Source organism: Coenobita brevimanus, chromosome 116 (assembly GCF_032717465.1).
Source record: "Coenobita brevimanus isolate Jiangsu-jjx chromosome 116, ASM3271746v2, whole genome shotgun sequence".
NCBI classification, from domain to species: domain Eukaryota; kingdom Metazoa; phylum Arthropoda; class Malacostraca; order Decapoda; family Coenobitidae; genus Coenobita; species Coenobita brevimanus.
This window is the reverse complement of record NC_137069.1, coordinates 9739965-9812053: the sequence shown is the minus strand read 5'-3', so window position 1 is coordinate 9812053 and position 72089 is coordinate 9739965.

Here is a 72089-nt window from a genome sequence, read left to right as displayed (position 1 = left end):
GCGCTGATTAATCACGAGAAGAAGCGAGGGAGGAGTGGCGAACACTAAAAGATTAATTATGGGGTGGGGGGGGGAGGGAAGTGCCGTACCAGCGTTGTCAGTAAAGCCAGAGTTACTAAATTTTGAGTGATAATGCTTTAGTTTGTTTTATTACATACGGAGGACTGTAGTTAAATTTTTGACGATAATGATCATGATGATGATGATTAGCGACTGGCGAGAAGCAAAAGCAAGGAGGAGCAAGCTGTAAGATTATTGGGGAGGAAGTGTCGGTCCAGCGTTGCCACTGAAGCCAGTCTTGCTAGACAAGAAAGATTTGGTTGGGTGTTTAGCTATTTTGCTGCTAAATTTGCTGTTTTTTTTTCTTTTTTCACCTTTTTTGTAGATGAAAAAGGGAGGGATTTATATTTTTATATTTATTTATAGAAGGCATTCACTTTTCAACATAAACGGTTTTATTTAGTTCTTCGTTCCTCTTATTTTTTCTTAGAAATAGTTGTTGTTGTTTCCATTTTGTTGCTAAATTCAGCGATGTATTTTGCAATATACAGTTGACTCTTTAGCCATTTGTCTCCTATGTTTTCCCTGCGTGTTGCAGTTTTGTTGCTAAATTTATCCAAAATTTCTACTTATCTCCGTTTATTTATTCATTTAGTAATTTAGGTATACAGTATTTATGACCATCTTTTACCATTTCACTTATCGTTCTCTATTTATTTAATTGCTAATTGTTAAGCTGTTTCGTTCTTACATAGCATACAGTCGTATTTACAGTAATTTGGGAGAAAGCCCGGACCGCCTCAGACTAGCGTTGCCAGTGAAGCGAAACTTGCTAGAGTTTGAAATATCCTGTTTTCACGGAGGGATAGTTTTGCTAGATTGTGATTTGTATAAGACTTGTTTATTTACTTATTTATTGATTTATTTATTTATCTATTATAGTCCTGGACTCAGTTATTCATTCAAGCACAGCGATTTTGATGCTAGATTTACGGCTGAATTAGAGTAATTCTTGCTAGATGTAGAGGATTTTTTTTTTTTAACCTCACGCAGTTTGTTGACGTATTCATTTAGCGATTTATTTTCCCTAGTTTTGGAATATACATCAGAAATTTGGTGTCGTAGTTTGTATCCTAATCCCTGTAATAAAATAAAATAACGTTCTCCCTACGTGTCAATTGGGGTTGGTGGAGGATTAGTGCCCCTCCCTGTAAAACAATTAACTCTAAGCCCTTGGCCACCCCATTTGGGATACATGGCGTCTGGCAATGAATGGATGAATGAATGAAACCTAAGCACTCCAGTCCCCCCAAAAATGGTCTGATGGTAGTGAAAATTTTGAGGCATGGGGGATGGTCGATTTTGTTCTATAATTTCATGCTCCTGTCGCCAGCTGTCCCCCCCCCCCCTTGCATGTTGCAGCCAAACACTAAATAATGCAACAGGCAACGAAGCAAACACCCCTCCACTTTGTTTGCTCAGTGGGGGGCAATTTGGTGTTGCTGTAAACAGCGTCTGCTTTGTTTACATGCTGGATATTCTGTGGGAGTTCGTGGGGGCGAGAGAGAGACAGACCTGACTTGGGTACTGAGAGAAAGAGGGACAGATGGATGAGAGACAGAGGGAGGTAGAGGAAGGGATTGTGTGTGTGGGGCGGGATGGTGTGTGTGTGTGTGTGTGTGTGTGTGTGTGTGTGTGTGTGTGTCTGTCTGTCTGTTTGTTTCATGTATTTCCCATCTCATAGACAGTACATACACAAGACAGTTAAGACACACGCATAAACCGAAGAGACAGACGTTCACACACACACACATACACACACACACACACACACACACACACACACACACATACACACGTCAGTACTTACAGAATTACAACGGATCCCAAAACCAAAAAAATACACTATTTCAAAATACGAAGGATTTTTATTTTTACTGCTGGAAAAGTCAAAACCAAAGTTGAAAAAATAATACGTGACATATTGAAGTCAGTGTCTGTTTTGCTAGTGGAGGGAATTTATAACCAAGAGTTGCAAAGTATTTTTCAACAACACGTGAGGTTATTCAGGTGATCAGACTCCCTGGAATACTCCCTTCATATTAACCTGGCCCTATTTTTCATTTTGTAGGTAATTTCACGTATCTGAGTGGCAGAAAAAAGATATTGCTAAGACTTTACATCTTTTTCATAGCACTTCTTTGTGACTAGCATCAGACTATAGTGCTAATCTGTTGTTAAGCACAGCATTCAAGATAGAGTGTGTGTGTGTGTGTGTGTGTGTGTGTGTGTGTGTGTGTGTGTGTGTGTGTTGTATGCTCTGTCACATGTATTTGTCTGTCTTCTGATAAGTATATGAGTGTTGTGTGTGTGTGTGTGTGTGTGTATATAACACAGCTTCACTGCATGCATAAGACCCGCGTCCAGGCTCCTTCATTAGGGACTCTACTTTATTTGCAAATTTTATCAACGCAATTTTGCAACAAGACTCTAAGTGCCATAATATTTGTAAGTGTGTGTGTGTGTGTGTGTGTGTGTGTGTGTGTGTGTGTGAGAGAGAGAGAGAGAGAGAGAACCTCAGCACGAGGACTTTAACCCCTTCCCTACAATGATCTATTTTTTCAGTTTATTATCGCTACCTCCAGAAGATATTCATAGTAATAGTAAGCAGTAGTAGTAGCAGTAATAGTAGTAGCAGTAGTAGTAGTAGTAGTAGTGGTAGTAGTAGTAATAGTAATAGTAGTAGTAGCTGCAACCCCAGGGTCATCTGAATGTAAACCCAGTGGACTGCAGGCTGAAGTTACCCCTCTTCTGCAGTCCACCATCCTGCTTTGGGGCTATAGGGAGGGAGTTGAGGGACATTTATATAACCAGACAGTGGAGCCACCCAGCCACATCAGTGCCACCACGTGAAGGCGTCCCTCTCCAGCACTAGGCCAAGTTAAGATGAAAGAACTATACCATGACGTCTCATCAGCAGAATAAAGTCAGGTGCAGTTACAGTATCTGATTTAGGTTATAAATTTCCTGCAGTTGCAAAGAGACACTAATAGCGATATGTCACGCTTTTGTTATTAATTTGTCGATCTGTTTGCCTGTCTGTCTGTCTATCTATCTATCTATCTGTTTTATTTTATTTTTGGCTTTGAGTGGCCTCGCAGCTTAAAAAATCTTGCATACTTTGTAAACATGCATCTTTTGGTCTTCCCATTCTCTGCAATCGTATAAGCACTGATCTGTTGAATGTGCGTGGGGGTGGGAGTGTTTTTGTGGGGGGGATGGGGGTGGGAATGTGTGTGTGTGGGGGATGGGGGGAGTGTGTGTGTATGTGTGTGTGTGTGTGTGTGTGTGTGTGTGTGTGTGTGGTGTAGGAGAGGCGGAGGAGTGATGCATAATAAAGGAAAATTTAAAGCAGTAAGGAAAATGCTTGAAGAACGAGTGCCTGAGGATGAGGAGGAGGAGGAGGATTACAAAGGATTACAAAGGAAAGCAAACAGCCTTCTTTCGAGACTGCTTGTTACAGAGTAGACTATGACTACAAAATCTCTCAACATGATGAAGGATAAAGATAGTAAAGCAAGAAGACTCTCTCCACCTCCAACCCCTCCAGGAAAAAGTGAGGAAAACCACCATGCAGCATGGAAAAACTGACTTGGAAATTTCACAGGAAAGACTGGAAAGGAAAAGTCACATTCTGTAATATTTTATCTATAAGCTACCAGTTTGAATAACCTGACAGAGAAAGCACAGATTAGGATCTGCACAGATAGCCCTGAGTTAACGGTCACTACTCTTACTTTCGACCTGTGATGGGCTGTGGATCACTGAGGGTCCCTGTTAATCAAGTGACCACCATCGGGATTTTTTTTTGATGTACCAGGGGTCACTGCTTCAGGAGGAAACTTGTGTACTTGTCCCACATGGGAGAGTTCCATGTCTCAGTGGTGTGAACGGAGCTGGAGCAGGATTGACTGCTGCCTGCCTTAGAAGCGCCAGGCAAGGCTGCCGCACCACCCCAGAACATCCACACTGTGCAGTGTGTAGTTTCCACATAATGTCCACAGATGCCCCATTGACTCAACGTACCCGTTCATAATGTCATGCCGTAGTTATTAGTTTATTTGAAGAGGAGGAGGAGGAGGAGGAAGGGGAAGACGGAGGAGAAGGAGGAGGAACAAGAAGAAGAGGAAGAGGGAGGGAGGTAAGGAGGAGGAGGAGGGGCTGATGGAAGGGAAGGAGGAGAAAAGAGATGTAGGAGGACCCGAAGGATTTAATGAAAGTAGAGTGAGAGAGAGAGAGAGAGAGAGAGAGAGAGAGAGAGAGAGAGAGAGAGAGAGAGAGAGAATGGACATAAATCCAAGAAAGCCAGAAGAAAAGAACTTTGGTAAAGGAAAAGGCGAAATCGAGGAGAAAAATAAGTTCCAGACAGAGAAAGAAGAAAATAGCAAGAATCCTGAACACTGAGAAAAGAAAAACCCAAGATAAAAGAGACAGAGGCACCGACTTAGAGAGAGAGAGGGGGGGGGGAGCACTATAGCTAATGCAGCGGTTTTGCTTTGTCTTAGTGGGGCGAGACGGATGATCCCGGCTGGGTTAATGTTGGAAAGCATTCTTGAGAACTGGCAACACTTAACACGGATCAGGGTGTGCGTGGATCATTTATTTTGGATTATTTTGCATGGATTAGAGTGTAAGAATTATATTAACACGGAATAGAGTGCGTGGATCTTATATTCCGGATCTTTTAGCGCGGATTAGAGTGCGTAAGAGAGCGTGGATCTTTTATTTAGGATTAATTGACACGGATTAATGTTAGGATTATAATTATTAACACTCTCTCTCTCTCTCTCTCTCTCTCTCTCTCTCTCTCTCTCTCTCTCTCTCTCTCTCTCTCAAAACCATACTTTTCCCTGCCCATTACCCTCTTCCATAACTCTCCTTCGCCTCCTCCTCCTCTTCCTCTTCCTCCATTCTCTCTCGTCCAACGTCCTCCTCCTCACGTCTCCTATTCCTCTACTTCCTCCTCCTACTCCTCTTCCTTTTCCTCTTGTTCTTCCTCTTCTTACTCCTCCTATCCTCTTCTCTTCCTTTTCGTCCTCCTTAACTTTTCCTGTCACATCTTGAGTCTCTCTCTCTCTCTCTCTCTCTCTCTCTCTCTCTCTCTCTCTCTCTCTCTCTCTCTCTCTCTCTCTCTCTATATATATATATATATATATATATATATATATATATATATATATATATATCTGATTGTCTATCCATTTATCTCACTTCTCAGCTTGAGCTCTCTCAAGCTCTTTTTCCGTCTCTCCTTTTTCAACTTTCACACATTTCAAATCTCTCTCTCTCTCTCTCTCTCTCTCTCTCTCTCTTTCTACATACATACATTAAGAGGGTCCAAGTCGGTCCGAAACAATTCATTTTCACCAGTAACTTTTTTTTTTTTTTTCTAATTATGGGTGTATTTTTTGTTTTTTTATTTTTTACGGTATTAACTTTTACCGACACTATTATTTAAAGATCTGTCTATCTATCGCCAGACGCCTTAATCCCGTAAGGGGTGGCGACAAACAAATCACATCCATGTCGCCCTGTCCCCCGCCATTTCACTGCCCTGCTCCTATCTCACACATACCTCTCTCATATACCTCTCCACTCCATCCCTCCCTCTCATCCTCGGCCTCCCCTTTCCTCTTGCCCCCTCCACCTCACGCACATACATTTCCTCGTCAGTCTCTCGCTCTCCATCCTCTCCACATGTCCAAACCACCTCGGTGTGTTTCTCCTAACGCTTCTTATCGCATCCACATCCACACCACAACGCTCCTTCACATCCTCATTTGTCAGTCTCTCTCTTCATGTGACTCCGCAGGCTCCTCTCAAATAACTCATTTCCACTGCTCTCACTCTTGACTTCTGTCCCTCCAACAAGGTCCAAGCTTCACTTCCATACGTTAGAGGTGCTATCACAATACTGTCATGTAGTAACTTTTTCACTTCCATGCTCACTTCCCTGTACATGTAAGGGTGGATGATCAGTTAATCCCCCTTGATGGCATTCCATTTCTCTTGTGTTGTGAGGACGGCTCCGTCAACGTACCAGTGTCTACCCTCCAGTATTTTCTACTTCCCTTGTGTCAGTTTCTAGTTCTTTGCATCATATTCTACTTCCCTGCATCATATTCTACTTCCCTGCATCACATTCTACTTCCTTGCGTCACATTCTACTTCCCTGCATCACATTCTACTTCCTTGCATCATATTCTACTTCCCTGCATCACATTCTACTTCCTTGCATCATATTCTACTTCCCTGCATCACATTCTACTTCCTTGCATCATATTCTACTTCCCTGCATCATATTCTACATCTCTGCAATATTTTCTACTTCCCTTGCACCATTTTCTACTCCCTTGCATCATATTCTACTCCTTTGCAACATTTTCTACTTCCCTTGCATCATTTTATACTTCTCTGCATCACATCCAACTTCCCTGCAACATTTTCTACTTCACTGCAACATTTTCTACTTCCCTACATCACATTCTACTTCCCTGCATCACATTCTACTTCCCTGCATCATATTCTACTTCCCTGCATCACATTCTACTTCCCTGCATCACATTCTACTTCCCTACATCACATTCTACTTCCCTACATCACATTCTACTTCCCTGCATCATATTCTACTTCCCTGCATCACATTCTACTTCCCTGCATCACATTCTACTTCCCTGCATCACATTCTACTTCCCTGCATCACATTCTACTTCCCTGCATCACATTCTACTTCCCTGCATCACATTCTACTTCCCTACATCACATTCTACTTCCCTGCATCACATTCTACTTCCCTACATCACATTCTACTTCCCTGCATCACATTCTACTTCCCTGCATCACATTCTACATCCCTGCATCACATTCTACTTCCCTGCATCACATTCTACTTCCCTGCATCACATTCTACTTCCCTGCATCACATTCTACTTCCCTGCATCACATTCTACATCCCTACATCATATTCTATTTCCCTGCATCATATTCTGCTTCCCATGCAACTTATGTCAGTCTTGTAGTGTCTGCTTTTTTTACTGTTTAGTTGTGTGATTATTAATTTCACGAAGCAGACAAAATATCTGAAAATTTCTGCTCCTCCCACACCAGCAGACAGAGCCGTTTCAGCAACACACAAGACAGAGAAGTACAATATATGGACCACCCCAGATTATTGACAAAAAAAAAATAAATAAATAATCTCTTGGGGATCGAACCACCAACGCAAGGCCAACACTTTGACTGAGGCGTCCTGACCCTCTTGACCACCAGGCGTCTATATACAAAATCCCTAACACCTCTGCCTAAGTGACTTAATTTGATTTTTTTTTTGTTCCTTAATGTCCTTTTCTGTGTCATTTAAATCACTAAAATATTGCCATACTCAGCATAACGTACAAAATGATGTTAGCCAGCCTCATCAGAAAATAAATCCCCAAGGAAGAGGTGCTAGGGAGCTGCCTGAACTGATGAGATTGCGAGCGTTAAATACAACTATACTTAAGAAAATAATGCATACTACTGAAGTTAATAAAGGGACGGGGAGTTAAAGGGATAGGGAGTCAAAAAGCTGGGGAGTTAAAGGGATAGGGAGTTAAAAAGCTGGGGAGTTAAAGGGAGAGGGAGTTAAAAAGCTGGGGAGTTAAAGGGATAGAGAGATAAAAAGTTGGGGAGTTAAAGGGATAGGGAGATAAAAAGCTGGGGAGTTAAAGGGAGAGGTAGTTTAAGGGACAGTAGTTTAAGGGACAGGAGTTAAAGGGACAGGGAGTTAAAGGGAGGGAGTTAAAGGGAGTAGGGAGCTTGTGCCAAGTTAAATCCCATGTCCTCTAGTTGGTCTTCAGCTTATTTTCCTTAGAGTCAAGGTCTCTCTCGGTCTCTGTCTTGGTCTCTGGGTCTCTCTTGGTCACTCTCTTGGTCTCTGAATTTTCTCGACGTATTTCCAGCGATTTTAACCCTTCCTTCATTAAGTTTCATAATCTCACTCATCTCTGTCTTGGTCCTTCAGTAGGTCTGTGCCTAGGTCTCTGTCTCTGTCTCGTTCTCTGTCTAGGTCTGTCTGGGTTTTTGTTTAGGCCTCGGACTGTCTAGGTCTTTGTCGTTACGTAGCTCTCTCTCTCTCTCTCTCTCTCTCTCTCTCTCTCTCTCTCTCTCTCAATAATAATAATAATAGTGGTGGTAGTAGTAGTAGTAGTAGTAATAATAATAATAATAATAATGATAATAATAATAAAATGAAAATAATAATAATAATAATTATTATTATTATTAATCATAATGATAATAATAATAATAATAATAATAATAATAATAATAATAATGAAGTCTCCCCACTAAAAAGATTAAGTTCATAAACGTTTCTGTGTAAGGGCAACGTTCTTTGTAAGGCGAACGTTTTCTTCACGTAATAATCTTGTCAGGACAGCAGCTGGAGTCGCCATTCGTCTTGCAAGTTACGTGGCGCCTGAGAGAGAGAAGAGAGAGAGAGAGAGGTGGGGAGGAAGGAAATGAGGGAGAGAGAGAGATAGACATAAGATCCCCTTTAGATGTAGATAGATAGATAGATTGACATAGACAGAGACAGACAGACCGAATGAGATAGACAGATAAATAGAGATGGAGATAGAGATAGATAGATAGATAGAGAGAGAGAGAGAGAGAGAGAGAGAGTGGGGGGGTTAAGGAAATAGAAAGAGGAATGGGGAAGAGAAGAAGGATGATAATGATAGTGACAGGGTGGAGAAGAGAGGAAGATAGATGGATATTAGACAGACAGACGGATAGAAAGATAGAGATACAGAAGCACACACACACACACACACACACACACACACACACACACACACACACACACACACACACACACACACACACACACACACACGCACATAAAGAGAGAGAAAGTGAGAGAGGTGCAAAAGAAACACACCCACACACACACACACACACACACACACACACACACACACACACACACAAACATAAAGAGAAAGTGAGGGGTGCAAAAGAAACACACACACACACACACACACACACACACACACACACACACAGAAAGAGAGAGAAAGTGAGAGAGGTGCAAAAGAAACCCCCCCCCCCACACACACACAGAAAGAGAGAGAGAAAGTGAGAGAGGTGTAAAAGAAAGTGGGTTTATGGGTGTAAGTTAGTGCGTCAGGGGGGGTCATGCAATGGATCAGCGGGCCAGGTAAGGAAGGTAGGCCAGTGGAAAGGTGTAAATTCATTAGACCTGGTGAGTGCTTAAGTCTGCCCAGGTAAACTTTGTAAACGATGCTAACTGATGCTTGTGGGGGTGGAGGGGTGGGGGGAGGATTGTGGGGTGAGGGGAGGAGTTGAGGTGGAGTGTGATGTTGGGGTGTGTGTGTAAGTTCAGTAGTCTTTAAAGGAAATTTTGTGAATGCGACTGATTGAAGTAGACTGGATGATGATTGGTGGGGGGAGTGAGAGAGGTGTGGGTGTGAGAGTGTATGTGTGGTGTGTGTGTGTGTGTGTGTGTGTGTGTGTGTGTGTGTGTGTGTGTGTGTGTGTGTGCGTGTGTGTGTTTGAGTGTGTGTCTGGGAGGGGTAGTGCTTTGTATGTGTGTGTGTGTGTGTATGTGTGTGCGTGAATAGCTTCCATTTCCACTTCACTTCTGTTTCTTGGTCGTACTTCTCCTGTTCCTTGCTTCCTTCCCTCACCTTCCTTCCCTCCCTCCTTCCTTCCCTCCCTCTCCTGGGATCAGTAAGCTCCTTGACAACCTCACCGCTCCCTCTCTCATTCTGCGTCCTTTCTTTCCTTCATCTCCTTCTCACTTTCCTTCTATCCTCTCCTTTGTTCATCTTGCCTCGCTCCCTTCTCCCAATCTGATTATCTTTTCCATATTCCCTCCATCGTTCTCTGTCTTTTATCTAATTCTACTATCTGTTTCCTTCATGTGCTTATTCTCCCATTCCTTCTTCTCCTCCTCCTTCACATACTCCCTCATTCTTTGTCCTACTCTATCCTTGCTTTCTTTCCTTCTCCTACTCCTTCCCTTCTCGCACTCTCTTTCATCTTCCTATTCTCTTTTTTTCTCCTACCTCCTCCTTCCTTCTGCTGTTCCCTCATTCCTTTCTTTTCTTCTCTCTCTTCTTACCACTACACTTTTCTCCTCTCTATCTGTACCTCTACTCTCACCTCTCCTGTCTTACTCTTTTTCCTGTCCAGTGTCTCCATCATTCTAGTTCTTTTTCATACCATTATATAGAGTGAGAGGGAACACGTTACTTGTAGGTGGACGTGTGTGTGTGTGTGTGTGTGTGTGTGTGTGTGTGTGTGTGTGAAAGAGAGAGAGAGAGAGAGAGAGAGAGAGAGAAAGCACAGACTAAACCAATCTTTCCCTTTGTTCAAGCAGTCTTCCTAAGCGCCCACGTCTTTACATGTCACCACTTTAGAGCTAATACCCACCGTCCATATTCAGTACGTGCTGGGGCCATCTCATTCAAAACTTTCTTTATGGTATTAGTTTTTTTCTATGGATTCTGCGGTCGATCATAAAACGCTGTTGTCATTATATTCTTATCAGCAAAATTTTCAACGCCCCAGCCAGGCAATGATCTCGCGGTCCGCTGCCCTGTCCACTCCGCCACCACCTCCTCAAATCGAGTGTTCAGTGAATTAGTGATGGTAGCAGTGGTGGTGATGGTATCAGCAGTAGTAGTAGGAGCAGTAGTAATAATAGTAGTAGTTGTTGGGAGGTTATGCTCTCACCTATGTTTGTCTTTCACTTTGTCCAGACGATATCTCCAGAAGTTTTCAGTGAATTTCAATGAAAGTTGGTAGAAGGGTGAGCCATGGGCCAAAAAAGAATTGTTTTAATTTTGGGGAGGATCCGGATCCTGTGTATGATTTCTCCAAAAGTTCTCAATGAATTTCAATCAAATTTTGTGGAAGAGTTTGTCATTTGTCATGGAACAGTTGATTAAATATGGGGGTGGTTCCGGATCCTATGTATTCCACACAGTGTTTCCATCGATCCAGATCCGAATCCTTTGTAATTGCAGTGGCATTGGCGGAGGTATGCGCTCTCTGGGTGCTTGCTAGTTGTTGTTGTTGTTGTTGTTATCCCAGGTTCATCTGACTATGAACCCAGTGGACTGCAGGCTTAAGTTCCCCTCTCATGCATTCCACCAACAACCTTTCAGGGGATAGGGAGGGAGTTGAGGCGCGTTTCATAACCAGACAACAGACTCGCCTACCCATGTCAGTACCACCGCGCGAAGGAGCCCCTCTCCTGCACCTTCATATGCAGATTATGATTTTTTCTATGCAAGGAAGAAATAACCAAAGGCCAATTCTGGTAGGGAGCCCTCCAAACTCACCAAAACACAGCCCTAGTTCCCGATGCGTCTCGTAGTTCTTGGTCTCCTCCTCCTCCTCCTCCTCCTCCTCCTCCTCCTCCTTCTTCTTCTTCTTCTTCTTCTTCTTTCACACCGATAAGGGTCCATGAATGTCTAGCTTTCCGCCCACTCCATCTCCGCTCCTCTGATTCACGTCCCGATTCGCAAAGGAAAAAAGCTCTGTGCCGATCATTTGGGAGCAAGACATGGACAAAGAGGGTGATACAGAGTTGCAAGTTGACCGTCTTGAGATGTAGGGGTGAGAGGGTAGGCTATTGTAGTATTTTTATCACTAACTTCATCATTATTATTATTATTACTATTATTATTATTATTATCATCATCATCATTATTATTATTATTATTATTATTATCATCATCATCATCATTATTATTATTATTATTATCATCATCATCATTATTATTATCATCATCCTCATCCTCATCATTCTTATCATCATTTATGGTATCATCATCATCATCATCATCATCATCATCATTTATATCATAATCATCATCGTCACAATCACCATCACTTACAGTACATCATCGTCATCATCGTTATCATTATCATTTTCACCAACATCATCATCATAGTTATCCCTATCGTCTTCATCATCATTATCATCATCATCATCATCATCATCATCATCAGCCAGAGCCATTATGAAGGCTTCTCCCATCTTTCTCCACTCTGACCTTTGGGCTGTTAACCTGTTCCATCCAATCCCAGCAAATATGTAAACTTCATCTCACCATCTTGTTCTCAGTCTACCTCTTCTCCTCACTCTTGAACTTACGAAAACGGTGGTCATCTTAAGAAAAACTGAGTTCCTTCAAGATATAGGGAAGATGAATTGTTTTGAAAATAGTATGTGTTGAAAAAATAGTTGATATATACTTAAAGAAGACATCACACACACACACACACACACACACACACACACACACACACACACACACATTGAGAAAGAGGACAATGAAAGAGAATGAGGAGGAGGAAGGAGCGTAACTCAGGTTAAACTAATCAAGGCTAACTTACTTTAATCTGAGAGAGAGAGAGAGAGAGAGAGAGAGAGAGAGAGAGAGAGAGAGAGAGAGAGAGAGAGAGGTAATGAAAAGGGGAATGGGAAAGACAAGGAAATGAGAATGATAGTGAGACAGCGAGGAAGAGAGAGACATAAAGACAAATAGATAGATAGATAGATAGATTGATTGCTTGACAGATAGATAAATAGATAGGCAGATAGACAGACCCCTTTGCAAGGAATGGTCTCTCAGCTGAACTAAGTCGGTAGCTAGAATGTTATTAGTATAAAGTCATCGTACTGAAGGGGTTACATCAAACCTTCCCCTACCATCTTTTCTTAAGCGATTTATTTTGTTTGTTACACCTTACTGCCCTACTCTGTATTCTGTTCTTGTTATTACTAAATTTTCCTAAGGGAGAACCCCAGCTCCCTAACATCATTTCCTAAGCGATTTGTGTTCTTTAATACATCTTACTTTCCTTTTCTGTGTTAAATAAATCCTTGCATCATCGCCATCCTCTGTATAAATAATGTATCAAAAGGATACTAATCAGCCATATCCAAAAATAAATCGCTATGCAAGTGGTGTTAGTATGCAATCTTTCCTGTCTGCAATATCAATCCTGAGCAGTTTTCATATCGCCATGTGCAATCACATGCAGTGTTCATTAAGTCACTTAGGAAGATGTGCTGCGACACCTGCGTCGACGAGAATAGGACAAGTATGAATTCAGAACGAAGTAGTCTGTAAAGGTGCGGCCATTTTTATGTGAGGAGATGGGTCTATGATGATGTGGCAGGGGTAAACCTGTTCTGCTGTCAGGCCCTGCTGCGGATGTCACTGATTGCACTGCGCAGTTGACCCTCGTGCGGTGTGTTGCAGTGAAGATCTGCCCCTTCCCTCCTCTGGGGCTAAGTTACGAATGAATGTGTTTGAGTGGATGAGTAAACGGGGAGTGTGTCGTCCTGTCTCGGCTACCTCCCTTTCCTTGGGGGAAGCAGCCTAGGTGTATACTGTAGATAGGTACATAGATTTTTTTTTTTTTAATGCAAGGAAGAAGGAACCAAAGGCCAGGAACCCGCTATATTATTCCCTTCAAGAAAAAATAAAAAAGTAAATAAATAAAAATGAGCCAAATTCAAGATCCGTCCATTTCGAGGTCACAGGCTCCCCTTCCTGAAAATGTGACTGTCAAGAAGAAACGAGGCTCAGGGGTCCGTTCAACGTTCAGACCCGGACATTGCAGTAGCTCTAACCCGGTGCATCGTTTCCTCTTGTCGGTCACATGTGTTTCGAGCAAATGTGGCCCCAAACGAAGATTTTATTCAGCTTTTTTAGAAACACCTAAATACACTGAGGTGGTTTGGCCATGTGGAGAGGATGGAGAGTGAGAGACTGACTAGGAGAGTGAATGTGAGTGCGGGGGAGAGGGCAGGAGAGGTCGATGATGAGATGAAGGGATGGAGTGGAGAGGTTTACGAGAAAAGGGGATGTAAGTTGGGGGATGGGCAGTGAAATGGCAGGGGACAAGGGGACATGGAGGCGATTTGTTTGTGGCCACCCCTTACGGGATTAAGGCGTCTGTCTACAGATAGATAGAAATGCGTGGTGATGATGTGAGAATCTCTCTCTCTCTCTCTCTCTCTCTCTCATCTCATCCAAACACTGGTATATTTCTTTCAGCGGATTGGAGACGCTGAGAGAGAGAGAGGGGGGGTAGGGGGAGGGAGAGGAGAAAAAATGGAAAAGTGGGATGGAGTAGAGGATGAAAAGAAAATCTAGAGAGAGAGAGAGAGCGAGAGCCTCTTGTGGTACAGAGGTAGAGTGTGCTTTTCGTACACGGGTGAACAAGGGTTCGCGCCCCGCCACGGTAATAAACTTTGGGAGTGTTCATCCGGCCACGTACTGCATTGGCGGACACAAAGAGTGCTGTGGTTGAACCAGTGTTGCTTACTATAAAGTATGCTTGCACCCAGTCGGCTTGCGCGGGCCGATTACACTTGGTTCACAGACTACACACACATCCAAAGCCACTCCAACACTACAATTACACTTACAAGCACTTCTCACCCTACATACAATCTCTACCAGACAGCCTAAGCCACTTGGTAGAGATACATTGGCTGTATCGTCCCGACTTCGGTCGGGATGGGCCGGTCCTGCAGTGGGTACTCAAACGGCTGATGATTGTAGAGAGAGAGAGAGAGAGAGAGAGAGGAGGTACTGGAAGAGGGAGACTAGGAAAGAGAAGAATGTTGAGAGAGAGAGAGAGAGAGAGAATCAGTATTTACCCATAAACTGTGACCGATTCTTCAAACTTTTTTTTTTTTTTAAATTTTCGAGTCGCCCATTTACAGGTTCTCAATTTCTATATCTCCCAATGTGCAATGGGGGACGAAGCCATTTTGACCCATCCATATCTGTACATTTTCTGTTACAATTATACCTCATTACGAGTATTATATCTTTTTTCCCTCAATATACTCACAATTATAGTATATTTTCCTCATTGTACTCCTCATTTATAGCATATTTTCCTCATTATACCTCACGGTTTTACTTCGCCTATTTAATCCACATTTTCTCCTCGTCCAGGTAAGCAAGGGGGGACTTAAGCAGCTTGGAGTCAACCACACCTGTCATCATTTCCAGGTAGAGTAGATCCCAGCAAAAAGAATATCAGAGAGAGAGAGAGAGAGAGAGAGAGAGAGAGAGTCTGACTAAGGAGAGGAGTGAGAGAAAACGGTTTGTGTAATAAAAGTGTCTGAGAAAGAAAACTTAGGAAAAAGTGAGTAAGAAGTGAGAAACTGAGTGCAGCGACGATAAGACTGTGACGGTGAAAGAGTAGAGAAAGAAAGTAGGTTAGAGAAAATTCAAGTTTAAGGAAAATGGGGTTGGGGATGAGAGTTTAAGGACACCTTGGTAAAAAAAAAAATAATAATAGAGAGAGAGAGAGAGAGAGAGAGAGAGAGAAAGAGAGAGAGACGGGGAAAAGAGGGAGGGAGCGAGCGAGCGAAGACTTTAAATGAGTGTGTGTGTGTGTGTGTGTGTGTGTGTGTGTGTGTGTGTGTGTGTGTGTGTGTGTGTACCTCTATATAAGCATATACACTGTAGGTGGACCGAAGGGAAGAAAAAAAAATCAACCAAAGAAACGTTAGCTACCCTGGGAAATTGTCAAAGTCCTCCCTCTCCCCTCTCTTAAACTCCCCCCTCCCCCCCTCCAACCCTCTATCTCTCACCTACCCCACTCCCCAGATTCCCCCACCCTCTCCCCTCCCCTCCACCCAGAGATCCGCTGAGTCCACCCCTGTAAACACGAATACCGTCCCAGATAATGTAGTTACGCCGAGTTATGCTGGCAAGTAATTCCAGGTACAGTATAAAATTTTGGGCTACTCCGTGCGTGTGTTTTCGTGGCACTTGTAACTTACCCATTCTCTGCCTCTGTCTCTGTCTCTTCGCTGTCTCCTGTCATTCTCTTTCTGTTTTTCTCTGTCTCGCTGTGTGTGTGTCTTTTTCTGTGTTCCTGTCTTTCTGTGTGTGTCTCTTTCTCTGTGTTTTCATGGTGGTTGTAACTTACCCTCTCTTTGCCTCTCTGTCTCTGTCTCTTCTCTGTCTCCTGTCATGCTCTTTCTGTTTTTCTCTGTCTTTTTCTGTGCTTCTCTCTTTTTTCTGTCTTTCTGTCTTACTTTCTTTTTCTGTCTCTGTGTTTTCATAGTGGCTGTAACTTAGCCTCTCTCTCTCTCTCTCTCTCTCTCTCTCTCTCTCTCTCTCTCTCTCTCTCTCTCGTCGTGGGTGCTGCTTCAGCGGTGCCAGGTGTTATAGATCATACAGACTTCACGGTCCTCACTATAGGTCACTCACTTTAACTTGGCGTAGAGTTTTTCATCCTTTTGCAGATTATTTTCTATGTCTTTGTGACGGAATAAGACAATACTAAGACCCTACATCCTTTCCATAGCACTTCTTCGTGACTAGCATCATGTTCTAGTGTTAAACTTGTGTTATAGCTCAGCATTCAAGATGGAGTGATGTTAGGTTAGCGAAATAACAAAGTCATTAATAGGGTATTTGGAGAGAGAGAGAGAGAGAGAGAGAGAGAGAGAGAGAGAGCGAGCGAGCGAGCGAAGGACACGACAGACTTTCAGAGCACAGTGATCCTGCCAAATACCTCCGTTTCTCTCTCTCTCTCTCTCTCCTCATCAGTGTTAATGTAATTATTTTAGCTCGTCCAAAATTGCAATAAATTACAGACATCAAGGAAATTTTTGCAACACTCCGCAACTTTAATTGTGAGTTATGTTTCTCTGTAATGGTTTCTCTCTCTCTCTCTCTCTCTCTCTCTCTCTCTCTCTCTGTATATATGTCTATCTATCTATATATCTGTCTCTGTCTGTCTGCTTGTTTATCAATATCTGTATCTATCTATGTATCAATCAGTCAATCAATCAGTCTATCTGTCCATGTGCCTGTCTGTCTGCCTGTCTTCCTATCTATATCAACCTATCTATTCGTCTATCTATCACAGCAGTTATCTCTCCATCACCACAATTTCCGGTCCCTCACACCTGCTTGAACACTTAATGACCCTGCCTCTATGGGACCATCAGTATACTCTTCACTAATTTACCAACAGAGAGAGCATTGAAATTTAATACACCCACCCAATAGTTACTTTACATCTGAGGCGTCGAACTAATGAGACGAGATCCCAAGCCATATGTTTTATTATGTATTATTACCAGCCACCATAGCGAAGCTGGTATTGTTTTCAGTGTGTGTGTGTGTGTGTGTGTGTGTGTGTGTGTGTGTGTGTGTGTGTGTGTGTGTGTGCCGGTCTGTCTGTCTGTCTGTCTGTCGGTTGGACGGTCGGTCGGTCGGTCGGTCTGTCGATCGGTCGGTCGGTCAGTCGGTCGGTTGGTCTATCTGTCGGTCGATCTTTCTGTCGGTCTGTCTGTCTGTCTGTCAGTCTGTCAGTCCGCCTGTCGGTCTGTCAGTCGGTCTGTCGGTCAGTCGGTCAGTCTGTCAGTCCGCCTGTCGGTCTGTCAGTCGGTCTGTCGGTCAGTCGGTCAGTCGGTCAGTCCGCCTGTCGGTCTGTCTGTCGGTCTGTCTGTCGGTCTGTCAGTCGGTCGGTCGGTCTGTCGGTCAGTCTGTCTGTCTATCAGTCTGTCTGTCTGTCAGTCTGTCAGTCCGTCTCTCGGTCTGTCTGTCGGTCTGTCTGTCGGTCGGTCGGTCGGTCGGTCAGTCGGTCTGTCTGTCTATCAGTCCGCCTGTCGGTCGGTCTGTCAGTCGGTCTGTCGGTCTGTCTGTCTGTCTGTCTGTCGGTCTGTCCGTCTCTTAGCACGATAACTCTGCAACCGCTTTAAAAAATCGTCACAAAATTTTACAGGTGTGTAGTAGGGATGAAATTCTCCCACGAGTTCGAAATTGGTGAAAGTAGGTCAAGGTCAAGGTTATATCCCGAGCCGCGCTAGATATGGGTCTGCTGGTGGCTGGTGTGATTCCCCCCTTGGGGGGCCTCAAGTTATTATTATTATTATTATTATTATTATTATTATTATTACTAGTAGTAGTAGTAGTAGTGGTGGTGGTGGTGGTGGTGGTAATAATAGTAGTAGTAGTAGCATTTTGTCTTTCTACCACAAGGGGTCCTAGTGCTTCTCCCTACTCGGTGTCCATACTGTATCTACAGGACAACATAACAGAAGTAGTCGCTTACGTGTGGTCGACTGGTCTACTCAGCCAGACAAACCGGGGCTGAACAACAGTATCAGCAACACCATTTTTACGTATGCTTTGAACAGGTGCAAGTTAACCAGTGACTAGGTATAAGTGGATAATTATTGCACTGGGACTGAACAAACTCTGGAGTCATTGCTCTGAGATTGCATGAAGAGTCGATGATCCTGGTTTGCAATGTCTCCAGGCTGCATAACCAAACGTTCTTTTTTTCAGTATTTTCTTCGATTTTTTCCTTGCTTCGAGATGGCATAAAATATTTTCCTGGTTGGCTAGATTTTGTTAGGTCGCTAAATTGAACAACCGGACCTTTTGATTTGTTTCCCCTCTATTTTTCCAGGTAATTTTTCTCCTTCCACCTCCTCGCTCCCCTCTGGGTCCATCCCCCTCCCCTCGCTCCCCTTTCAGCCTCCATCCCCTCCCCCTCGCCATCCCCTCACCTCCATCCCCTCCCTCTTTGATGGTTCCAAAAATTCCCTCGCTGGATTGTCACATAATTTCTACGCTATATCCTAGATTAATGGCGGTGGTGGGGTGATTTCCCGTTCGTTCTGGGGGTAATTTCGCCGTTCATCAATTACCGGAGGAGATAGTTGTTTGTCAGGGCGTTCCGAACGTGTATGTATTGGGTTACGTTCTGTATTTATGAGGGGGTGGGGTGGAATTATTATTGTCCTTGTTGCTGTATTCGTTGTTGTCAAAATCGTCATTGACGTTAGCATCATCACTCATCATCATCATCATCATCATCATCATCATCATTTATGGTCATCTATCATCATCATCATCATTCACCACTTATCAGTCATCACCATCATAATCATTCATAGTCATCTATCATCATCATCATCAATCATCATCATAATCAGTCATGGTCATCTATCATCATCATCATCATCAGTCGTCAGTCATCATTATTCATTAGCAGCAGCCATCATCACCATCATCATCATCAGTCAGTCAATCAGTCAGTCACTCACTATTAGTCAGTCATCCTCAGTCAAACATTCATCAGCAGCATCATCATCGTCATCATCATCATCATCATCATCATCATCCTGAGAGTCCACTACAGGCAGAAAGCCCCTGTCGACTTTATCCACTTTGACTTATTGGTTGTTGGCCTATTATGTCTTGCAAGATCTCCTAATTTTATCTCTCTCTCTTGAAGGAGTAGCAGTAGACCGTTCAAGGAGTATTAGACCGTTCAAGGAGTATTAGACCGTTCAAGGAGTATTAGACCGTACAAGATATGTTCAGTGTGGGGAAGGAGGAAAAAGGAGGGAGACTGTTCAGAGTGGAGGGAGGAAGAAGGAGGGAGATTGTACCATATACAAAAGGAGGAGGGAGGAAGGAGGAGGGAGATTGTACCATATAAAAGGAGGAGTGAGGAAGGAGGAGGGAGATTGTACCATATACAAAAGGAAGAGGGAGGAAGAAGGAGGGAGATTGTACCATATACAAAAGGAGGGAGGAAGGAGGAGGGAGATTGTACCATATAAGACGTGGAGAGAGGAAGAAGGAGGAAGATTGTTCCATATTTTAAGAAAGGAGGACAGGGAGATCGAGGAATATTTGGCCAGACTTCCGCTCTTCTAACGTGATATCCTATACTTTCTGAACGTAATATGCCGTTCATGTCGCCCACGTTGTTTTTTGAGAGAGAGAGAGAGAGAGAGAGAGAGAGAGAGAGAGAGAGAGAGAGAGAATCAAATATACCATCAACCCCAAGCTGTAACTAAAGCAACTCAATTATGGTTGCACTTGCCTATAGTCATTTACCTTAACTTGGCCCAGATATTTTTTTACAACTTATTTCGCGTAGCTCAGTAGTGGAAGAAGACAATACAGTGGCTCTACATCCTTTCTCAGCACTTCTACATGACTAGCATCAATATTCTACGGTTAATCTTCTGTTGCACATCAGGATTCAAGGTGACAAATTAGGCCAGGTTAGAGTAGAAGGAGTAGAGAATAATTCCTTTACTTCTTTACTCTGTTACGTTCCCATGCTCGTTCCGCCGTTCATCATGTTCTTTATTAGCGTGGAGCCGTTCAGTGTATGATTTTGATTCGTTCCCTGCACAGTGAAGAATATACACGTACAGATTTGACTGTTCATCTGTCAGGAAATCTATACTACTTTCACCTTAACTTGGGCCAGATTTTCGTCTTTTTGCGGCTTACTGTATTTGACCCAGTTAAGTGGATAAAAAAGACATTGCTAAAGCTCTACATCCTTTACCATAACACTTCTTCGTGACTATCACCACACTCTAGTGTTACTGTAATTCAAGATGGAGGGACGGCAGCTTTATGCCAAGTTAGCGTGAAAGGAATATATGTTAGTTTTTCAGTAGGGGGTAATTTAATTATTAATCTAATGGAGGGATGGCAGTTTTAGGCCAGGTTAATGTGGAAGGAGTATAGGTTATCATCAGTGGGACATTCAGATCAAGTATGGATTTTGGGAGGGAGAGATTTTGGGGGGAGGGGGAGGGATTTTTTTTTAGGGGAAGGGATTTTGAAGGGGGAGGGAGGGGAGACGGGAGGGGGGGGTGGAAGGGGAGGTGAGAAGACAGAGATGGAGGAGGGAGAAAGGACAGGTGGAGGGAGACTGGGAAGGGGGAGGAAGGAAGGGGGGAGGGGGCAGGGGACGAAATGGGGTAGTGAGAAGACAGAGATGATGGGAGGGAGAAAGGACAGCGGGAGGTCGAGGAGGGAGGGGGGAGGGAGAGGGCGAAAGATGAGGGAATGAACGGGAGGGCACAGAGTATTTCCTCCCCCCCACGCCCCCCACACGCCCCCCACTCCATCTCTCGACAGTGGGGGTCTGCGATCACCCCTCCCCCCCATCTCACGAAATTGCTTCATCAACGGGGAATTTTATCACTATCAGTTTTATGATTCTGGGATGAAGTCGTCACTCTGTCTCGTTCTCGGTCTCCCTCACCTTCATCTCCTGACCTTCTCCTCCCTCCTACTTAACCCCCTTCCTCCCTCCTTCTTCCCTCCTCCTTCCTCCGCCTACTCTCTTCCTTCTCCTCGCCATCATCGTCTTAATGTGCCGTAACTCTTTCAACTCTCCCTCATCTTCCCTCTTCCTTCTCTCTCGCTCTCTCTCCTCTCCTTATGTGCAGTCTGTCTTTAATCTCTCTCTCTCTCTCTCTCTCTCTCTCTCTCTCTCTCTCTCTCTCTCTCTCATATATATATATATATATATATATATATATATATATATATATATATATATATATATATATATATATATATATATATATACTGTCAGTCTCATCATTCCATGTAACTTTTGTATTATATCTCAGTCTTCTACCTGTGTGTGTGTGTGTGTGTGTGTGTGTGTGTGTGTGTGTGTGTAGATAGACAGACAGATAGACAGACAGACAGATAAAATATATACTGTGACCACCACCACCATCCTCAGCACCACACCATAACATCACACAGCTGTTTTGCATACTAATATATACCATTGTTTCCCACGAGAGTAAAACAGATATTTATTTTTACATACGGCGAGCACTGGCAGGCGTTTATAATTTATCTATTCCTTGGACGATGATATTCTGCTATTAACCTCTTTTAGTATGATGGCAGTATTATATTTTTTTCTACTAAACACTAATTATTCATTTTACTTACCCCTCTCATTGTACTGTCAGAAACTTTACTCTTTTTATTCTCACCTGGCCCAATATTGTCACCTCTCCACCTTGAATACTGAGTTGTAACAGTAGATGGATTTATATTATGATGCTAGCCACGAAGAAGTGCCACGGAGAGGATGTGGGGTCTTAGCACTGTCTCCTGTCACTGAGTTATGTGAAATTTGTGAATGGACTAACACCTGGGCCAAGTTAATGTGGATGGAGTATAGTCCTGTCATCTCTCCTATTTTTCTGACTACAGTCTTTGAAAATTTGTCTTGAATCCGAGGCAAATAACACAGGTGATACACATGACACTGATCTATGGCCAGGTAAGGTGATCAGTGTCAGTTCCTGTGGTATGTGTCTATCTATAGCCAGACGCCATAATCCCGTAAGGGGTGGCCGTTTGTCTTTGGTTTAGTTTTTTACGGGGAGGGACACTAACTCTTCGCCAACCCACGTGCTGACACGTAGGGGACACGTATGGGTTGGTTATATGGTTACCACTCAGCGTTGTAAATGGTTTCCTGGCTTACAGGAAACCATTAGGCTTGTCACTCAACGTAAAGCCACCTGTTGAGGAAAGAAGAGTAATAAAAAGTGACAGGAATGATAGGAGAAATAGGAAGAGAGGATGGCAGACACAGAAAAAGAATGATAAAGATGAAGGAAGAAGTAGGCATCAAATGAGTGGATGATGGTCGCCACCACTTACCACACACTGTACAGTCACTAGACTATATATTCAAAGCCCACAGGGAGGGAAGTAGGAGTGGGGACAGGACTAGTGTGGCCCAGTGTACTTAACCCTTTCAGTCCGATGGCGTGTCTCACCTGTTTATTCTTGCCGTTTCTAGAAAATCTTATTAATTTGGAGGGCTTTGTCACTCAGTGTAGAGTTACCTGAAGGCAGCACTAGATCCTGTGAGTGGATGGTGAGCGCCCCGACATACCAAGAACATACCAAAAATTAAAGACTACCTGATGAGAATAATATAAGTTGTTTCGTAACCCCTTCGGTTCGAGAGGCCCTTTTTAATAATTAAAAATAAATAAATAAATTAAAAGACTATAAGTAGCAAGAATAAATCAAGAAGGTAAAGAGCTGTATTATTAACGAAATTATTATTATTATTATTATTATTATTATTATTATTATTTTATTATTGTTGTTATTATTGTCGTTTATAATGCTATTATTATGTAAACAGTGATACCCCTATGAATATAGTTATTAGTGGGCGATCTGATTGTAGATAGTGAAACAGATAGACATCTAGAAATATGGATGGATAGATAGAATGATAAAATAATAGGCAGTTGGCTCTATTGATAGATTAATAGGTGGATGGGTGGATGGAGATAGATAGATAGATAGATAGGTAGGGAGATTGATAGTTCAATAGATAGACATAGATAGATAGATAGATAAATAGATAAGCGGATATAGATAGATAGACAGGTTGATTGGTTGATAGATGAACAGATAGATAGGTAAATAGACAGACAGACTTAAATTTCTGGTCCACGTTTACTGTCTGTGAGCAACAAAAGTCTGCATAACAAAAAAAGAAACGAAAGAATTTTTCTTTTGACGCGAAAATAGAAATTTGCTCCAAGAAAAACTTAATACGAGATGTGGCAGTGTGTGTGTGTGTGGTGTGGCAGTGTGTGTGTGTGTGGTGTGGCAGTGTGTGTGTGTGGTGTGGCAGTGTGTGTGTGTGTGGTGTGGCAGTGTGTGGTGTGGAAATGTGTGGTATGGCAGTGTGTGGTGTGGCAGTGTGAGGTGTGGCAAGGTGTAATGTGGCAGTGTGAGGTGTGGCAGTGTGTGGTGAGGCAGTGTGTGGTGAGGCAGTGTGTGGTGTGGCAGTGTGTGATGTGGCAGTGTGAGGTGTGGCAATGTGTGGTGAGGCAGTTTGTGGTGTGGCAGTGTGTGGTGTGGCAGTGTGTGATGTGGCAGTGTGTGGTGTGGCAGTGTGTGGTGTGGCAGTGTGTGGTGTGGCAGTGTGAGGTGTGGCAGTGTGCGGTGTGGCAGTGTATGATGTGGCAGTGTATGATGTGGCAGTGTGTGGTGTGGCAGTGTGTGATGTGGCAGTGTGTGATGTGGCAGTGTGTGGTGTGGCAGATTAAGGTGTGGTAGTGAGGTTTGATACTGTCTCTTCATAACAGTATGCAGAATCTGATAACAAGGCTCGACTCACTATGGATTTCTTCTCTTCAGCTTCAGAGCAAGATAGAGAAGACTGACAAGCAAGATGGATGCTGATGTGACTCTTGATGTTTCCTAATGGCTTTTGAAGAATAAAAAGCAAAGAAGGCTGAGAGAGAGAGAGAGAGAGAGAGAGAGAGAGGGACAGACAGACAGACAAACAGACAGACAGAGACAGACAGACAGGGACAGAGACAGACAGACAAACAGAGAGGGATGGGGACGGGATCATCGCCATCAAAACCCTATTCCCACTATCATGAATGGGGTGGGTATGATCCAGACAGACAGAGGCAGACAGACAGACAGACATGACAGTATCTCTTCATATATCGTGATAGGCCAATTGATGTGCGAGGCAATTGTATGTCTTTGTGACAAAGATTTTACAACACCGAGGAGGAGGAGGAGGAGGAGGAGTGTAAGCCTGAGTTCAGTATTACACTGTGAGGACGGATGGTGGGTGGTGGCAACCATCATCCACTCACTTGTTGTAGTGTTGCCTACTTCTTCATCTTCACATTATCTTTCTGTGTCTGGTCTCCCCCCTTCCTATATCTCCCATCATTCCTGTCACTTTTTACTGCTCTTCTTTCCACTGCAGGTGGCTGCACAGTAAGTGACAAGATTAATGGTTTTCTGTAACCCAGAACTCCTTTACAAAGCTGGGTGGTAACCATACAACGAAATAACGAGGTTATGTGGAACCTTCTTAGGTTCTTCTGATAACTGGGTGGAGAGAAGCAAATGCAGCGTCCATCCGGGAACCATATCTTTACGTTCTTTCCGCGCCTTGCTGTGGCGTTGCGCTGTCTGCCGCAAGGGAACATCAATTCGCAACACAGGATGGCCCTGCAAGGATGGTTGTTTGTCTATTGTTGATGGGTCTGCTCACTCAGATAGACTGGAGTTAACAACAACAACAATACTTCGTAATTAGGTAGGAGCGCACACACACACACACACACACACACACACACACACACACACACTTTGAGACTATCGACCACTTCCAACACCAAACATTGAATACAAAGTGTGTTTGTGTGTGGGGGGGGGGGGAAGTGTGACGATCCAACTCTCTCACTCACCCTCACCCTCATCCTCACTCACCCTCACCCTCACTTTCACTCACCCTCACTCTCACTCACCCTTACTCTCACTCTCACTCACCCTCACTCTCACTCTCACTCACCCTCACTCTCACTCACCCTCACTCTCACTCGCCCTCACTCTCACTCACCCTCACTCTCACTCACCCTTACCCTCACTCACCCTCACCCTCACTCTCACTCACCCTCACCCTCACCCTCACTCTTACACTCACCCTCACTCTCACCCTCACTCACCCTCACCTTTACCCTCACCCTCACCCTCACCCTCACCCTCACTCACCCTTACCCTCACTCACCCTCACCCTCACCCGTACCCTCACTCACCCTTACCCTCACTCACCCTCACTCTCACTCACCCTCACCCTCACTCTTATCCTCACCCTCACCCTCACTCACCCTCACCTTTACCCTTACCCTCACCCTCACCCTCACCCTCACCCACCCTCATCCACACTCACCCTCACCCTCACTCACCCTTACCCTCACTCACCCTCACCCTCACTCACCCTTACCCTCACTCACCTTCACCCTCACCCGTACCCTCACTCACCCTTACCCTCACTCACCCTCACCCTTACCCTCACCCTCATTCACCCTCACCCACCCTCACCCTCACCCTCACCCTCACTCTCACTCACCCTCACCCTTACCCTCACCCTCACCCTCACTCACCCTCACCCTCACTCACCCTCACCCTTACTAACCCTCACCCTTACCCTCACCCTCACCCTCACCCTCACTCACCCTCACCCTCACTCACCCTTACTCTCACCCTTACTCACCCTCACCCTCACCCTCACTTACCCCCACCCTCACCCTCACTCACCCTCACCCTCACTCACCCTCACCCTCACCCTTACCCTCACCCTCACTTACCCTCACCCTCACTCTCACTCTGACCTTCACCCTCACTCTCACCCTCACCCTCACTCTCACCCTCACCCTCACTCTCACCCTCACCCACCCTCTCACCCTCACCCACCCTCACCCTCACCCACCCTCACCCATCCTCACCCTCACCCTTAACCTTACCCTCACTCACCCTTACCCTCACCCTCACTCACCCTCACCCTCACTCACCCTCACCCTCACTCACCCTCACCCTCACCCTCACCCTCACCCTCACTCACCCTCACTCACCCTCACTCTCACTCACCCTCACCCTCACCCAAACTCTCACCCTCAACCTCACCCTCACTCACCCTCACTCTCACCCCACCCTCACTCTCACCCCACCCTCACCCTCACTCACCCCACTCTCACCCTCACTCACCCTCACCCTCATCCTTACTCATCCTCACTCATCCTCACCCTCACCCTCACTCACCCTTACCTTCACCCTCATCCTCACTCACCCTTACCTTCACCCTCATCCTCACTCACCCTCACCCTCATTCATCCTCACCCTCACCCTCATCCTCACCCTCACCCTCATCCTCACCCACCCTCATCCTCACCCACCCTCATCCTCACCCACCCTCATCCTCACCCTCACCCTCGCTCACTCTCACCCACCCTCACCCTCACTCACCTTCATCCTCACCCTCACTCACCCTCACCCTCCCTTTCCCCTCTTTCCCTCGTAGTGTCACTCCCTCTTCCTCCCCCATCGTCACCCCCTCGATTTTCTTTCATATCACTTCCTTTCTCACCCCCCCTCTCATTATCTCTCCCTACTGATATCTCCCCTCACTCCTAGTCTCTCCCTCACGCCCCTCATCAACCTCCATCTCATCTTTCCTTCCCCTCACTCTTCTCTTTCCTCCCCTTCTCGTTTCTCCCTCCCTCATCTTATTTCTTCCTCCATCTAATCTTTCCTCCCCTCCTTTCCTCTGTCCTTTTGTCTCACAGGAAAGATGGTGTTAGGAGAAGGGGAGGATAAAATGATAATTCTCCCCCTCCCCTCCCCTCCCCTCCTCTCCCCTCTCCTCCCCACACATTCTTTCCTCTATCCTGTCCCCCTCTCTCCCTCCCACCACTCATACCCTGCGTCTTGTCATCCCCTCCTCCCTTCTTTCCTCCATCCTCTCCCCTTTTCCCTATCCCTACCCTCTTTTTCTCCATCCTTTTCCCCCTCTCATCCAATCCACCTCCCTTTTTCCCTCCATTCCTCCATTCTCTCAAACCCCCCGACCCTCACCCCTTCTCCCTCCCTTCCCCTACCCCTCTACTTCTTCCCTCCATCCTCCTCCCTCCACCTCCTCCACATTTACCACCCCTGACCTCCCTCCCTTCCTCTCTTCACCCCTCCCCTTACATCTCCCCCCCTCTCGATCTCAATGAACCATAGAGGTAAGATTAGGTAGAGGCGGCATAAGGGATTAACCACGGGTAGGTCAGAGTGAGGCCGACAGACCTGACTCGACCAACATGGCGGCGACCCCTTTGACAGCTGTCTGACTTGGTTCCGCTGACCAGGCGCGAGTGTTTTCTTAGTTGCAAACAGAAAAAATGAGGAAGAAAGTAGGTTATGAATGGAAGGAGAAAAGAAAGTAGTTAATGAATGAAAAAAAAGGAAGCATTTAAGAACATATGGTAAAATGAAGGATGGAAGACAGATGATTTAAAATAATATACATCAGCACATTATGAAAAAAGTTTATATCTATTATTCTATATAATATTCAGCTTGACTTTACTAACTCCAGTCATATATATAAAGTACACTTACAAATTATAATTCACTCTAAAGATACTCACAGGTGAAATGTAATGGATGGGTCAGATTTCTTATCTCCTCTTTCTTTACACCCAAATGCGACACAGGTGGTGGGCATTTTTGGAGTCTTAGGTTATTTGATGGTGAGTTACAACTTAGGACAGAACGTCTCACACCCACAGCTGAACTACAACTAAAACCAGAGGTAGAATGAAGTCTACTTTGTTTCTGGCATTCTCCCTGAGGAATACCAGGTGGACACACAGCTGGAGGTATTAAAGGCTTAATAATCTCATGGCCACACCCACGGAGGTAGGATTAGGACTCTTACCTCTATGGGCACAGCCATAGAGGTAGGAGTGCACAGCAATCTTCTTCAAGTCAGGTAGGTGTTGCCGTGACCTCTTGACTTGACCAATATGGCCGTTTGACAGTTCTCTGGCTTCACCGGAGCCTTCTCACGCCGACTCTACCCTATTCCTACCTCTATGCAATGAACCTAGGGTAAGTGATTAGGGATGTAAGGGAGGGGGTAGGGAGGGGGTATCAAGGGAGGGAAGGGAGGGGATAACGGGGGTAGGAAGGAGGTATAATGGGGGAGTAGGGAGGGGGTGTAAGGGGGTGTATGGAGGGGACATCAGGGAGACACCTACTGTCTTTTCCGCTCCATTCTATTCATTCTCCCCCAGTCCACTTCACAGCTTCCCCCTCCACTTCAAGTCTTCCCCCTCCACTTCAAGTCTTCCCCCTCCACCTCACATCCTACCCCTCCTCTTCACTTCTTCCTCCTCCACATCACATTTTCCCCCTCCACTTCACTTCTTCCTCCTCCATTTCACTTCTTCCTCCTCCATTTCATTTCTTCGCCCTCCATTTCACATCTCCCTCCACTTCACTTCCCCCCCCTCCAGTTCACTTCCTCCTCCACTTCACTTCTTCCTCCTCCACTTCACTTCTTCCCCCTTCATTTCCTCCTCCACTTCATTTCTTCCCCCTCCATTTCCCCCTTCACTTCACTTCTTCCCCCTCCATTTCCCTTCTTCCCTCCATTTCCCCCTCCACTTCACTTCTTCCCCCTCCATTTCCCCCTCCACTTCACTTCTTACCCCACCATTTCCCCCTCCACTTCACTTCTTCACTTCTTCCCCCTCCACTTCACTTCTTCTTCCCCCTCCACTCCACTTCTTCCCCCTCCACTTCACTTCTTCTTCCCCCTCCACTTCACTTCTTCCCCCTCCACTTCACTTCTTCTTCCCCCTCCACTTCACTTCTTCCCCCTCCACTTCACATCTTCTCTCTCCACTTCAATGCTTCCCCCTCCACTTCACATCTTCCGCCTGCACTTCACATCTTCCCTCCACTTCACATCTTTCCCCTCCATGTCACGTCTTCCCCCTCCACGTCACGTCTTCCCCCTCCACGTCACGTCTTCCCCCTCCACGTCACGTCTTCCCCCTCCACTTCACTTCTTTCCTCCCTCTCCACTTCATTCAGTCCCACGGATCATAAAAAGAGTGAGGCAGTTCGCGAGTGAGGAGGGGGTAGGATAAATCAAGACATAAACGGTGATACGGGATAAGTAATGGCAGGCAGTATCATTAGAATACAACAGATGGACAACCAGGGTAACTGAGTGGCAGCCCAGAGATGGAGTGAGAGGAAGAGGCAGACAGAGAATAACAGTGAGAAAAGGAGTGAGAGAAAGAAGCAGACAGAGAATAAGATGGAGAGTTAGAGTGAGAGAAAGAGGCAGACAGAGAATAAGGAGAGACGGGACGAGAGGAAGAAGCAAAGAATAAGATAAAGAGATGACATTTAGAGGTCTGCTAGGACTGGATGGAACTTGCAAACAGCCAATAGGTCAGAGTGGAAAAATGTTAAGAAAGGTTTCTGTCCTGTAATGGACCCTCTTTGGCTGCTACAGATGATCATGATAATTTATGAGACAAGACAGACGGTCAAACGGAAAATTGTGGTACCGTAGAACACAGCAGGGTTTTGGCTTTTTATTATATTATTCCTCATCACACTAGTGGCGAGGTATAATATTCTTGTCAATATTATTATTGCAACTCACCACACCAGTGGTGAGTTAAGTTTGTTCTTGTCAGTATTATTATTATTATTATTATTATTATTATTATTATTATTATTATAACTCGCTTAAAGGCCGCCTTCGGGGGCCTTTCCGCTCGATGTTAAAAAGGCTGTGTTACGATAACTTCAATGTCCACAGAGAAAGTGATCCGCCTAAAGGCCGCCTTCAGGTGGTCTTTGTTCGATGTCAAAAGACAAGAAATGAGCCATAACTCGGGAACCAGTGGTCCGACTGGACTGGAAGTTGTTTTATTCTTCAAGTTAGAGCATTTTAGAAGTACCTTGCCCTAACAAAAATTGTGCTACAATGCGCTAGTTTTGTTGTGTTAAGGTAGCAAATGGACAAACCGACAAATATTCAGAAATCAGATCATTGTAATATCTGTAGATTATTATTATTATTATTATTATTATTTACAACTCACCACACCAGTTGTGTGACCCTGAGTTTTGGGTCAAGGGCATTCATACATGGTAGCCAGCAGTTCACCACATCAGGTAATCCAATTTCTTCCTCAGTTCGACTACAGGGGCTCCGTGGACCTGGTATTTTCATCAGGCTTCATATAAAGTTCCATTAAAAATAAACGAATTTTGAACTTTGACCTTGGCAGTGACCTTGAGTCTTGGTTCAAGGTCATTCATACTTGGTAGCCATGCATAGCATATCAAATTCTATAAATGTACCAAGTTTGGTGATTATGGTTCAATTCTTTCTTGATTTTTTAAATTTTGTACTTAATGACCTCAGGCTACTTTCCGTTAACCCCAGGGCGATCTGAGAAACTACTTGCCCAAATGGGCCCATAGTCACTTCAGACCTGCTCCCTGACCTTAGCTATGTCCCACAAAAATTTCAAGTCTGTACCTTTTGGTCTCTAAGAATCAGCGAATAGACTATTTTTATAGGTTTTTAGCTGTACCTCGAAAAGTAGCAGTTAGAACGATGATACTGAGTCATAAGACGCCGCCAACTGGGGGACTCAGTTGGCCTATTATGGTGGCCGTAGCTCTGAAACTGAACCAATACGAGCAATTTACTTATTCATATGAGAATAACTATAGTAATAATATTAATAATGATAATAATAATAATAATAATAATAAAAACAATGATAATGATGATGATTAAAATAATAATAATAATAATATAATAATAATAATAATAACAATAAAAACAATGATAATGATGATGATTAAAATAATAATAATAATAATAATAATAAAATAATAATAATAATATTGATAAAAACAATATAACTCACCACTGGTGTGGTGAGTTATAACTAGAAAATGGAAATTGCCGAGGATGAGATGGAGGGATGGGGTGGAGAGGTGTATGAGAGAGGGGTGTGTGAGTTGGTAGCAGGGCAGTGAAATGGCGGGGGACAGGGTGACGTGGAGGCGATTTGTTTGTGGCCACCCCGTATAAGGGAGTAAGGCGTCTAGCAATTGATAGATAGATAGAATTTCAATAACTCACCCTGTGACAAGGTCATTAAGAATAGACTATTCGCGGATTCTTAGAAATCGCTAAAGGTACAGACTTGAAGTTTTTGTGGGATATAGCCATGGTTGGGGAGCAGGTCTGAAATGACTAGGGGCCCATTGGGGCCAGTATTTTCTGAGATCGCCTCGGGGTCATTGAAAAGTTTTTTCGGATCTGCCATTTCTGCCCTGCGAGGATTTTCTTTCCTTTACTTTCTCTCAACGTGTTTGACACTCTTCTTGGGGGGCCCTTCTACTCTTCACTTCGAAGTGCTCACTATAAGAAGGGTGTTGAAATCACTAGATCCAGCGATTTCTACAATGTTGGGACACAGTAAATCTGCCTCAGCTGTCGAACTGAGGAAGAAGTTGGATGACCTTGTCATGTGTCAACTATTGAAATTGCTAATGGCAGTTTCCGTTTGCAAGTCATTATTGTTATTATTTTCGTGAGACGATTACCATCTAATTTAGTTACTAAGTCGCTGTTTATTTCAGTATATTTTATTCATTTACTTACTATATTTTATTTCTTCTTTTTGTTAGGGTTGCTGGTAGGAAAAGAAGTGGTGTGTGTGTGTGTGTGTGTGTGTGTGTGTGTGTGTGTGTGTGTGTGTGTGTGTGTGTGTGTGTGTGTGTGTGTGTGTGTGTGTGTGTGTGTTTAGTGGAGAAATTCGAGTCTAAACAAAAACTTTACCCATTAAGTAAGGTAAGACTGAGGTGTTGTGGTGTTGATCTTACGGCTTATCATCGTGTCTTTTCCCCTCTTCTGCCTTCCCTCCCTTTCCTCCCCCTTCCCTCCCCCATCACCCCTCCCTTCCTTCATACGCATCATTAACCCACGATCAGTATCACCCTCCGCCCTGCTTCACCTCTCTCTCTCTCTCTCTCTCTCTCTCTCTCTCTCTCTCTCTCTCTCTCTCTCTGTGAGGAGGGCGCTGTAGCACAGTGGTAGCGCGCTGGACTCGTAATCGGGGGATTGCGGGTTCGAGCCTCGCCCGGGCTGCCGTGCCGGGAGTGATAGCTCGCTCCTGTAACCCTAGCGGGGCTATATAGTCCAATACAGGGCTTAGCTCGGGAGAACTCCATTTCTCCCATTTTCTCTCTCTCTCTCTCTCTCTCTCTCTCTCCATCTTCATTAATTCCCCTTCCTCTTTCTTCTTTATCTTTCTTACCTCCACCCTCCACTTTAATCTTTCCTCCCCCTTACTCTTTCCTCCATCCCCATTTCCTCCTCTTCCTTTTGCCTTTACCTTATTCTTTCTTCTATTTCACCCTTCCCTCCATCATACGCTGCTCATCTCTTCTCCCCTCACCCCCCTCCCCGTCTGTCCTTCTCCCCATCTTTCATTCACCATCACCCCCTCCTGTCCTTTTGCCTCCCCCTCACCCCATTCCACACACCAGATCCTTCACCCCCTCACCCCCACCCCATTCCACACACCAGATCCTTCACCCCCTCACCCCCACCTCATTCCACACACCAGATCCTTCACCCCCTCACCCCCATCCCATTCCACACACTATATCCTTCACCCCCCTCACCCCAACCCCATCCCACACACCAGATCATTCACCCCCCTCACCCCCATCCCATCCCACACACCAGATCCTTCACCCCCCCCTCACCCCCACCCCTTCACCCTCATCCCTCCAATCCCTCTACCCTCCGCCCCCCACCCCACCCTCCAGTCTCACCCCTCTCGACCTTTGCCACTGAGGACCGTGTGCTTGATTCTTGTGCCGGTCAGACTCTAGGACAAAGATTGTTTTCCCTTTTTTTTTTTTTCCCTATTCACCCAGCTGTACAATTAGGGACCTGGACATAACATCAACGGTTGCAGGTCTTATTTTAGGGAAGATTTGGACGCAGAAAGAACTTTTTTTTTTTTTTTTTAAGACCCACGTGTATTCGAGGTATTAATTTATCTATCTATCTGTCTGTCTGTCTGTCTATTTATCTATCACTATCTGTCTGCCTTTCTATCTGTTCATCTATCTATCTAATCTACGTCTATCTATCCACCTGTTTATCTGTCTGATTATGTCTCTCTGTTTATTTATCTACCTATCAGTATATGTCTGTGTCTGTGTCTGTCCGTCTGTCTCTATCTATATCAATGTTTACCTATCTATCCATCTATCTATCTATATGTTTATCTATCTGTCTATCTACCTATTTATCTGCCTGTCTGTCTGTCTCTCTGTCTGTCTGTCTGTCTATCTATCTATCTATCTACATTTATCTGTCTATTTATCTATCTGTCTCTATCTATACTGTATGTCTGTCTGTCTAAATGCCTGTCTGTCTCTCTATCAGTATATCTATCTATATGTCTGTCTGTCTGTCTATCAGTCTATCTATCTGTCTATCAATCTGTCTATCTGTCTATGTCTGTCTGTCTGTCTGTCTCCATACTCAATATATACCCCAGACCGTAACTATGTGCAGATACACACAATACTCCATTCACTCTAACTTGGCCTAAAATTGCCATCCCTCCATCTTGAATGCTGAGTTGTAACAGGAGATTTAACATTGGAATTGGATGCCAGTCACGAAGTGCCGAAGACTGTATGTACAGCCACGGTATTGTCTTTTTTCAACCACTGAGCTACGTGAATTAATCTGCAAAAGGATGATAATTGGGCCAAGTTAAAATGAGTGAACTGTATCAACTTAGTCTCTTCTATGCTTCCCAATATTTAGATTTCTACCTCCTAACACCTCTTCCTTAGCGATTTATTCCAAACTACTCATTGCTATCCCTTTATTTGCTTCTTAACTCTTGTAAATGTTGACATAGATTGCATGAACAACACAAGAGTATAGTAACGGAGCAAAATCAGAAACAAATCGCTAAGGAAGAGGTGTTCGTGAGCATCCTAACCGCACAAGACCCTACTGGATTTCTTCCTCTTCCTTCTTCTTCCTTCCTTTCTTCTAAACATCTTGAAGTTTTTCATTAATTTATTTCTTCATCAATTTTTTTTTCCAAATTTGGTACAATATTTATAAGGGTAAATACTTCTACACGTCTGTATTATTATTATTATTATTATTATTATTATTATTATTATTATTGGTAGTAGTAATTGTTGTTGTTGTTGTGGTAGTAGTAGTAGTAGTAGTATCGGTCGGTTTAGTGCTGGCCCCACATTTGGAGGACGCTGTGAGTGGTGGGTTCGAGCCCCATCTTCTGCCACTGTGTTGGTGAGGTGGACACTCACAAACTGACACCTGTCTGTGGCAGTTTAAAAGAAAAAAAAAAAAAAAAAAAAAAAAAAAAAGGCCTGCATCATACCGTCTACTTCAACTGTCATCTGCTTCACCGTCTTTGCCCTGTGTCTGTCCCACCCTAATGCCCCTTCCCTGGCGATATATTTCTGGATATGGCTTGGCGATATCGTTTTGTACATTATTTAAGCAGAGTATGGTAGTACTGGAAGGATGTAACACAGAAGAGGAGAGTAAGGTGTAAGAAACAAAATAAATTGCTTAGGAAAAGGTGTTGGGGAGCTTCCTTAACCGACGAGAATACGAGCTTAGTCTTTCACAGCGGGCACTCATAAGAAAGTCCTTAACCCCGTTCAATAAGTGGGTAATTTTTCGAAGGATGCGTATTTTAGTGCATCCTGCCCTGAGCATAGACTAGTCAACCCTTTCCCTGAGATTCATTTACATCGATTAGAAAGATTGTGTGTGTGTGTGTGTGTGTGTGTGTGTGTGTGTGTGTGTGTGTGTGTGTGTGTGTGTGTGTTTTAGTACGTTTTTTCCCATATACGATAATGTTAATGTACTCTTATCTCCCTGGGTGTAGGCTAATCGATCCGTTGCCTAAGGCCCAGCACTGCTGCCTGTCACCAACAGATGGCGTTCAGGCCTTCACATGTCCTGTATTTAAGTGCTCTCTCTCTCTCTCTCTCTCTCTCTCTCTCTCTCTCTCTCTCTCTCTCTCTCTCTCTCTCTCTCTCTCTCTCTCTCTCTCTCTCTCTCTCTCTCTCTCTCTCTCTCTCTCTCTCTCACCTCCTCCTATCTCCCCTCTGATAGCTCCCCACTTCACTTCCCTTCAGACCCTCTTTCTCTCTCTCTCCCCTCACTCTTATGTAGTATAAACACCGCTCGTTCCTTTCCTCCCTCCCTCTCCCTCTCCCTCTCCCTCTCTCTTCCCCTCCCTCTCTCACCTCAAAGCACTCCCCTCTCTCTCGCTCACTCACTCCCCTTGCTCACACTCACTCACTCACTCCTATAGCACACACTCACGTCTACTTCTTTTTCTCCCTTTCCCACTTTCTCAAATTTTCTCTCTTTATGTTTCTTAATATTTCACTTTTTTTTCTCCCATTTTCTCTACTATCTTTTTTCTCATTTTTTTCTTTGTTTTTTATTCCTTGCTCGTTTTTATCTCTTATTTTCTCTTTGCCTCTCATTTTCTTTTTCTCATTATCTCATTCTCATATTCTCTCTCTCTCTCTCTCTCTCTCTCCTTATTCGATATCGTTGTTCGAGCTTTCTACTTCATCTTTTTCCCCTCTTCCCCTTTCCTCTCCCCTCTTTCCTATATCTTTTCTTGTTTCCCCTCTCCTCCCCTTTCCCTCCCCTCTTTCCCCCTCTCATTCCGCTTCTTTCTCTCTCTCTCTCTCTCTCTCTCTCTCTCTCTCTCTCTCTCTCTCTCTCTCTCTCTCTCTCTCCCTCTCTCTCTCTCAGTAATGAACCAGGACTCGCAAACAGAAACTTCCCCTGTAAAAGTCAAGATAAAATAGTTTCCTTTATATAAACGTCTTGTAAGTTCAGATACCCCTTCTTAAGAAAGCTGGCCGCGTCTTATATAAGGACCCCAGTAAATAAACGCAGCCTCTTTGTGCTAAAAGCTGGGGTAAATTATTCATCATCAGCAGCAGCATAAAAAAGTCCACTGCAGGATATAATGGTGTCTCCGTCTTTCGCTACGGTCTGTTGGTTTAGCCTGTTCCATCCTATCCTAGCATTGTTGGTTGTATGAGTGTAGTTATCTAATGCAGGAGTAAATTGGCGTCTCTCTCTCTCTCTCTCTCTCTCATTTCTTTTTTGCCACCTCGTCACACCTTTCTCCTCCTACCTTCCTTCCCTCCTCCTCCTCCTCCTCTTCCTCTCCATTTTCTTCCACCCTTCTCCACTTCATTTCCCTCCCCTCCCTCTTCCCTCACTTTCCCCTCTTTTTCTTTTCACTTCCCCTTCCCGTGTCCTCTCATACCATCTAATTCAACTCCCTTCAGCCATTTCCACCCCTCTCCTTCTCACTCATCTCTTCCCCTCTCTCCTTACCTCCTCCCCCTCTCCTCCTCCCCCTTCCCCCTTTCCAATTCCCTCCCCTCTTATTGATATCTTTTTCCCCTCTCTCTCCTCTCTCTCCTTTCCCGTCATTTTACTTCTCTCTCCCCCTCCGTTTCTCTCTAATTTCTATCCCTCTTCTTCCCCTCTCCCCTCCCCCTCCCTTCCTTCCCCCTCTCTCACCCTTCCCTCCTCCCCTTCTGTTCCACTGGTCAACAGCCAAAATGGTTCTCATATGTGAGTATGTGTCCCTGACTAATTTGACAGCACTGATTTCAAATCTGATATTCATTTTGTGTTATCGGACCAGGTTTCTTGAATATCAGACTGAAAACATATTCAATGTGGCATAACTCGTCTCAACCTTGTAACATATTTTGAGGCACACACAGATAATATTGTGATGATTTATGGTACAAATATATGGAAATCCAATGCACATTTTATTAGCAAGCGATGAAGTTCTAAAATACTTCTGCACTTTGCTTTTCTGCTTGTTCAGCTGACTCTCTTCACGTTGTAGCATCCAGCAGTAGTCGCCCATCATGTTGGGACTGAATTGGCCTTGATACCTGCTCTCCATTATAGCAATGTCTTGGTGAAACCTTTCATCGCGCTCGTCACTGATATCTCCGAGGTTATCTGGGAAGAAATCGAGGTGGGAGTGAAAGAAATGAATCTTCAAGGACATTCATGAGCCCAGAGCTCGGTAACTCCGTAACATGCCTGCCACAATTTCTTCGTAGTTGTCTGCACGATGGTTTTCAAGGTAGTTCTGTGAGACATTCACGAATGATTCCCATGCATCTCTCTCCAGCGGGTTTAATGCCTTGTTGAAGTCACCATCATTAACCAGCATGCGGATCTGAGTACCATTCAAGACTCCTGTTTTCAACTTGGCTTCGGATACCACGCCACCGAGCTTCATAGACAAGTGTTGAAACCCAGTACCCGTTTGATCCATGGCTTTTACGAAATTTTTCGCCAAGCCCAGCTTGAGATGCAGTGGAGGCAAGAATATGTGTTCTGGATCCACAAGGGGTTTGTGAAGACAGTTGAACCTTCCGGGTGCATCTTTTGGTCTTGCCGGCCATTCTTTTCTTACACAGTGCTCGACATCAGTTCTAATGTTCCACAGATAGAGAAAGCACATGTGCTTTGTGTAACCGTTCTGAAGGCCAAGAAGTAGACTGATCACTCTGAGGTCCCCGCATATTTTCCACTTATGCTCCTCATACTTGATAGTGGAAAGCACAGTCTTCATAGTTTCATAGCTCTCGGTCATCTTCGCATGTGCTATTGGCACGGATGGAAGCTGATTCCCGTTGTGCAGGAGGACTGCTTTCAGAGTGGCTTTTCCTGAATCTATAAACAGCCTCCAATCATCCAGCTTGTATGGATCAGACTTGCAGAGTTGTTGCATGAGAGACACCGAGTCATCGCAATAGCAAAGGTTGTTTGCCATTTTGAAAAACGCAGACAGTTGTCTATGCCGATGATGTACCATAGTGATGCGCACTCCATCCTCCAGCAGGTTAGAGTCGTGATCCCAGGAGCTTTGCCTTTTCTTTAGACAAATCAAGGTCCCTTATGAGATCATGAAGGGCTCCCTGGTTGAGTGGTTTGGGCCCACTGTTTCCTGAGTCGTCCTGGTAGTCATCATCCATGGGGCTATGACTGGAATCAGATTCGCTGCTTAGCTCGTGTTCAGCAGGTGGGTTTGGAAGCGGTAGTTCTGCACTGTGTGGCACTGGTCGGATTGCAGAAGTGATATTGTGGTACTGTACTGTGGCTCGTGTCTTGACAGTTATTCCTTTGATGTTTGTGAGACAAGTAGCAGTCGTTGCTGTGGTCTTTGGGCTCTCGCCACACCATTGGTACAGCGAATGGCAAACCCGAACTTCGTTTTCCGTGCATCCATTCACTCAGGTGATTGACACAGGACCTACATGCTATGTGAGGCGCCCATTTCTTGTCTTGGTCGCCCAACGGACATTTGAAGTAGCTTTTGTAGTTCACTGGAACAGCCTTCGTGATGGGTTTCTTGAAGCTTTCCGGGGTGAACGCTCCACAAATATAACAAAAACGGTCAGGATCGTTTACACATTTGCGGCGTTCCATCTTTCACCACTGTCAAAGTGACTGAGAATTTCTGAAAGGATAGAAGTGGAAGCAATATATGTAACCTGCCACAAAAATACAAATTTAATCGATGGAACTAAACAAACAAATGTATGAGTCACATCCTGTGAGCAAGATACACCGATGTACTGGTTTTCAAGAACCGGACCTGATACGTCCTTACTGATGCCATAGTCGAGTCAGCACCGTCGATTACCCTGGAATCAGACCATTTCAATTCAGAACCATGAAGTTATTTTTTTCTGTTGACCAATGTTCTTTAACTTTCTTCCTCTCTTTCTCCTCTCTTTCACTTTCCATATCTCCCTCTCCATCTCCTCTCTTCACTCACCTCACTCTCACTCCCCCTCCCTCTCTACCCCCTCCTGTATACTCTCCTCCCTCTCACTCTCCCTCGCTACCTTGCCTCCCTCTTCCCTCACCCTTCTCTCTTTCCCTCTTCTCTTCATCTCCTCTATCCCCCTCTTCATATCCCCCCTCCCCCACCCCTCTCCACCTCCCTACCTCTCTCCCTCCCCTTTATCTCCCCCCTTTTCACCCCCTCTTCTCCCTCCCTTTCACTTCCTTCCCTCCCTCCCCACCCTCACCCCTCTTTTTCCTTCACCTCCTCTTCTCCCTCCTTTCCTCCTTCCTTCCTTCCTTCCCCACCTTTATCTCCACCCTCTCTTCTTCCCATTCATTTTCCTCCCGCAACCCTTCTCATCACGACTCTCTCATCGATACACACACACACACACACACACACACACGCACGCACGCACGCACGCACGCACACACACACACACACACACACACACACACACACACACACACACACACACACACACACACACACACACACACACACACACACACACACACACACACACACACACACACACACACACACACACACTATACATTCACGTTCTCTCTCCAACTACCGCTATATTGAACATTCTTACGATATTCTTAAGACATCTTCATTTTTTCTTGAATTTTTTACTCTTTCCTTGACCAAGTTTGTATGTCGTAAGAAAATTATTGAGACTGAAATTCTCTCTCTCTCTCTCTCTCTCTCTCAGAAATAAAGGTAAACTGTGTATGCTCGCCTTCAGTCAAGATGCATCCTGTGTAAGTAAAGATACCCCCTCAGGCGCCCCGTGCCTCCGCCTCATCCCAATCCCTGTCTTCTAAGTCTGTGGATTGGCGGCTTCTGACTCAGGCTTCTGAAGTGTTTGGATGTTGTTCAGGCTTTTCTTTTTTTAATGCAAGAAAGAAGGAACCAAAGGCCAGGCGTCTACTGTGCCATAGCCTATTGTATTTCATCTGAGAAGAGACGAACCACCCTTTTGAATACTTGGAGGTGATTGGTCGTCTGAGTGCATTCAGTATTACCGGCTTATTTTATTTTATTTTTTTTATTACAAGGGTTACAATAAGTGTTTGCCGATAAGACTGCCCCCAAAATTATTATACATAGTTATTTGGAAAGAGTAATTAAAAAACAGGCCTTACAAAGTTTATCAGATGGCCTAGATACGTGTAAGATTTTGAACCCGGGCCAAATCCAGTGAATTTTTTTTACAGGTTATATAGACTGATTGATTGATTGATCGATTGATTGATACATAGATAGATAGACAGACAAACAGACAGATACAGATTGACGTTCTGAGACTGAAATGGGTAAAGAATAGAATCCAAAGTCAAGGCCACAGCGAGCCTTCGAACGCGACGTAAATATTGATTAAAAAAAAAAACTGATAAACGACAAAAAATGTTTTTTTGTTTATTTATTTATTTGTCAATTTTATTGCGTTTAATACTGGATTAATATTTTATTTTTTTTTCCAATTAGCCCTAAGACCCTGGATAATGTATGTGTGTGTGTGTGTGTGTGTGTGTGTGTGTGTGTGTGTGTGTGCCTCTGCTTACACACTGATGCTGTACCAGGTGCATGTGCTGCCATCTGTACACCTGATCAAAAAACTTGTCTTTACTCAGGTGATCAGTACTTTCGTATTTAACATGGATACATTTTTTAAAGATTCGTTCACTGTTTCAAAATTTAAAGACAGTAGATTAAAGATAGTGTTTTGATTGAGTGTCCAGAGAAAATTTAAAACTGGCGAAATATTGTGAAACCTCCATATAGTGCGTGTTTCAGATGATTTCCATTTTCCGCTATGTATTCGTTCAAAAATAGCAAAATGCTCTCTCTCTCTCTCTCTCTCTCTCTCTCTCTCTCTCTCTCTCTCTCTCTCTCTCTCTCTCTCTCTCTCTCTCTCTCTCTCCTCCCTTACGAACGAACTGATAGAGCTACATTATAACCCTTCCATCCGCAATTCTTTTACTTGAGTGAATTATTCTAACCTAACGATGATCCATAACCCCTGTTCAGTGACAAAGTGAAGGCAGATTGGAAGGACGATTTGGTTGAGGAAGCTCCCTAACACCCTTTCCTAAGCGATTTATCTTGTTATGCCTTACTATCCTCTTCTATGCTACATAAATCCTTCCAAGGTCGATTTGATTCATTCTAATCCCGTGTTCTCGTAAGTAAGCTTCCTAACACCTTTTTCTAAGCGATTTATTTTGTTATACCTTACTTTCCTCTTCTGTGCTACATAAATCCTTCCAATATTGCCATACTCTGGATATGTAACATACAGAAGGATATTAACCAGCCATATCCAAAACTAAATCGCTAAGGAAGAGGTGTTAGGGAACTTCCTTAACAAGCTCCCGAAGGCTTAAAGTTGTAGTATTTGCCCAGTCCTGTCGTGTGAAAACAAACTACCTATTAAAGAGTGTTAAGAGTGAGGAGGTTGAGAGGAGAGGGAGAAGGAGACCGAGAACGAGATAGATGAGAGGCTGTGTGAGGGAGGAAGGTGGGGTATCGTAGGAACAGGAGTCGTTGATGAGTAGGGACAAATGCATGGGTTATTTTACAGTGTTTTGGGAGTTATGATTTAGTTTTGAGAGAGAGAGAGAGAGAGAGAGAGAGAGAGAGAGAGAGAGAGAGAGAGAGAGAGAGAGAATCACAGATAATGTCACCAGTCAATAGTTCCTTTACACTGTCTTAGAACCCTGAAGACCTAATGGGATCATACCAAATTATGACCAATATTAATCACTCAAATCTATAGTCCTTTCACCTTAACTTGGCCCAAATTTTCGTCCTTTTGTAGCTCACTTCACGTAGCTCAGTGGCGGAACCAATACCACGGCTCAACATCCATTCCATAGCACTTCTTCGTGACTAGCATTGATTCTAGTGGTAAAGCTACTGTTACAGACTAGCATTCAAGGTGGAGAGATGTCAGTTTTAGTCTAGTAAAATAAATCAGTCCTATATATACTCCTTTCACCCTAACTTGGCCTGATAGTACCATCTCTCCATCCTACAGCTCAACATTCATGACGGAGAGGTGGCAGCGTTACTAAGCCCAGTTAAAGTGAAAAGGGTATAGGCGAACTTTTTTGTCACCTCCTGTATCCAGACTTCCTTCCGTATTCTCGTCAGGTATGCAGGCTCCCTAACACCCTTTCCTGAGCGATTTATTTTCCAAACTACTCATTAACATCCCCTGGTTTGCCTCTTATGTTTTCTCAGTCTCGACATAGATTGCATGAATAACACACAAAAATAGAGTAATGGAGCAGAATCAGAAATAAATCTGTTTGACATGAATAACACACAAGAATATAGTAACGGAGCAGAATCAGAAATCAGTCGGTAAGGCATAACACACAAGAATATAGTAACGGAGCAGAATCAGAAATTAATCGGTAAGGCATAACACACAAGAATATAGTAACGGAGCAGAATCAGAAATCAGTCAGTAAGGAAGTGTTGAGTAAGCTTCCCAACCTTGCTAGAATATCGTCCTTCGTGTCCCTCTCAAAGGCTGGCTTATCTAGATCGACTTCAAGGTGAGAGCTTTTGGGGGAAGACTAATTAGGGAGAGAGAGGGTGTGTCGCGTGTGTGTCTGTGGGAAGTGTGTGTGTGTGTGTGTGTGTGTGTGTGTGATATTATTAATTACCAAGCACCGAGAAGCTGTTAAGTAATTTGTCTGTCTACATATCACTGTCTAAACTGTCTGTGAGTCTCTACTCTCCATCCGTCCATCCATCCATCTGTCTATCAGTCTTTCAGTCAGTCCATCCATCCATGCATCAATCCATCCATCCATCCATCCATCCACCAATCCATACCAAAAGAATCAGAACACTCCCCATGAACATTGAACACTGAGAAATATATTGATATAATATCTCTCCAAACGGTTTTATTCAGCTTACAAAAGACTCTTGGAACTGGAGGGGTTAGAAGCAGATTTAATATAACCTTTAAAGTATGATTGGAATTTCTGAAGCTCAAGAAAATCGTCTGGTAGAAAGAAGAATATCTTTGCCGTGTAATACTCTTTCCTGACAAATATACCTGCCAAATATACCTGGCTTATAATATACCTGCCAAATATACCTGCCAAATATACCTGGCATATATACCTGACACATATATACCGTGTTATGCTCTTACCTGACAATTATCCCTAACCCCTTTCAGCTCAGGTGATGGCCAGGTGTAGTCTGAATGGAAGGCTAATTTATCTATATTCCCTTTATTCTTACTTGGCCTAAAATTGCCACCCCTCCTTCTTGAATGCTGGATTGTAACGGGAGATTAACACTGGAATATGGTGCTAGTCACGAAGAAGTGCTACGTAAAGGACGAAAAGCCACTGAGCTATGTGAAAGTTGCTAAAAAAGGACAAAAATCTGGGCCAGGTTAGAGTAGAAATAGTATAGTAACCAAGGAGATTCATTCCTACCTCCTAACAAAAACATCATATTTCATGGACCACAATTTTGTATGCAAACTGGAGGGTTGTTTTGACTAGTAACCAAGGAGACTCATTCCTATCTTAACTATAGCTCGTCAGAATTCACACAACCACGATTTGTATGTAGACTGGAGAAGTAATTTGGCTTGTAACCAAGGAGACTCATTTGTACCTCATAACTAAAGCTCATTTATCCAGTCCTGTCGCTTGAAAACAAAGCAACTATTGAAAGACGTCCTCTGAATTCTACCGATTAATTCTGAGGGGAGGGGAATGGTGGTCTATTGGTTAGTTCATCGAACTCGCAACTGGAAGAACCCGAGGTCGATTTTTGGACCGGTCAGACTCTAAGACAAAGTTCGTTTCCCTCTTCGTCCTTATTCCCCCAGGAGGACAATTAGGGACGTGGCTATAACATTGACTGCTCAGGGTCGTGTTGAAGATGAAGGGGGTTTGTAAAGGTGACTGTTTTAATTATCCACGTGTAGTTAATAGGCATTACTCTCAGTCTCTCTCAAACTAACACCTCCCCCTCATCTCTCTCTCTCTCTCTCTCTCTCTCTCTCTCTCTCTCTCCATCTCATCCTTGGTCTCCCCTTCCTCCTCTCCTCCTCACCCCCAACTCTCTCATTGCTCTTATCCCTTCATCTCATCCTCGGTCTTCCCCTCCTCCTCTCCTCCAACCTCCTTCTTTCCCTCTCCCCCTCACTCACATACAGTCTTCAAGTCAGTCTCTAATTCTCCACCTTCTCCACATGCTCAAAACCCTCTTCTAGTCAGTCTCTTATTCACATCCAGATCAACACCACGACGCTCCTTTACTTCTTCATTTGTCTGTCTGTCTCCCCATTGAACTGCACATCCTCCTCTGCATACTTTCGCTAAATCTGTTCTTAACGCATGCACCCAGGCGATTCATGTAGCACAGGGGAGACATTTCTAAAAGCAGAGGTTAGAAATAGCCATCAAACTTACTATACTACTTGGTCAGCGATTCCTAAGCTTCATGTATTGGTCTAAAGGTAGATAGATAGATAGATAGACAGATCGATAAATAGAAGACATCCTTGTACATTAATCTGAGAGATGAGGGATGGCTGGAGGTGTAAATTATCACTAATACTTGATAGATATAGATAGGTAGATAGACAGATAGACAGAGATAGATAAAAGACATCCTTGTGCAATAATCTGAGAGGAGAAGGATCGCTAGAGGTGTAAATTAATACTACTCATACTCCTCTTCACATCAAAGCTCTCTCCCCCTCTCTCTCGCCGTATTACATAGGAAATCATTATGAGACGAAGCATTTTGGGGTGCTGGTGTGTGTGTGTGTGTGTGTGTGTGTGTGTGTGTAATGTTGACAGTGTCTGGAGGTGTCAACAACCCGCCAGGTAAGCCATAAAGATCAGGTACGCTCATCAACCTGGTTTTTAATTACAGTACCGCGTCACCTTCCCCTTCCCCTCCACTCTCAACCTCCCTCGCTCTCCTCCCCCTTTACTTCCTCCCTATCTTCTTCTTTCCTCCCCCTGCCCCCCTCCCCTCCTTCTAACTCAGCGTGTCTTAACCTTTTCCGACCTCAGCACCCCCTGTAATAAGGTGTCAGTGCAGCACCCCTTTACACCTGGTTACTGGCACTACAGGTGCTACACTACTGCTGGGTTAAAGTAAAGTGAGGTTCAGTACTGCCTAACAGTTCATTTTATACATTCTCAAAAAATAATCAAGGATGCCAGTAACAAGCAAAACCAAAGAGAAAAAAAAATAATGCAACATTTTCCAGCACCTCCTAAAATTGATCTCTCTCTCTCTCTCTCTCTCTCTCTCTCTCTCTCTCTCTCTCTCTCTCTTTCACCTCCCTTTCCTCCTCATCCTTCCATCGAGAGAGACAGATAGACAGACAGGCAGGCAGACAGAGAAAGGGGGAATTGAAAAAAGAAAGAGAGGTAAGGAAAGAGAGAGGAGGGGGAACTAAAACAGAAAAAATGAATGAAAAAAAGAAAGAAAACTAGAATATCAAAGAGAGAAGAGAGGGGAGGGTGTCAGTCGGCCAGAAAGAGAAAATATCCTCTAAAATATCTTCTCTGGAAATAACGTGACTCATTTTTGCCAGTCAGTTGTGTTAATGAAGCCCTGTGGATATGTATAGAGTAGTACCCCCTCCCACACACCCACCTCCTCGTTTTCTATGACGACAATGGCTGGTTTGTGTGTATTTATTTACGTGCTGTGTATTTGGGTCTCTCTCTCTCTCTCTCTCTCTCTCTCTCTCTCGCGCGCGCGCGCGCTTAGTGAAATGAGCCACATCATCACCACCTCCACCACCACCACCACCACCATCATCATCGTCATCATCATCATCTTCATCCCAGTCTATATCCTCTCTCAGTATCACCGGTGTCTCTCCTCGTCATTTTTCTTTAAAAAAAAAAAAAAAAAGTTCGCAAAGATCAGGTGTACCAAACCGACCCCATGTATTTAACTTCACATAACCTATTTGCTAATTTTGTACAGGGTAATTATTTGATCAAACCAACATTATCTTTATTGCACAGAATGGCAGAGAGGGAAAAGATTGTTGCAACTCTGTCTGTCTGTCTGTCTGTGTCTGTCTGTCTGTCTCTCTCTCTCTGTCTCTCTCTCTCTCTCTCTCTCTCTCTCTCTCTCTCTCTCTCTCTCTCTCACCTCCCTTTCCTCCTCATCTTCCATCGAGAGAGACAGATAGACAGACAGGCAGGCAGACAGAGAAAGGGGGAATTGAAAAAAGAAAGAGAGGTAAGGAAAGAGAGAGGAGGGGGAACTAAAACAGAAAAAAAAATGAAAAAAAGAAAGAAAACTAGAATATCAAAGAGAGAAGAGAGGGGAGGGTGTCAGTCGGCCAGAAAGAGAAAATATCCTCTAAAATATCTTCTCTGGAAATAACGTGACACATTTTTGCCAGTCAGTTGTGTTAATGAAGCCCTGTGGATATGTATAGAGTAGTACCCCCTCCCACACACCCACCTCCTCGTTTTCTATGACAACAATGGCTGGTTTGTGTGTATTTATTTACGTGCTGTGTATTTGGGTCTCTCTCTCTCTCTCTCTCGCTTAGTGAAATGAGCCACATCGTCACCACCACCACCACCACCACCACCATCATCATCATCATCATCATCATCGTCATCATCATCATCATCATCATCATCATCTTCATCCCAGTCTATATCCTCTCTCAGTATCACCGGTGTCTCTCCTCGTCATTTTTCTTAAAAAAAAAAAAAAAAAAGTTCGCAAAGATCAGGTGTACCAAACCGACCCCATGTATTTAACTTCACATAACGTATTTGCTAATTTTGTACAGGGTCATTATTTGATCAAACCAGCATTATCTTTATTGCACAGAATGGCAGAGAGGGAAAAGATTGTTGCAACTCTGTCTCTCTGTCTGTCTGTGTCTGTCTGTCTGTCTGTCTCTCTCTCTCTCTCTCTCTCTCTCTCTCTCTCTCTCTCTCTCTCTCTTTCTGCAATATCCACATGTTGCTCCATATTGCACGGTAAGCCTTCTCACGTTTTCCTGTCGGGTTCGGTTGTCAGATTCAGTTGAGAGGGGGGAATCCGTCGATTTTTCTTTCTCTAGTCCTTGCTCTGACAGAATTGAGAGAGAGAGAGAGAGAGAGAGAGAGAGAGAGAGAAGGGAAGGGCAAGATGAGGATGAAATTATTAAATTGAATAATAACATGGCACAAGACAGACTAAGTATGATGTGCAGTGCTTTGGGGCCCCGTTGGGAAGCAGGATTGATGATGATGATGATGATGATGATGATAGTGGTGGTGGTGGTGGAACCTGAGAGAGAAAAAGAGTCATTGATTTTGGGTCAAGTTGGGAAGCAGGATTGATGATGATGATGATGATGATGATGATGATGATGATGATGGTGATGATGAAGGTAACGCAAAAAAATCAGTCTTATTAAAAGCCATAAAAAATTACAGGTGTGTTTATGCTACAAATCATAAGGCTTCTGAGTAATGTATTTAATTAATCTTAATCTGTCACTATCATCATCATCATCTGTACGTTAATTATCATACTCATCATCATAGTGTGTGTATAGTGCTGGAGAGGGGCGCCTTCACGTGGTGGCACCAATATAACCAGGCGGCTCCACTGCCAGGTTATACAAACGTCCCTCAACTCCTTCCCTACTCCACGAAAGGAGCCACTACTACTACTACTACTACTAATACTAATACTACTACTGTACTACTACTACTGTACTACTACTACTATACTACTACCACTTCTACTACTACTACAACTGCTGCTGCTGCTGCCACAGTATGCATAAAATTCTGTGAACCCGATTTATGGGGTAGGAACGAGTCTCCTTGGTTGCTACTCAAATCAGTCCTCCAGTCTAACCACACCTGGCCATCAACTGAGCTGATAGGGGTTAGGGACCTTTTTCCAGGTTAAAATGAACAGTCCATAGCGAAGTGACCCACCCCTACCAGCTGTGTACGCTTGAGTGTATGTGTGAGTGTATGAAGTGTGTTGTTGATGTTGTTGTTGCAGTTGTTGTTGTTGTTGTTGTTGTTGTAGCCCCAGGTTTATCCGAGATGTGAACTCCGTAGACTGCTGTCTTAGTTTCCCCTTCACTTGCAGCCCACCATCTTCCTTTCGGGGGATAGGGAAGGAGTAGAGGGACATTTATATAACCAGGCAGTGAATCCGCCTTGTTATATCAGTGCCACCACGTTAAGGCGTCCCTCTCCAGTAGTAGGTTTGAGAGGAAGAAGTGGGTTTGGACATATTAGAGGGGTGCTATCATCATCATTATCATCATCATCATTATCAACATCATCATCACCTATTAATCAGTCAGTCAGTCACTGATCATCATCATCATTATCATCATCATCATCACAACCATCCCTACATCACCACCACCACCACCACCATCATCATCATCCACATTCCAACCACCCCTACATCATCACCATCATCATCATCATCATCATCACCATCATCATCATCATCATCATCATCACCATCATCATCATCATCATTTTACCCCAGGTGTCCACATCATGCAAAATATGAAGAGAAACCCAAGCGAAAAAAAAAAAAAAAACGAAAAATTACTTTCTTTTTACCACTAGAAAAATAACAGCGTCTTCCTTCAAAAGTGCCCGTCTCAAAAAAAAAAAAAAAAAAAAAAAAAAGAAAAAGCTGACTGAACGAGAGAAGAAATGGTTAAGGAGAGAGGGAGTCTTTCGGATACATCATCATCATCATCATCATCATCATCATCACCACCACCACCACCACCACCACCACCACCACCATCAATCGTCGTCGTCTTCGTCATCATCATCATCATCATCATCATCATCATCAATCATCATCATCATCAATCATCATCATCATCATCATCATCATCATCATCAATCATGCCATCCCACGTTCCCACATCATGCAAAGTGTGGGCAAGATCCAGAGCCCCAAAATAATATTAGTCAAGTCTTTTTACCAGACAATAGAAAGAAAAAATGGCCCCTTCCTTCAAGAATGCGCGTCTAAGAAAGAAAATGTCTTGGGAAGAAATGAGAAAGAAGGTCAAGGAGTTAATGGGAAGGGGGTTTGGGGAGATATGCATTATCATTATTGTCTCACCTTAAATGTCAGGACCAAACTGCCTTGCCCCGGGCTCCTACGCTCCTCATGGGGCAACGTAGGATTGGATGATGGATGGATGGATGGATTATTATTATTATTGTTATTATTATTATTATTATCATTATCATCATCATCATCATCATCATCATCATCATGATTGCTACTGTCATTATCATTATCATCATCATTGCATTCCAGGTCATCATTAGCATCATCATCATCACAGTCATCATCCTCAGTCATCATCATTTAACCCACGTTCCCACATCACAACAAAAAAAAAAAAAAAAAAATTCCAAGAATTTTCAGTAGATCACATAGAAAAAGAACACACATCTTCACTCAAAAGCATAAAAAAAAAAAAAAAAAAGTCCCTCAATAAAGACCCTCCCCTAAAGACCTCCCAGAAAAACATCCCCAAAAAGACCCACCAAAAAGACCCCCCCAAAAAGACCTTCCCAAAAAAGACCCCCCAAAAAAGACCTTCCCAAAAAAGACCCCCCAAAAAAGACCTCCCAAAGAGACCCCTAAAAAAAGACCCCCAAAAGGACCCCAGAAGGCACCCCAAAGGACCCCCAAAAGGACCCCAAAAAAGACCCCCCAAAAAGGCCCCCAAAAAAGACCCCCAAAAGACCCCCTGAAAAAGACTAGGAAAAACGGCCCCCCAAAAGGAATGAGTAAGAGGGTTAAGGAGCTACAGTGGAGGGAGTTCCTTGGTTGGGTCTTGAGCGGCTGCTTCAAGGAATGTGGGAATTATGTTAAGTTCATCCGGACCGGCAAGGCGCTCATTACGGATGGGGGAGGGGGAAGAGAAGGGGGGATGATGTAGTAGGGAGAAGGGGGGATTATTGGGGGGGGGGAGAATGGAGCTGGAGGATGTAGTAGGTGAAGGGAAAGGGGGATGATTTGAGGAGATAGGGATAGGGTGAAAGGAAGAGGGGGAAAAGGGAAGGAATGAGGATGGAGAGAATGGGGTAAGGGAGAGGATTAGGGGTGATGATGTGGGGGAGAATGGAGGTAGAAGATGGGGTAGGTGTCACGAATCAAATTCGCGACATTTCTCTTTTGTGAGAAGCCACGAAGTATTAGTGGAAAACTCACTGTGTATCGCTCATTTAACCGTTTCTCCATTTCGGGGTATACTTTTCAAAACATTCGTCACTGTTTTCAAAAGTGACCGATTTAATGCACGTCACTAAGTGCTGTACTGAGCCATACTATTGTTTCTTTATTGTTCGCCCCTGCTTGCCTCGACCGTTAGAAAATGTGGCCTAGTGCTCCCCCTTTTTTTCCCACGACTTACTCAGTCGAGTGTTTGTTGTGACGGAGAGAGGTCCTGTGCTCCAGAAGTGTGAGAGGTCAGCTAGCACCCAAGCTCCACAGAGTGCAGTTAATCCAAGCTCCCACCCCCTGGGTGATACACAGCATTCATCAATCAGTATTTCCTTTTTGTATTTTCGTCGTCTTAATAGTTTAGTTAAGGTGTTTTTTCCTAGGCGTAAGTATTTAGCTTTTATGTGAGTGAGTGAGTGCGGTCTCATTGATTTGATTTGAAATGTAACGTTAAATTTATTTTTGTAATCAATAAATTTAACTTCTTTTTCTTGAGCTTAATGTAAAGTAAAATCTTGTTTCATTTCTCCAAATTAAGCTTATTTTCCATATAGCTCCTAGCTTGCATAAACGTTTGCTTTCATAACTGGTACTTAGACCAGTCTTGTATTAAACTTAAAATCCGTTGTGCCTTCTAGGAGTTAAGCATCGGCAAGAACCTGATGTTAGTATTAGTTATTTATTGTCAGGGGTGAAGTAACTTTCTCCAGAGGCTAACAGTACTAATTCAGCATTTGTGAGTAATTAGTCTCTGCTGTGTACTGTTGAGAAAGTTTATAAATTCTCGTTCTTAGAGAATCGTGCGAAGAAGCAGCGTAAAGTAATCATTGCTTGATGTAGCAAGACAATCATTGTCCCTGCTCTTTAATATTATTGAATATTAATATCAAGTAAATAATACTTAGCATTTATTTTAAAAACCCCGTGATATTTATAAAAACCCCGTGACAATTAGCGACCTCATTCCAGGATATTAACTCCTCGCTATAAAGCTATTCACGAGATAGTGCTCACTTGTTCATATTTAGGAAATTATCATTAAAGTTTATAGGCACAAGTTTACTGGTGTTTACCGTTAATTTAGCAAGTGAATTTTTGCTTTATTAATCTATAGAGTACTTAACTCTAGTTTATTCTTGGTAACGCCAGACGATTTTATTCGCTCCTGGGAAGTCGCCGTACCCATTGTGTTTATTATTGAGTCTTCCCAGTCATTTACATTTTTGATTTATTCTTTGCCAGTTAACTAGATAAGACTGGTCACCATTAGCTTGTGTCTGTACTCTTTATTTGTGTTTATTAGTATTCGTTTGCGAAGCAGTCAGTACTCAATTTCGGTTTGCTTAGTAAATTAGCGACATGGCTACCACCACATTTTTACAGGAAGCCAAAGATATGGGTCTTACAGACCCAGCCGAAATTAAAGAGTATATACTCTCACGGCATAATCAGGAGCAGCAGCGCGAGAATGATGCCCGTGAAGAGCGTAAGATTCAGTGCGAATACGAGCGAGAACAGCGTGAGGAACGTGAAAGAGAGCGTGCATATGAACAAGAGCAGCGTGAGAAGGAGCGTGAACACGAGCAAAAACAGCGAACTCGACTTGGAACACGAGCGTGAACGACATGAACGCGAGCGGGAACAACATGAATATGAACGTGCCGAACGTGAGGCACGAGAAAAACATGAACTTGAAGTGCTGAAGCTCAAGCGAGATTCCTTGGCTTCAGACACATCCGGTGCAGTTGGTCCAAGCTCCACGAGCGTTCTCCCTGCACATGTCCTGGCGACCCCACGCATCAAGCTTCCTTCATACAAGGAAAGCGAGCGAATCGAGCCGTACATAGCTCGTTTTGAGGACATGGCAGACATGTATCAACTGGATGAGGCAGCTAAGCGGCTTCAGTTTCTTAGCTTATTTGAGGGCCCTGCCCTCGATATTCTTCACAGAATTCGTGGAGACAATCTCACGTATGAGATGATGGAAGCTGCACTCATTAAGGCGTATGGTCTCACAGTAGACGACGCCAAAGTTCAGTTCATGCGAGCTCGTCTCCAAGACAAGGAGACAGCTGTTCAGTTCCTTGATCGTCTCACAGCTTACTTAAATGAGTGGATGGAGAAAGATGAAACTCCTTCCACGCGTGAGGGGATAATTGACCTTATGCTGCGTACACAGCTAGAGAGGTCGTGGCCTGCTGAGCTCATAGCACAGCTTAAGATCTGCCAGGTGAAAGATGCCAGCCAAATGGCAGAAAAGGCTGACGCATTCTTTACTGCATACGGGTATCAAACTCGTAAGCAAAACACCTGGAACAGAAAACCTGATAAATCTGGGAAATCGTCTCAGACTGAATCCCAGCACCAAGGCCATTCTCAGAATAATGGCCAAGGTCCAAAACCGCAGTGGAAGGACCAGGGGCAAAACACTCAGAAACCTGAGTGGAAGAGGTACAACAAGTATCCTAACCAGCAGCAGTATCAGCCACGTAACCGACCGTCGGGACAAACTTTTTCACCACCAGCTCAAAAGAGGCAGGAAGCGAATGCAGCCTTCATTCCTCAACAGCAGCACGGTGGTCACGTCCCTACCAGTATGGGTACTTCTCCACAGTTCACTAGTCCCACAGTGACAGTGAACCCCCTCCACAGATGGCCAATGTTCCATCTTTCCAATGTAGTCTTCAAGGCACAATGTTTGCCGCATCAATTCAGCAGCCTCATGAGTGGCTAGCTGCTTCCTCCACAGGCCCTCCCACAGGTGACAGTACCTTCCTTGTTCAGCCAGGGTTTGTGGGAGACATTCCAGTGAAGGTCCTGAGAGACAATGGTTCCTCAGGTTGCTCTGTCAAGCAGAGCCTAGTTCGGCCTGAGCAGTATACAGGTCGACAGATCCATGCAAACCTTATTGATGGATCAGGGAGATTGTTCCCTGAGGCATGTATCCAGGTGGCATCTCCATTTTATACTGGTACGACACTTGCAGTTGTCATGCCAGAGCCTCTATTTGACCTTATAGTAGGCAATATTCAAGGAGTCAAGGATAGTTGCTCCGATGATGACGCTACTCAGACTTTGGCTGCTGCGGTAACACGAGCCATGGCTGAGGCTCCAGATTGTGTCACCCCAGTGATCATTGAATCGCCGCAAGATCTGATGTGTAGTCAATTTGTTGTACAAGAACAACATTCTGACCCGACACTTGCTGCCGTGCGGAACAAACAAAAGGGTCGAGTGATTAAGTATTCACGGGGAGGTCGAGCCAAGTTCCTTCGCAAACAAGGACGGCTCTACCGTGAGTCACGAACACACGAGGGCGAGGTTCGACTGCAGTTTGTCATTCCCGCCAAGTACCGCCTAGCAGTGTTACAATGGGGTCATTGTTCAGCCTCAGGAGGTCACATGGGGAAAAGGAAGACCCAGGGCCGTATCCGAGCTGACTTTTTCTGGCCAGGGATGGGACGAGACATAGATAGTTTTGTCCGTTCCTGCAGTGTGTGCCAAAGTATCACCACTAATCAGGGACATGCCCTTCCTGTGCCATTTGTAACCACACCCGTAATCTCTGAGACAGTTGAGAGACAGGGTAGTGGTGTAGTGGGTGCAGACCTGATGTCTCGCCTACTAACTGCTGACTAACATGAGCAGTTGTTGTATGCTGGGTTCTGTGATAGGCATCCTCTGTCGGGAATTTAGGAATAATTCCTCCCATTTTCTATTTTAGTTGGTGATGGGCGAATAATATTTCACCAGGGTTTCCAGCTTTTATTTGAGTAATTCAAGGACCAGCCTGGTTCCCAGTCAAAAGTGTAGACCTGACGTCTCACTTGTTGGCCCCACAGGACACTATGTCCAGGGCCTGTACATACACATGTACTGTAGGTTAAGGGGGAAGTGAGAACTCCGCAAAGGCGACTTGAGGCTATGGAAGACCCGAGTTTGCACAAGGATTCTCAGCTCCCCGATACTAATATAAGCACTGTAGGTTAAGGGGGAAGTGAGAACTCCGCAAAGGCGACTTGAGGCTATGGAAGACCCAAGTTTGCACGAGGATTCTCAGCTTTCCGATACTAATATAAGTACTGTAGGTTAAGGGGGAAGTGAGAACTCCGCAGAGGCGACTTGAGGCTATGGAAGACCCGAGTTTGCACAAGGATTCTCAACTTGCCGACCATAATCGTGTGCTATAATTAATGGCGACCTCGAATGTACGTCGTAGCACTGACTGCTAGGCAGAGAGAGTAATTGTAACATAATAAAATTTTGTCTCATTGACACTTTTGATGCTCCACCTCAATTGGTTTTGCAGGTTCAGCAATGGGTGTAGCAGTTTTGCTGTGCGGACCAGCTGATCGTCTGCCGCACGCTGCCGCCTCTTCTCCTCTGCCTTCATCGTCGCCATATTATTTACTGTGTCATTTTACACATAGGTACAGTCAACTACAACTGTCACACCTACACCGTGTATTACATACACCACGCTACACAACAATTAGTTGTCAGTGTAAATGTAGCGAATTTTCGCTCAGTTGACCTGAGTACAGGATTTTCACCGTCGTCACAGAGTTTTTCCCTCAAGCTTGCTTCTATTAACCTAAATACGAGGTTTTTTCGCTCACTGGCGACTGTGACTTTCTCCTGTAGCAGGATAGCACACACACCACAGTGTGAATCTTGTGTGACTGAGTTAGGATGTGTACATATATATATATATCCACAAATTTTTTCCCATAAGGAAAAAATTTAATTTTGTAGGGGCGTAATGTCACGAATCAAATTCGCGACATTTCCCTTTTGTGAGAAGCCATGCAGTATTAGTGGAAAACTCACTGTGTATCGCTCAGTTAACCGTTTCTCCATTTCGGGGTATACTTTTCAAAACATTCGTCACTGTTTTCAAAAGTGACCGATTTAATGCACGTCACTAAGTGCTGTACTGAGCGATACTATTGTTTCTTTATTGTTCGCCCCTGCTTGCCTCGACCGTTAGAAAATGCGGCCTAGTGCTCCCCCTTTTTTTCCCACGACTTACTCAGTCGAGTGTTTGTTGTGACGGAGAGAGGTCCTGTGCTCCAGAAGTGTGAGAGGTCAGCTAGCACCCAAGCTCCACAGAGTGCAGTTAATCCAAGCTCCCACCCCCTGGGTGATACACAGCATTCATCGATCAGTATTTCCTTTTTGTATTTTCGTCGTCTTAATAGTTTAGTTAAGGTGTTTTTTCCTAGGCGTAAGTATTTAGCTTTTGTGTGAGTGAGTGAGTGCGGTCTCATTGATTTGATTTGAAATGTAACGTTAAATTTATTTTTGTAATCAATAAATTTAACAGTTCTTTTTCTTGAGCTTAATGTAAAGTAAAATCTTGTTTCATTTCTCCAAATTAAGCTTATTTTCCATATAGCTCCTAGCTTGCATAAACGTTTGCTTTCATAACTGGTACTTAGACCAGTCTTGTATTAAACTTAAAATCCGTTGTGCCTTCTAGGAGTTAAGCATCGGCAAGAACCTGATGTTAGTATTAGTTATTTATTGTCAGGGGTGAAGTAACTTTCTCCAGAGGCTAACAGTACTAATTCAGCATTTGTGAGTAATTAGTCTCTGCTGTGTACTGTTGAGAAAGTTTATAAATTCTCGTTCTTAGAGAATCGTGCGAAGAAGCAGCGTAAAGTAATCATTGCTTGATGTAGCAAGACAATCATTGTCCCTGCTCTTTAATATTATTGAATATTAATATCAAGTAAATAATACTTAGCATTTATTTTAAAAACCCCGTGATATTTATAAAAACCCCGTGACAATTAGCGACCTCATTCCAGGATATTAACTCCTCGCTATAAAGCTATTCACGAGATAGTGCTCACTTGTTCATATTTAGGAAATTATCATTAAAGTTTATAGGCACAAGTTTACTGGTGTTTACCGTTAATTTAGCAAGTGAATTTTTGCTTTATTAATCTATAGAGTACTTAACTCTAGTTTATTCTTGGTAACGCCAGACGATTTTATTCGCTCCTGGGAAGTCGCCGTACCCATTGTGTTTATTATTGAGTCTTCCCAGTCATTTACATTTTTGATTTATTCTTTGCCAGTTAACTAGATAAGACTGGTCACCATTAGCTTGTGTCTGTACTCTTTATTTGTGTTTATTAGTATTCGTTTGCGAAGCAGTCAGTACTCAATTTCGGTTTGCTTAGTAAATTAGCGACATGGCTACCACCATATTTTTACAGGAAGCCAAAGATATGGGTCTTACAGACCCAGCCGAAATTAAAGAGTATATACTCTCACGGCATAATCAGGAGCAGCAGCGAGAATGATGCCCGTGAAGAGCGTAAGATTCAGTGCGAATACGAGCGAGAACAGCGTGAGGAACGTGAAAGAGAGCGTGCATATGAACAAGAGCAGCGTGAGAAGGAGCGTGAACACGAGCAAAAACAGCGCGAACTCGACTTGGAACACGAGCGTGAACGACATGAACGCGAGCGGGAACAACATGAATATGAACGTGCCGAACGTGAGGCATGAGAAAAACATGAACTTGAAGTGCTGAAGCTCAAGCGAGATTCCTTGGCTTCAGACACATCCGGTGCAGTTGGTCCAAGCTCCACGAGCGTTCTCCCTGCACATGTCCTGGCGACCCCACGCATCAAGCTTCCTTCATACAAGGAAAGCGAGCGAATCGAGCCGTACATAGCTCGTTTTGAGGACATGGCAGACATGTATCAACTGGATGAGGCAGCTAAGCGGCTTCAGTTTCTTAGCTTATTTGAGGGCCCTGCCCTCGATATTCTTCACAGAATTCGTGGAGACAATCTCACGTATGAGATGATGGAAGCTGCACTCATTAAGGCGTATGGTCTCACAGTAGACGACGCCAAAGTTCAGTTCATGCGAGCTCGTCTCCAAGACAAGGAGACAGCTGTTCAGTTCCTTGATCGTCTCACAGCTTACTTAAATGAGTGGATGGAGAAAGATGAAACTCCTTCCACGCGTGAGGGGATAATTGACCTTATGCTGCGTACACAGCTAGAGAGGTCGTGGCCTGCTGAGCTCATAGCACAGCTTAAGATCTGCCAGGTGAAAGATGCCAGCCAAATGGCAGAAAAGGCTGACGCATTCTTTACTGCATACGGGTATCAAACTCGTAAGCAAAACACCTGGAACAGAAAACCTGATAAATCTGGGAAATCGTCTCAGACTGAATCCCAGCACCAAGGCCATTCTCAGAATAATGGCCAAGGTCCAAAACCGCAGTGGAAGGACCAGGGGCAAAACACTCAGAAACCTGAGTGGAAGAGGTACAACAAGTATCCTAACCAGCAGCAGTATCAGCCACGTAACCGACCGTCGGGACAAACTTTTTCACCACCAGCTCAAAAGAGGCAGGAAGCGAATGCAGCCTTCATTCCTCAACAGCAGCACGGTGGTCACGTCCCTACCAGTATGGGTACTTCTCCACAGTTCACTAGTCCCACAGTGACAGTGAACCCCCCTCCACAGATGGCCAATGTTCCATCTTTCCAATGTAGTCTTCAAGGCACAATGTTTGCCGCATCAGTTCAGCAGCCTCATGAGTGGCTAGCTGCTTCCTCCACAGGCCCTCCCACAGGTGACAGTACCTTCCTTGTTCAGCCAGGGTTTGTGGGAGACATTCCAGTGAAGGTCCTGAGAGACAATGGTTCCTCAGGTTGCTCTGTCAAGCAGAGCCTAGTTCGGCCTGAGCAGTATACAGGTCGACAGATCCATGCAAACCTTATTGATGGATCAGGGAGATTGTTCCCTGAGGCATGTATCCAGGTGGCATCTCCATTTTATACTGGTACGACACTTGCAGTTGTCATGCCAGAGCCTCTATTTGACCTTATAGTAGGCAATATTCAAGGAGTCAAGGATAGTTGCTCCGATGATGACGCTACTCAGACTTTGGCTGCTGCGGTAACACGAGCCATGGCTGAGGCTCCAGATTGTGTCACCCCAGTGATCATTGAATCGCCGCAAGATCTGATGTGTAGTCAATTTGTTGTACAAGAACAACATTCTGACCCGACACTTGCTGCCGTGCAGAACAAACAAAAGGGTCGAGTGATTAAGTATTCACGGGGAGGTCGAGCCAAGTTCCTTCGCAAACAAGGACGGCTCTACCGTGAGTCACGAACACACGAGGGCGAGGTTCGACTGCAGTTTGTCATTCCCGCCAAGTACCGCCTAGCAGTGTTACAATGGGGTCATTGTTCAGCCTCAGGAGGTCACATGGGGAAAAGGAAGACCCAGGGCCGTATCCGAGCTGACTTTTTCTGGCCAGGGATGGGACGAGACATAGATAGTTTTGTCCGTTCCTGCAGTGTGTGCCAAAGTATCACCACTAATCAGGGACGTGCCCTTCCTGTGCCATTTGTAACCACACCCGTAATCTCTGAGACAGTTGAGAGACAGGGTAGTGGTGAAGTGGGTGCAGACCTGATGTCTCGCCTACTAACTGCTGACTAACATGAGCAGTTGTTGTATGCTGGGTTCTGTGATAGGCATCCTCTGTCGGGAATTTAGGAATAATTCCTCCCATTTTCTATTTTAGTTGGTGATGGGCGAATAATATTTCACCAGGGTTTCCAGCTTTTATTTGAGTAATTCAAGGACCAGCCTGGTTCCCAGTCAAAAGTGTAGACCTGACGTCTCACTTGTTGGCCCCACAGGACACTATGTCCAGGGCCTGTACATACACGTGTACTGTAGGTTAAGGGGGAAGTGAGAACTCCGCAAAGGCGACTTGAGGCTATGGAAGACCCGAGTTTGCACAAGGATTCTCAGCTCCCCGATACTAATATAAGCACTGTAGGTTAAGGGGGAAGTGAGAACTCCGCAAAGGCGACTTGAGGCTATGGAAGACCCAAGTTTGCACGAGGATTCTCAGCTTTCCGATACTAATATAAGTACTGTAGGTTAAGGGGGAAGTGAGAACTCCGCAGAGGCGACTTGAGGCTATGGAAGACCCGAGTTTGCACAAGGATTCTCAACTTGCCGACCATAATCGTGTGCTATAATTAATGGCGACCTCGAATGTACGTCGTAGCACTGACTGCTAGGCAGAGAGAGTAATTGTAACATAATAAAATTTTGTCTCATTGACACTTTTGATGCTTCACCTCAATTGGTTTTGCAGGTTCAGCAATGGGTGTAGCAGTTTTGCTGTGCGGACCAGCTGATCGTCTGCCGCACGCTGCCGCCTCTTCTCCTCTGCCTTCATCGTCGCCATATTATTTACTGTGTCATTTTACACATAGGTACAGTCAACTACAACTGTCACACCTACACCGTGTATTACATACACCACGCTACACAACAATTAGTTGTCAGTGTAAATGTAGCGAATTTTCGCTCAGTTGACCTGAGTACAGGATTTTCACCGTCGTCACAGAGTTTTTCCCTCAAGCTTGCTTCTATTAACCTAAATACGAGGTTTTTTCGCTCACTGGCGACTGTGACTTTCTCCTGTAGCAGGATAGCACACACACCACAGTGTGAATCTTGTGTGACTGAGTTAGGATGTGTACATATATATATATATCCACAAATTTTTTCCCATAAGGAAAAAATTTAATTTTGTAGGGGCGTAATGTCACGAATCAAATTCGCGACATTTCCCTTTTGTGAGAAGCCATGCAGTATTAGTGGAAAACTCACTGTGTATCGCTCAGTTAACCGTTTCTCCATTTCGGGGTATACTTTTCAAAACATTCGTCACTGTTTTCAAAAGTGACCGATTTAATGCACGTCACTAAGTGCTGTACTGAGCGATACTATTGTTTCTTTATTGTTCGCCCCTGCTTGCCTCGACCGTTAGAAAATGCGGCCTAGTGCTCCCCCTTTTTTTCCCACGACTTACTCAGTCGAGTGTTTGTTGTGACGGAGAGAGGTCCTGTGCTCCAGAAGTGTGAGAGGTCAGCTAGCACCCAAGCTCCACAGAGTGCAGTTAATCCAAGCTCCCACCCCCTGGGTGATACACAGCATTCATCAATCAGTATTTCCTTTTTGTATTTTCGTCGTCTTAATAGTTTAGTTAAGGTGTTTTTTCCTAGGCGTAAGTATTTAGCTTTTATGTGAGTGAGTGAGTGCGGTCTCATTGATTTGATTTGAAATGTAACGTTAAATTTATTTTTGTAATCAATAAATTTAACTTCTTTTTCTTGAGCTTAATGTAAAGTAAAATCTTGTTTCATTTCTCCAAATTAAGCTTATTTTCCATATAGCTCCTAGCTTGCATAAACGTTTGCTTTCATAACTGGTACTTAGACCAGTCTTGTATTAAACTTAAAATCCGTTGTGCCTTCTAGGAGTTAAGCATCGGCAAGAACCTGATGTTAGTATTAGTTATTTATTGTCAGGGGTGAAGTAACTTTCTCCAGAGGCTAACAGTACTAATTCAGCATTTGTGAGTAATTAGTCTCTGCTGTGTACTGTTGAGAAAGTTTATAAATTCTCGTTCTTAGAGAATCGTGCGAAGAAGCAGCGTAAAGTAATCATTGCTTGATGTAGCAAGACAATCATTGTCCCTGCTCTTTAATATTATTGAATATTAATATCAAGTAAATAATACTTAGCATTTATTTTAAAAACCCCGTGATATTTATAAAAACCCCGTGACAATTAGCGACCTCATTCCAGGATATTAACTCCTCGCTATAAAGCTATTCACGAGATAGTGCTCACTTGTTCATATTTAGGAAATTATCATTAAAGTTTATAGGCACAAGTTTACTGGTGTTTACCGTTAATTTAGCAAGTGAATTTTTGCTTTATTAATCTATAGAGTACTTAACTCTAGTTTATTCTTGGTAACGCCAGACGATTTTATTCGCTCCTGGGAAGTCGCCGTACCCATTGTGTTTATTATTGAGTCTTCCCAGTCATTTACATTTTTGATTTATTCTTTGCCAGTTAACTAGATAACACTGGTCACCATTAGCTTGTGTCTGTACTCTTTATTTGTGTTTATTAGTATTCGTTTGCGAAGCAGTCAGTACTCAATTTCGGTTTGCTTAGTAAATTAGCGACATGGCTACCACCATATTTTTACAGGAAGCCAAAGATATGGGTCTTACAGACCCAGCCGAAATTAAAGAGTATATACTCTCACGGCATAATCAGGAGCAGCAGCGAGAATGATGCCCGTGAAGAGCGTAAGATTCAGTGCGAATACGAGCGAGAACAGCGTGAGGAACGTGAAAGAGAGCGTGCATATGAACAAGAGCAGCGTGAGAAGGAGCGTGAACACGAGCAAAAACAGCGCGAACTCGACTTGGAACACGAGCGTGAACGACATGAACGCGAGCGGGAACAACATGAATATGAACGTGCCGAACGTGAGGCACGAGAAAAACATGAACTTGAAGTGCTGAAGCTCAAGCGAGATTCCTTGGCTTCAGACACATCCGGTGCAGTTGGTCCAAGCTCCACGAGCGTTCTCCCTGCACATGTCCTGGCGACCCCACGCATCAAGCTTCCTTCATACAAGGAAAGCGAGCGAATCGAGCCGTACATAGCTCGTTTTGAGGACATGGCAGACATGTATCAACTGGATGAGGCAGCTAAGCGGCTTCAGTTTCTTAGCTTATTTGAGGGCCCTGCCCTCGATATTCTTCACAGAATTCGTGGAGACAATCTCACGTATGAGATGATGGAAGCTGCACTCATTAAGGCGTATGGTCTCACAGTAGACGACGCCAAAGTTCAGTTCATGCGAGCTCGTCTCCAAGACAAGGAGACAGCTGTTCAGTTCCTTGATCGTCTCACAGCTTACTTAAATGAGTGGATGGAGAAAGATGAAACTCCTTCCACGCGTGAGGGGATAATTGACCTTATGCTGCGTACACAGCTAGAGAGGTCGTGGCCTGCTGAGCTCATAGCACAGCTTAAGATCTGCCAGGTGAAAGATGCCAGCCAAATGGCAGAAAAGGCTGACGCATTCTTTACTGCATACGGGTATCAAACTCGTAAGCAAAACACCTGGAACAGAAAACCTGATAAATCTGGGAAATCGTCTCAGACTGAATCCCAGCACCAAGGCCATTCTCAGAATAATGGCCAAGGTCCAAAACCGCAGTGGAAGGACCAGGGGCAAAACACTCAGAAACCTGAGTGGAAGAGGTACAACAAGTATCCTAACCAGCAGCAGTATCAGCCACGTAACCGACCGTCGGGACAAACTTTTTCACCACCAGCTCAAAAGAGGCAGGAAGCGAATGCAGCCTTCATTCCTCAACAGCAGCACGGTGGTCACGTCCCTACCAGTATGGGTACTTCTCCACAGTTCACTAGTCCCACAGTGACAGTGAACCCCCCTCCACAGATGGCCAATGTTCCATCTTTCCAATGTAGTCTTCAAGGCACAATGTTTGCCGCATCAATTCAGCAGCCTCATGAGTGGCTAGCTGCTTCCTCCACAGGCCCTCCCACAGGTGACAGTACCTTCCTTGTTCAGCCAGGGTTTGTGGGAGACATTCCAGTGAAGGTCCTGAGAGACAATGGTTCCTCAGGTTGCTCTGTCAAGCAGAGCCTAGTTCGGCCTGAGCAGTATACAGGTCGACAGATCCATGCAAACCTTATTGATGGATCAGGGAGATTGTTCCCTGAGGCATGTATCCAGGTGGCATCTCCATTTTATACTGGTACGACACTTGCAGTTGTCATGCCAGAGCCTCTATTTGACCTTATAGTAGGCAATATTCAAGGAGTCAAGGATAGTTGCTCCGATGATGACGCTACTCAGACTTTGGCTGCTGCGGTAACACGAGCCATGGCTGAGGCTCCAGATTGTGTCACCCCAGTGATCATTGAATCGCCGCAAGATCTGATGTGTAGTCAATTTGTTGTACAAGAACAACATTCTGACCCGACACTTGCTGCCGTGCAGAACAAACAAAAGGGTCGAGTGATTAAGTATTCACGGGGAGGTCGAGCCAAGTTCCTTCGCAAACAAGGACGGCTCTACCGTGAGTCACGAACACACGAGGGCGAGGTTCGACTGCAGTTTGTCATTCCCGCCAAGTACCGCCTAGCAGTGTTACAATGGGGTCATTGTTCAGCCTCAGGAGGTCACATGGGGAAAAGGAAGACCCAGGGCCGTATCCGAGCTGACTTTTCTGGCCAGGGATGGGACGAGACATAGATAGTTTTGTCCGTTCCTGCAGTGTGTGCCAAAGTATCACCACTAATCAGGGACATGCCCTTCCTGTGCCATTTGTAACCACACCCGTAATCTCTGAGACAGTTGAGAGACAGGGTAGTGGTGAAGTGGGTGCAGACCTGATGTCTCGCCTACTAACTGCTGACTAACATGAGCAGTTGTTGTATGCTGGGTTCTGTGATAGGCATCCTCTGTCGGGAATTTAGGAATAATTCCTCCCATTTTCTATTTTAGTTGGTGATGGGCGAATAATATTTCACCAGGGATTCCAGCTTTTATTTGAGTAATTCAAGGACCAGCCTGGTTCCCAGTCAAAAGTGTAGACCTGACGTCTCACTTGTTGGCCCCACAGGACACTATGTCCAGGGCCTGTACATACACGTGTACTGTAGGTTAAGGGGGAAGTGAGAACTCCGCAAAGGCGACTTGAGGCTATGGAAGACCCGAGTTTGCACAAGGATTCTCAGCTCCCCGATACTAATATAAGCACTGTAGGTTAAGGGGGAAGTGAGAACTCCGCAAAGGCGACTTGAGGCTATGGAAGACCCAAGTTTGCACGAGGATTCTCAGCTTTCCGATACTAATATAAGTACTGTAGGTTAAGGGGGAAGTGAGAACTCCGCAGAGGCGACTTGAGGCTATGGAAGACCCGAGTTTGCACAAGGATTCTCAACTTGCCGACCATAATCGTGTGCTATAATTAATGGCGACCTCGAATGTACGTCGTAGCACTGCCTGCTAGGCAGAGAGAGTAATTGTAACATAATAAAATTTTGTCTCATTGACACTTTTGATGCTCCACCTCAATTGGTTTTGCAGGTTCAGCAATGGGTGTAGCAGTTTTGCTGTGCGGACCAGCTGATCGTCTGCCGCACGCTGCCGCCTCTTCTCCTCTGCCTTCATCGTCGCCATATTATTTACTGTGTCATTTTACACATAGGTACAGTCAACTACAACTGTCACACCTACACCGTGTATTACATACACCACGCTACACAACAATTAGTTGTCAGTGTAAATGTAGCGAATTTTCGCTCAGTTGACCTGAGTACAGGATTTTCACCGTCGTCACAGAGTTTTTCCCTCAAGCTTGCTTCTATTAACCTAAATACGAGGTTTTTTCACTCACTGGCGACTGTGACTTTCTCCTGTAGCAGGATAGCACACACACCACAGTGTGAATCTTGTGTGACTGAGTTAGGATGTGTACATATATATATATATCCACAAATTTTTTCCCATAAGGAAAAAATTTAATTTTGTAGGGGCGTAATGTCACGAATCAAATTCGCGACATTTCCCTTTTGTGAGAAGCCATGCAGTATTAGTGGAAAACTCACTGTGTATCGCTCAGTTAACCGTTTCTCCATTTCGGGGTATACTTTTCAAAACATTCGTCATTGTTTTCAAAAGTGACCGATTTAATGCACGTCACTAAGTGCTGTACTGAGCGATACTATTGTTTCTTTATTGTTCGCCCCTGCTTGCCTCGACCGTTAGAAAATGCGGCCTAGTGCTCCCCCTTTTTTTCCCACGACTTACTCAGTCGAGTGTTTGTTGTGACGGAGAGAGGTCCTGTGCTCCAGAAGTGTGAGAGGTCAGCTAGCACCCAAGCTCCGCAGAGCGCAGTTAATCCAAGCTCCCACCCCCTGGGTGATACACAGCATTCATCAATCAGTATTTCCTTTTTGTATTTTCGTCGTCTTAATAGTTTAGTTAAGGTGTTTTTTCCTAGGCGTAAGTATTTAGCTTTTATGTGAGTGAGTGAGTGCGGTCTCATTGATTTGATTTGAAATGTAACGTTAAATTTATTTTTGTAATCAATAAATTTAACTTCTTTTTCTTGAGCTTAATGTAAAGTAAAATCTTGTTTCATTTCTCCAAATTAAGCTTATTTTCCATATAGCTCCTAGCTTGCATAAACGTTTGCTTTCATAACTGGTACTTAGACCAGTCTTGTATTAAACTTAAAATCCGTTGTGCCTTCTAGGAGTTAAGCATCGGCAAGAACCTGATGTTAGTATTAGTTATTTATTGTCAGGGGTGAAGTAACTTTCTCCAGAGGCTAACAGTACTAATTCAGCATTTGTGAGTAATTAGTCTCTGCTGTGTACTGTTGAGAAAGTTTATAAATTCTCGTTCTTAGAGAATCGTGCGAAGAAGCAGCGTAAAGTAATCATTGCTTGATGTAGCAAGACAATCATTGTCCCTGCTCTTTAATATTATTGAATATTAATATCAAGTAAATAATACTTAGCATTTATTTTAAAAACCCCGTGATATTTATAAAAACCCCGTGACAATTAGCGACCTCATTCCAGGATATTAACTCCTCGCTATAAAGCTATTCACGAGATAGTGCTCACTTGTTCATATTTAGGAAATTATCATTAAAGTTTATAGGCACAAGTTTACTGGTGTTTACCGTTAATTTAGCAAGTGAATTTTTGCTTTATTAATCTATAGAGTACTTAACTCTAGTTTATTCTTGGTAACGCCAGACGATTTTATTCGCCTCCTGGGAAGTCGCCGTACCCATTGTGTTTATTATTGAGTCTTCCCAGTCATTTACATTTTTGATTTATTCTTTGCCAGTTAACTAGATAAGACTGGTCACCATTAGCTTGTGTCTGTACTCTTTATTTGTGTTTATTAGTATTCGTTTGCGAAGCAGTCAGTACTCAATTTCGGTTTGCTTAGTAAATTAGCGACATGGCTACCACCATATTTTTACAGGAAGCCAAAGATATGGGTCTTACAGACCCAGCCGAAATTAAAGAGTATATACTCTCACGGCATAATCAGGAGCAGCAGCGCGAGAATGATGCCCGTGAAGAGCGTAAGATTCAGTGCGAATACGAGCGAGAACAGCGTGAGGAACGTGAAAGAGAGCGTGCATATGAACAAGAGCAGCGTGAGAAGGAGCGTGAACACGAGCAAAAACAGCGCGAACTCGACTTGGAACACGAGCGTGAACGACATGAACGCGAGCGGGAACAACATGAATATGAACGTGCCGAACGTGAGGCACGAGAAAAACATGAACTTGAAGTGCTGAAGCTCAAGCGAGATTCCTTGGCTTCAGACACATCCGGTGCAGTTGGTCCAAGCTCCACGAGCGTTCTCCCTGCACATGTCCTGGCGACCCCACGCATCAAGCTTCCTTCATACAAGGAAAGCGAGCGAATCGAGCCGTACATAGCTCGTTTTGAGGACATGGCAGACATGTATCAACTGGATGAGGCAGCTAAGCGGCTTCAGTTTCTTAGCTTATTTGAGGGCCCTGCCCTCGATATTCTTCACAGAATTCGTGGAGACAATCTCACGTATGAGATGATGGAAGCTGCACTCATTAAGGCGTATGGTCTCACAGTAGACGACGCCAAAGTTCAGTTCATGCGAGCTCGTCTCCAAGACAAGGAGACAGCTGTTCAGTTCCTTGATCGTCTCACAGCTTACTTAAATGAGTGGATGGAGAAAGATGAAACTCCTTCCACGCGTGAGGGGATAATTGACCTTATGCTGCGTACACAGCTAGAGAGGTCGTGGCCTGCTGAGCTCATAGCACAGCTTAAGATCTGCCAGGTGAAAGATGCCAGCCAAATGGCAGAAAAGGCTGACGCATTCTTTACTGCATACGGGTATCAAACTCGTAAGCAAAACACCTGGAACAGAAAACCTGATAAATCTGGGAAATCGTCTCAGACTGAATCCCAGCACCAAGGCCATTCTCAGAATAATGGCCAAGGTCCAAAACCGCAGTGGAAGGACCAGGGGCAAAACACTCAGAAACCTGAGTGGAAGAGGTACAACAAGTATCCTAACCAGCAGCAGTATCAGCCACGTAACCGACCGTCGGGACAAACTTTTTCACCACCAGCTCAAAAGAGGCAGGAAGCGAATGCAGCCTTCATTCCTCAACAGCAGCACGGTGGTCACGTCCCTACCAGTATGGGTACTTCTCCACAGTTCACTAGTCCCACAGTGACAGTGAACCCCCCTCCACAGATGGCCAATGTTCCATCTTTCCAATGTAGTCTTCAAGGCACAATGTTTGCCGCATCAATTCAGCAGCCTCATGAGTGGCTAGCTGCTTCCTCCACAGGCCCTCCCACAGGTGACAGTACTTTCCTTGTTCAGCCAGGGTTTGTGGGAGACATTCCAGTGAAGGTCCTGAGAGACAATGGTTCCTCAGGTTGCTCTGTCAAGCAGAGCCTAGTTCGGCCTGAGCAGTATACAGGTCGACAGATCCATGCAAACCTTATTGATGGATCAGGGAGATTGTTCCCTGAGGCATGTATCCAGGTGGCATCTCCATTTTATACTGGTACGACACTTGCAGTTGTCATGCCAGAGCCTCTATTTGACCTTATAGTAGGCAATATTCAAGGAGTCAAGGATAGTTGCTCCGATGATGACGCTACTCAGACTTTGGCTGCTGCGGTAACACGAGCCATTGCTGAGGCTCCAGATTGTGTCACCCCAGTGATCATTGAATCGCCGCAAGATCTGATGTGTAGTCAATTTGTTGTACAAGAACAACATTCTGACCCGACACTTGCTGCCGTGCGGAACAAACAAAAGGGTCGAGTGATTAAGTATTCACGGGGAGGTCGAGCCAAGTTCCTTCGCAAACAAGGACGGCTCTACCGTGAGTCACGAACACACGAGGGCGAGGTTCGACTGCAGTTTGTCATTCCCGCCAAGTACCGCCTAGCAGTGTTACAATGGGGTCATTGTTCAGCCTCAGGAGGTCACATGGGGAAAAGGAAGACCCAGGGCCGTATCCGAGCTGACTTTTTCTGGCCAGGGATGGGACGAGACATAGATAGTTTTGTCCGTTCCTGTAGTGTGTGCCAAAGTATCACCACTAATCAGGGACATGCCCTTCCTGTGCCATTTGTAACCACACCCGTAATCTCTGAGACAGTTGAGAGACAGGGTAGTGGTGAAGTGGGTGCAGACCTGATGTCTCGCCTACTAACTGCTGACTAACATGAGCAGTTGTTGTATGCTGGGTTCTGTGATAGGCATCCTCTGTCGGGAATTTAGGAATAATTCCTCCCATTTTCTATTTTAGTTGGTGATGGGCGAATAATATTTCACCAGGGTTTCCAGCTTTTATTTGAGTAATTCAAGGACCAGCCTGGTTCCCAGTCAAAAGTGTAGACCTGACGTCTCACTTGTTGGCCCCACAGGACACTATGTCCAGGGCCTGTACATACACGTGTACTGTAGGTTAAGGGGGAAGTGAGAACTCCGCAAAGGCGACTTGAGGCTATGGAAGACCCGAGTTTGCACAAGGATTCTCAGCTCCCCGATACTAATATAAGCACTGTAGGTTAAGGGGGAAGTGAGAACTCCGCAAAGGCGACTTGAGGCTATGGAAGACCCAAGTTTGCACGAGGATTCTCAGCTTTCCGATACTAATATAAGTACTGTAGGTTAAGGGGGAAGTGAGAACTCCGCAGAGGCGACTTGAGGCTATGGAAGACCCGAGTTTGCACAAGGATTCTCAACTTGCCGACCATAATCGTGTGCTATAATTAATGGCGACCTCGAATGTACGTCGTAGCACTGACTGCTAGGCAGAGAGAGTAATTGTAACATAATAAAATTTTGTCTCATTGACACTTTTGATGCTCCACCTCAATTGGTTTTGCAGGTTCAGCAATGGGTGTAGCAGTTTTGCTGTGCGGACCAGCTGATCGTCTGCCGCACGCTGCCGCCTCTTCTCCTCTGCCTTCATCGTCGCCATATTATTTACTGTGTCATTTTACACATAGGTACAGTCAACTACAACTGTCACACCTACACCGTGTATTACATACACCACGCTACACAACAATTAGTTGTCAGTGTAAATGTAGCGAATTTTCGCTCAGTTGACCTGAGTACAGGATTTTCACCGTCGTCACAGAGTTTTTCCCTCAAGCTTGCTTCTATTAACCTAAATACGAGGTTTTTTCGCTCACTGGCGACTGTGACTTTCTCCTGTAGCAGGATAGCACACACACCACAGTGTGAATCTTGTGTGACTGAGTTAGGATGTGTACATATATATATATATCCACAAATTTTTTCCCATAAGGAAAAAATTTAATTTTGTAGGGGCGTAATGTCACGAATCAAATTCGCGACATTTCCCTTTTGTGAGAAGCCATGCAGTATTAGTGGAAAACTCACTGTGTATCGCTCAGTTAACCGTTTCTCCATTTCGGGGTATACTTTTCAAAACATTCGTCACTGTTTTCAAAAGTGACCGATTTAATGCACGTCACTAAGTGCTGTACTGAGCGATACTATTGTTTCTTTATTGTTCGCCCCTGCTTGCCTCGACCGTTAGAAAATGCGGCCTAGTGCTCCCCCTTTTTTTCCCACGACTTACTCAGTCGAGTGTTTGTTGTGACGGAGAGAGGTCCTGTGCTCCAGAAGTGTGAGAGGTCAGCTAGCACCCAAGCTCCACAGAGTGCAGTTAATCCAAGCTCCCACCCCCTGGGTGATACACAGCATTCATCAATCAGTATTTCCTTTTTGTATTTTCGTCGTCTTAATAGTTTAGTTAAGGTGTTTTTTCCTAGGCGTAAGTATTTAGCTTTTATGTGAGTGAGTGAGTGCGGTCTCATTGATTTGATTTGAAATGTAACGTTAAATTTATTTTTGTAATCAATAAATTTAACTTCTTTTTCTTGAGCTTAATGTAAAGTAAAATCTTGTTTCATTTCTCCAAATTAAGCTTATTTTCCATATAGCTCCTAGCTTGCATAAACGTTTGCTTTCATAACTGGTACTTAGACCAGTCTTGTATTAAACTTAAAATCCGTTGTGCCTTCTAGGAGTTAAGCATCGGCAAGAACCTGATGTTAGTATTAGTTATTTATTGTCAGGGGTGAAGTAACTTTCTCCAGAGGCTAACAGTACTAATTCAGCATTTGTGAGTAATTAGTCTCTGCTGTGTACTGTTGAGAAAGTTTATAAATTCTCGTTCTTAGAGAATCGTGCGAAGAAGCAGCATAAAGTAATCATTGCTTGATGTAGCAAGACAGTCATTGTCCCTGCTCTTTAATATTATTGAATATTAATATCAATTAAATAATACTTAGCATTTATTTTAAAAACACCGTGATATCTTAAAAACCCCGTGACAGTAGGGGGGAGATGAGGGTGGAGGTGGGGATGAGGGATTATGATGTGAAGTGAGGGGGAGAAAGAGCGGTGATGATACTAGGAAGGTGGGGAGGGATGGCAGATAGCGGAGAGGGGAAAGTGGAGGAGGAAGTAGGGCAGGAAGTGGGGAAAAATAGTGAGACGAAAGAAAAATCCGAGGAGAGGGGAACTGGGGGCAGGGAGAATGAAGGATGATGGTAATGTTGGTGGGGAAGGGTGTGTCTGTGTGGTGTGTGTGTGTTGCATCATATTTGTTTTGCTGGCTAGATATCTGTGTCTCTGTGTTGCTTAGTGTGTTTCTGAGGGAGGGAGTGTGTTGCGTAGTCTGTGTGTTGGTTAGTAGAGGGTGTCAGTGTGAGATCTGATGTGTTACAGTGTTATGAGTTTTTAATGGTGTCTGTATGTGTTGAAGTGATGGCTTGTGCTACTTAATGGTGTGTGTGTGTGTGTGTGTGTGTGTGTGTGTGTGTGTGAGTGTGTTGGGAGAGTATTGCATCACCTGCGTTGCATTACGATCCATAAGAGTGTTGTACTTTTGCAAAATCTAAGAATCATTTCAGTGAGTGATTGTGTTGCAACATGTATTTGAGTCTCTGTATTTGTCTATCTACCAATCTATCTGTCTGTCTGTCTGTCACTACTTAGCTGTCTATCTGTCTCTATATCTATCTATATCTGTCTATATTCCATCTATTTAGCTATATTTTGTATTTCTGTCTCTGCCTGCCTCTCAGTCTCTGTATCTACGTATGTACAGTATCTATGTTTGTATGGTAGTTGCAGTGTTCCATAAGTGTTGTAGTGTTGCACAGTGTTGTGTATGTGTGTTGCTTCGTTAGGTAGGGTGGTGGAGTGTATTCTGCGGTCGCCACACTAGATTTCTGTGTGTTGCATTGTTTGAGTCCGAGTGTTGCATGAATGTTGCGATGTTGAATCAAATGTTGGAGCATTATATCACTAATTTGTTTTTCCCATGCCTAGAATACTTGTGTGTGTCAAAGTCCTGAAGTGTTGCATGAAGATACCACGCTAGCCAGGATGTTGCAGTGTTGCGTGGGTGTTGCAGTGTTGTGTGCATGTGTGGCGCGTGTGTTACTTCGTTAGGCAGAGTGGTAGAGTGTTGTAGCGTTGCATGAATGTTGCAGAGTGTTGAGTGTGTGTTGCAGTGTGTAGTGAGTGTTGCAATGTTGTGGGAGTTGCATGGTGTTGAGCGAGTGTTGCATAGTGTTGAGCGAG